This window comes from Miscanthus floridulus, chromosome 7 (genome assembly GCF_019320115.1).
Source record: "Miscanthus floridulus cultivar M001 chromosome 7, ASM1932011v1, whole genome shotgun sequence".
NCBI classification, from domain to species: Eukaryota; Viridiplantae; Streptophyta; class Magnoliopsida; order Poales; family Poaceae; genus Miscanthus; species Miscanthus floridulus.
In genome coordinates, this window is record NC_089586.1 from 118,867,379 (window position 1) to 118,924,729 (window position 57,351).

The following is a 57,351-nucleotide window of genomic DNA, read 5'->3' on the forward strand; positions in this document are numbered from 1 at the left end:
CGTCCGAGACAATAACCACCGAGACAACCGTGACAATCACCGCGATAACCACAGTCGCAGGGCTAATCTAGATGGCAACCGAGATCGCCGCGATGGCAATAACGATCTCCGCCATTACCTCGGAGGACGTGATCTGCGCGCTCGCATCAACCAGAGAGCCAACGATCGTGCATCCCACGAAAGCTATCGCCGTATGGAATATGACACTGCCCATGGCCCGCCGGGTTTGAAGCAGTTTACTCCACACCTTCGCCAAGTCATATGGCCCAAGAACTTCAAGCTTGAGAAACTTTAGAAGTATGACGGCAAGGAGAACCCTGAATTATGGGTCATGCTCTACGAAACTACGTGCAGATCAGCCATGGCTGACGAGCACGTCATGTCTAACTACTTTCTAGTCACTGTTGGCCATGCAGGTCACCAATGGCTGGTCAGCTTGCCGGTGAACTACTTTGATTCTTGGCAAGAGCTCAAGCAAGCCTTCATCGACAACTTCATTGCTACTTACGAGCAACCCGGCAACAAATATGATCTGCAACGAATTCGAGATCGAAAAGATGAGCCACTATGTGAGTACGTCCGGCGTTTCTTTGAGATGCGCATCAAGGTCCCATCAATCTTCGACAACGAGGCAATCGAGGCTTTCATCACTGGCCTTCGCTTCCACGACGCCCTAAGGGACAAGCTCCTGCACAAGAGGCCTGAATCGGTCACAGCGCTCCTGGCCACCGCTAAGAAATATGCGGACACCGATGACGCTAAAAAGATAATTATCAAAGAAGCAGCAAGGGTTCCACGCTCCGACCACCCCCCACACCGCGACGACTACTGCAGCAACCATGGTCGAAACGACAATTTTGACCGCCGCAACCAGCGCAACGACTCCCGCAACCACCGTGACCAACGTAATCAGCGGTGTAACCGCCGTGACAATTACAGGGGCAAGCGTGCTCGGGAAGACAGCGGCGAGGTCAATACTGTTAAAAAAGGTGGCAGACGTCGTAACTACGAAGATGACTACGCCAAAGCATTGAAAGGGCCCTGCCAGCTCCATCCCAAGTCAAACCATACTATGGAGAATTACCGCGTTCTCAAGTCTATCTACACACGTCAACAGGCTCCGAATACATCCAACAAGCCTAACGACGCAGGGGAACAGCGCAACGAGGACAATGACGATGAAGACGTAGATCCTCGTCACAAGTACGTCAAGCCAACCGATCACGTGCACACAATCATCAGAGGCAAAGTGTCCATTGAGACCAAACAAGAATGCAAGCTGCTCGCCCGCGCTTGCTTGAACGTAGCCAACACCGATAACCTCCTCACCGATCCGCGGCTTCCTCCATGGTCTCACTGCGAGATCTCCTTCAGCAGAAAGGACCAATGAGCCGCAATACCTGAGCTAGGACATTTTCCCCTGGTCCTCGATCCTTGCATCAACAAGGTTTAGTTCAATAGAGTGCTGATCGATGACGGTAGCTCCATCGATATACTATTCAAGAACAGTATGCCCACCCTAAAGATAACCTAGGCGGATCTTAAGCCGTATGAGGCACAGTTCTAGGGTGTTCTCCCTGGACAGAGCTCTACACCTCTCGGGTAGATCACGCTACCTGTGCAATTTGGGACCCCGGACCACTTCCGCACCGACTACGTCAACTTCGTGGTCGCTGACTTCGACGGCACCTACCATGCTATTCTTGGTCGATCGTCACTCACCAAGTTCATGGCCATACCTCATTACATGTATCTGGTGCTTAAGATGCCTACCGAGAAAGGAGTTCTAACCCTCAGGGGCAACGTATACGCAGCTTATACTTGTGAGGACAACAGCTTCAAAATAGAAGAGGCTCACGACCTCTCTATTCGCATGGCCGAGACCATGCTCGACGCCAAGAAGACCTCGGCCGACCAGCTGGAGATCCCAGAGCTCGAGGCTCCACGCAAGAACATCAAGTCCAAGGAGCACAAGGTGATCCAGCTGGTCGACGGCGATCCCAACAAAATGGCCCTTATTGGGGCCAACCTAGATCCCAAATAGGAAGACGCGCTTGTCAGGTTCTTGAGGAGCAACGTGGATGTGTTCGCATGGAAACCTGCTGACATGCTCGGTGTACCTCGGAACTTGATTGAGCACTCCTTGAATGTCAACGGCAAGGCCAAACCTATCAAGCAGAAGCTACGATGGTTCGCTCACGACAAAAAGGAGGCGATTAGGGTAGAAGTTACATGGCTTTTGGCAGCCGGATTTATCAAAGAAGTGTATCATCCGGAGTGGTTAGCCAACCCGGTTCTTGTATGCAAAAAGAATAATGAATAGAGAATGTGCGTTGATTACACTAATCTCAACAAACACTGCCCTAAGGACCCCTTCGGTTTACCTCGCATAGATGAGGTCGTAGATTCAACCGCCAGTTGCGAGCTGCTTTCCTTTCTCGATTGCTACTCTGGTTATCACCAGATCGCTCTCAAAAAGGATGACCAGATCAAGACATCTTTTATTACGCCTTTCGGCGCCTACTGCTACACGACCATGTCGTTCGGGCTCAAGAACACCGGGGCTACCTACCAACGCGCTATACAGGCCTGCCTCAAAGAAGAGATAAAAGATGACCTCGTTGAGGCTTATGTTGATGACATAGTTGTCAAAACCAAGGAAGCACATACCCTTGTTGACAACCTGGAATGCACCTTTGCAGCCCTTAACACATTCCAGTGGAAATTAAACCCAAAGAAGTACATCTTCGGTGTTCCTTCTAGCATACTACTTGGCAACATCGTCAGTCACGACGGCATATGCCCTAACCCGGAGAAAGTCAAAGCTATCTTGGACATGAAGCCGCCCAAAAAGGTGAAGGATGTTCAGAAGCTTACCGAATGCATGGCTGCCCTCAGCCGTTTTATATCAAGATTAGGCAAAAAAGGATTACCGTTCTTTAAACTGCTCAAAGCATCCAAAAAGTTTGAGTGGTCGGAGGAAGTAGACGCTACCTTCACACAGCTGAAACAATACCTTACATCACCTCTGGTCCTCACTGCTCCCAGAGAAGACGAAACACTCCTGCTTTACATTGCGGCTACTAATCGAGTGGTCTCCACGGCCATGGTGGTCGAGCGCGATGAGCCCGGCCACGTCTACAAGGTACAACGACCAATCTATTTCATCAGTGAGGTGCTCAATGAATCCAAGACCAGGTATCCACAAATCCAGAAATTGATCTACACCATACTGATAACATCCCCAAAGTTGAAACATTACTTCGACGGATATCGTGTGGTGGTCATGACCGAGTACCCTCTACAAGACATCATTAGCAACAAGGATGCGAACGGGCACATCATCAAGTGGGCAATGGAGCTATGTCCTTTTTCCTTAGAATTCGCAAGCCGTACTACAATCAAGTCTCAAGCGCTCGTCGATTTCATCATCGAGTGGACAGACTTAAGCACGCCTACTTCTCAGGGGCCCGACGAGTATTGGAAGATGTACTTTGATGGTTCTCTCAACATTGACGGCGTAGGGGCAGGAGTCCTTTTCGTGTCACCATCCAAGAAGCAGCTCCGGTACGTCCTTAGGATTTATTTCCCAGCATCTAATAATGCCACCGAATACGAAGCATGCCTACATGGTTTGTGCATTGCGGTTGAGCTCGGTGTTAAATGTCTCTATGTCTATGGAGACTCGGCTCTGGTCATCAACCAACTTAACAAGGACTGGGACACAAACAGTGAAAGGATGGATGCATACTGCAAATCGATCAGAAAACTGGAAGGTAGGTTCTATGGCATCGAGTATACACATGTGGTTCGGGACAAAAATCAAGCAGCGGATGCGCTGTCAAAGTTAGGATCATCCCGAGCTAAAGTCCCACATGGCATATTCGTCCAAGACCTGCTCACGCCTTCGATCGAAGAGGAAGATTCCACGGTCGACAAGCCTCTAGACAAGCAATTGGTGGCTACGGTTCCGGCATCGAGCACCACCGAGCCACCTCCGACCACTCATGAGCCTGATTGGAGAATACCTTTCATCAAGTACCTAACAGATGGCAGCGGTTATACTGATCGAATAGAAAATGAGCGCCTGATGCATCACAGTAAGTAGTATCTGCTTATCGATGGAAAGCTATGGTGCAAGAACGCAAAGGAGGAAATCTTGATGAAGTGTATAACCCAGGAAGATGGTGAGCATCTCCTGGATCAAATCCACTCTGGCTCCTGTGGCAACCATGCGGCCTTGAGAATGCTAGTCAGCAAGGCTTTCCGAGCAGGGTTCTATTGGCCGTCAGCGGTAGCCGATGCAGAGAAGCTAGTCCGCCACTATGAGAGTTGTCAGTTCTTCGCCAAGCGAATCCATGTACCAGCACATGAGATCTAGACAATACCAGCCTCTTGGCCCTTCGCATGCTGGGGACTAGATATGATCGGGCCCTTCAAACCGGCTCCTAGGAAATTCACATGTGTCTTTGTGTTGATCGATAAATTTTCTAAGTGGATAGAATATATGCCTCTGGTATAGGCATCCTTAGAAAAGGCTGTTACGTTCCTCGACTAGGTCATCCACCGTTTTAGTATACCCAACAGTATCATTACTGATCTGGGTACTCAGTTCACCGGGAATGCTTTTTGGGACTTCTACGATGATAGGAGCATAGTAGTAAAATACGTCTTGGTGGCGCACCCCAGAGCTAATGGACAGGTCGAGCGGGCAAACAGCATGATTTTGGACACATTGAAGAAGAGGATGTATAGAGAAAGCAACAAAGCTCTCGGAAGATGGCTCAAAGAGTTACCAGCCGTGGTCTGGGGCCTCAGAACTCAGCCCAGTCGTAACACCGGTGTCTCCCCATACTTTATGGTTTACGGCGCTGAGGCAGTCCTCCCCGCAGATATAGCTTTCAGATCAGCACGGGTCGAGAACTTCGATGAAGGCAGGGTCAACGAAGTGCGGGAGCTAGAAGTGAATAGTACAGAAGAGAAGCGGCTCGATTCTTATGTACATACAGCCAAATACCTTGTTGTCTTGCGCAGGTAGGTACTACAACAAGAACGTTAAAGAGCGGTTCTTCATGGTCGGGGACCTGGTCCTGAAGTGGAGGACGAATCAGGCTGGTGTCCATAAACTCGCAACTCCATGGGAAGGGCCCTTCATGATCAAGGAGGTCACACGACCAATGTCTTACAGGTTAGCTCACCTGGACGGTACGGACGTACCTAATTCATGGCATATCGACAAGCTTAGGTGTTTCTATGCTTAACTACTAAGATATGTACTCCTCTTGTACTTTCGATTTCATTCAATAAAGCTATTATGATTTCTCCGACCACTCTAATGTGTCACTTCAAATTTTATGGTTATTTTAACTTAGCCACTCAAAGCCGACCACCATTCCTTCTAGGGTTTTCGGAGTAGGCCCTGTCTCCGGTTCCTCCCAACACGTGCATGAGATTCGCTCTCTACGCTACGGGTGATCGGCAGATCCCCCCTAGTTTGACTTGTCTGCGTCTACATGTGCATAGGTAACGCACCTCACACTCCGACCACATGGCAAATTCGGGTCGTACAAACCTTTCAGGATAACATATCGAGTAAAATGGTACAACTAAATAGAACGTTTACATGTTCTCACTTAGTTACACCAACATGAGTTTCAAGCTTAAATACGTTTTATACAAAACAAACTAGCTTATGATGATATACAGTTACGTTATTACAAGCTTGCCTAAAGAGGCCCAAGTTTACAATAACACAACTATGTCCTTCTTCCACAGCTCTAGCCTATTCTATTGGCTGGTCAGGGCACGCGACACCCGCTGCTCGCTACTCCCGACATCCTGCTCAAGTCTTAGGGACTCTTGTAGTGGTCGAGCTAAAGAGGATGGCCCCGCCGATGCCTGGCTAGTCAAGACCGTAGCTTTCACTGGTTGGCTTGCAATTGATGGCCTTTCTAGCTAACTTGTTGATGGCGTACCCTATATAGGTGCTACCCCACCTCCACATAGGTTAATATCACCAATTATCTTTGAAGACAGGTCCAGCTGGGTCATCCGAAGCTCCTCGGCCGTGTCTGGATCTACCTCCTTCGGGTACCCAGCCTCCAGGCGCTTGAGATCGATCAGGGGGTAGTGGGCACGCACCATGCTTAGCACATGTGCACCTATGTACTCACCCGCCTCCTTCACGAACTCTTGGAACCATCCCCATGCCTTTCGGCATCTCTCGACCAGTCCGAGCTGCAGCGTCCTTGGCACTTCTTCTGTAAGCGTTGGGTCGATAAGGTCGAGGACGGGCAAAATGCTAGTTGCCACCTCCTAGCACCGGTTCTTCCATGTGTCCTGATCTTCGGTGATCTCTAGGCATCGCGCCTTCCAGCCATCACGATCTTTCATCACGGCTTCCAGATGCTTCTTGGCATTGACTTTTAAAACTGCAACACGCACAAGACATTAAAATGTTACACCACGACAGGATAAGGCGGGCAACAGAGTGAGCAAGGTGGTCTGGAACACTTACTTTTCAGTTCCTCCTTCATCTTGATTGTGCGGTCCTGGAGTTGCGATTGGTCGTGCGCTAGTTTCTTATTGTCTTCCTTTAGGCGACCACACTCTACGGCCACACGGCTATTCTCCTCTTGGAGACGGACTACTTCAGCTTCTAAGCCTACACTACAGCCGTTACTACCAACTATGCAACAACACGTGTCATGCACTTGTTGTGATAAAATGACAACTTACTTGTTTTTTCCTGCTCTTTGTTATTGAGCTGGATGACCAGGTTCTGGTTCTGTGCCTCTTGCTCCGTCCTCTCCTAGTTAGCGGCTTCAAGTTGGTGGCGCAAGCGTTCCACCTCGGCCACCAGTTCTCTATTGTTTGTTGTGATTCCCTCGATCTAGTCAAAGCACTTTTTCTGGTACCTTGCGGTCTTCATCAAGTCCTACATGCAAAAAAGCTAAGTCAGACAATTTGACTGGATAGCAGGATCAAGTAGTCAAGCCAAACATAGCTAGACTTCCATCACCAGACGTTTTGCTGCTTGTTCAACTTTTATGGTCTCTTCGACCTCTGGGATTTCCTCATGCATAACCCACTGGTCGTTCCACCAGCGCGACACATATACATGTTGTCACTTGTCCTGGGGACGGCCCATGACCTCTTCTACTTCGTCCTCTTCAGCCTCTTGTTCAGGTAGCAGCGCTTGTTTGGAGTTTGTAGTCTCTGCGACCACCATGGCTTTCCCACGAGCCGTAGCATCGGCAAGCGTGCTCTATGCCACCTCCGACTGCTGCTCCTCGGCTTGGTCTGATCCCCTTGGTGCCGAAGTATCCCCCTCAGTAGGGTTAATGCTTGGAGCACTTGTACTTGGCTTGACTCTCTTCTCGACCAGCTGCTCAGGGACTGTCGTCTGGCCGCTCATCTGCTAAGGCTCCGATGGATTTTCTTCTATAGGTTCCTCCATAGCCGGCTACTGGGCAATTCTCTCCACCATTACTGGTGAAGCCATGCCGCACCTGGCTAGCTGATTGGGATTTTCGATAGATGCCGACCTAACATATCAGAGATAAGTTCAAAAGATAACAGTATCCAATACAAATTGTAAGCTTACATCAAGGTTACAAATACTTATAGCTTGGAAGCACAGAATGACATGGCGAAGGAGTGTCTCTTCGTCCATGCTTGCTCCATGTGCTCAGCGGGTGCCACCGGGTCTCTTTCCACGACTAGTACCGGCGCCGAGGCTTGGTGCTTGACCCGTTTATCGCTTGTCCTCTGCGTTGCAGTGGTCGGTGATGCGATCCCCGCTGGCACGGAGGAGCCACCCAGCTCTGTCGACTCCAGTTGTCTCCTCCTCTTTCGAGGGACGAGTCGAAAGATGTCTGCATCCTCTGTTTCATCATCTGATAGTGGGAAGATGGCTTGATGATGTTTGCTGGCCGCCGGCTGCTTGCCAGCAGCCCTGGCAGTTGCCTCCTCCCTAACCCCGATTATGGCCCAGTCGACGTCTTTGGCCCTGGCACTGGTCTGGGCGGTTGGGCTGGCAACTTGCGGCCAATCCACACCAGCGGGTAGAGACACGAACATTGCTGCCCTATCACGACCATTACTCTGGGAAACATAAAGGCGACAACACAGTTAATTTTTGTTACAACATAACTCTACAGGTACAAGGTAGCATAATTTACCTTTGGGGGAGGTCGGGCCAGCTTGAAGGCGTGCTCGATGTAACTCAATCTGACATAATTTGGATCGGCTAAGTTGAATAGCTCTCTAATCCTGGCTTTGATTTTGATCTTGTCAAGCGCCTCTTTCCTAGTCCTCGTTGGGTCTGTGCTACCCTGGTACTCATAGCTAGGATGTACCCTCCTCTAGCAGGGCTGGATCCTTCAGCTGATAAAGTTCCCAACCATGCTTGGACCATCCAGTTTCTCCCACGGGATCATCCCAAGAAGTTCTGCGATCTGTTCCAAGTGCTCAGGCTTCTCCGACCAGCTGTTCTTCTTCTCCGGAATGAACCCCACATCACACAATGTGATTGTGTTTGGCTCTTCACAGATGTAGAACCACTTCTTGTACCAGTCATCCAGTGATGTGTTCCAAGGGCAGTGTAAGTACTGGGCCTTCATTCTGTCACGCAGATTGAGGTATACGCCTCCGGCTATCTTCGAGCCACCGCTTCCTTTCTTTCACAGACAGAACAGATGGCAAAAGAGGTCGAAATGGGGCTGGAAGCCACCATATGCTTCACAAAGATGGATGAAGGTGGTGACAAGAAGAATCGAGTTGGGATGTAGATTGCAAATCCCAATCTCGTAATACAAACAGAGCCCCTGAAGGAAAGGGTGCACTAGAACCCCAAAACCCCACTTCAAGAAATCCCTGAAAACCACAATCTCACCTGGTTGTGGATCGGGGTAGCTTTCTCCTTCCGGCGTGCGCCATCCCGCGAGTGCCTTGTTGTGGAGCACTCCCATGGTGACGAGGTCTTCGATGGTCTGCTCATTGCTCCTTGACTTCCACCACTCCTTCGCCATGACTCCGGCTTTCTTTTGGGCGTCTCTCTTCGCCATTAAACCATCCTTGCTAAAGGGGTGGATACGGTGGAGGGGTGATTGGTGATGATTTCAGAGGTATATGGTTTGGCAAGAGGAAGAAGAAGGCTACGACGGCGAATGGTAATGAGGATCGGTAAAAAGTAACTTACCAGATCTATATTATAAATAACCGAGAGTTCCACCGTTTCATCTGCCCGAGATTCTTGGGAGACGTGTGCACACGCCGCAGACGATTGTTTTCACAACCTCAAGATCTACACCAATAAATGAGCCCCTTCGTTACCAGTGTACGTGCCTCTTCATTGCTAGTGTGAGAGGGCCCACACTGACGCACCTCCTTATAGGTGCCAAGCGACTATTTGCTAGAAAGGGCAAGAAGACAGTATGACGTGCTATACCCATATGCTTTTTTGACTAAACGTGTCTGATTGGACTTGACAAAATAAGAAGATAAATAAATACACCAAATAATAGTACAAGCGGTGTTCATTTCTTCGCTGCATGTCTTGTGCTCAAGGATGGTCGAGACCATTGCCGTGCTCGAGGACTGCTCCGACCACTACCATGCTCAGGGACTGCTTTGACCATTACCGTGCTCAGGGACTGCCCAGACCACTGCCGTGCTCGGGGACTGCTCCGACCACTACAATGCTCAGGGACTGCTCCGACCATTACCGTTCTCAGGGACTGCCTAGACCACTATCGTGCTCGGGGACAACTCCGACCACTACCGTGCTCGAAGACTGCTCCGACCACTACCGTGCTCGGGGACTGCTCCGACCACTACCGTGCTCGGGGACTGTCCCAACCACTACCCGGAGACCGCTCTCCTCGGCTACATGTGATTTGTACTCACATGCAGTTGAGAGACCTTTATTTTGACCTTGCTACAAGGCTCATACTTCGCCTTCTAGCAAGCCCGGGGACTACATCGGTACGATGCACCTGTCGGTGCATCTCGTATCGCCTGTACGACGATTGGATTCTTAACTCCAGTGGAAATTCTTTTTAGACCCTGGCACCACGTGCCTGCGTCACCTACTACTAGACTTGGGGACTAAGTGGGCACACTTCACCTTGTGGCGAATGTATTTATTTAATCGACCCCTATACTTTGACTGATTGTAAGGATTACTATCGTGCTCGGGAACAGTTCCGACCACTGCTCGAAGATCGTTCTCCTCGGCTACATGTGATTTGTACTCACATACAATTGAGAGACCTTTATTTTGACCTTGCTACAAGGCTCATACTTCACCTTCCAGCAAGCCCGGGGACTACATCGGTACGATGCACCTGCCGGTGCATCTTGTATCGCCTGTACGACGATTGGGTTCTTAACTTAACTAGGAATTCTTTTTAGACCCTGGCACCACGTGCCTACGTCACCTACTACCAGGCTCGGGGACTAAGTGGGCACACTTCACCTTACGGTGAATGTGTTTGTTTTTTGACCCTATGACTCTGATGATCAAGGACGCTACGCTTCAAGACGCACTTACATTTCTTTGTAAAAATACAAGTAGGCACACTTCACAGGACAGAAATCTTTTTCTTTTTTCTTAAGAGCACCATACATTCTTCGGACAACCTACTTCTCTAGCGACAACGGTGGTCAGAGATGTCAAGAACTCAAGCCTCGCTATTTGGAGAAGGTTAAAATGGCGTGTTGCAGCATAATACATGGTGCTCGGGGACTAGCTGTGGGGGTATTAACCCCTATACCCTTATGGCTAAGCTTGGGCCGGCCCAAATCAGTGGGTCCAGTCCACCAAAAGACGACGCGCGGCCTAGCCAACCTGTTTAGAGTCCCGCGCAAGGAGTCAAGTCAGATTTGGCGATCAAGCAAGATCCTAGTCGGTTAGAATAGGAATCCTTATCCGGCCATCTATGGCAATTGTAACTGGCTAGGATTAGTTTCCAGATCTGTAACCCTGCCCCTGGACTATATAAGGCGGGCAGGGGACCCCTCTAAAAGACATCTCTCATTGACATATAGCAGTACAATCAGACGCAGGATGCAGGTATTACGCCTTCTTGGTGGCTGAACATAGATAAAACCTCGTGTCTATCTTGTGTCACCGTCTTGTTTGTGGCTTGCGCATCTGTCTGCCGACAATCTACTACCTTGGGCATACCCCTAGGTAGACTGCCGACCATATTTCGTCGACAACATCCTAGAGCTAGCCTTTCAGTCTCATGAAGGTGTTGGTACTAAGGATTTCTACCTAAGTCAGACTCTCGGTCATGGTAGGCGCCTTTGACGTGTACAATCTATTCCAATATGAAGTTGCAAAGGTCGCCGACGAGCTCTAAGAGTTGGTCATCTTTGTATGGGTTTCTTTTGATTTCTTTCTCTTCTCTCCACTACAAAAGAACAAGTTTCGGTTGAGTATTTCATACCATGTACGAAGTTTTTATACTACGGGTGAAGAGGTTTAAACTTACCCTTAAGAGGCATCTCCTATAGGCACCGGTGTTGCCCATTATAGAACATATATAGTATCCACAATGTACACTCCCAGGCTTCTACTTAGGGCACTGTGTGTTTTGCATATGAAAATGTTAAGTAATGCTTTTGACAGCCATTTAACGGAGTGCTGAAAAAGTAAGTTACACTTACCGCACATAGTGTTTTTATAGCCAGTTTTTTCTTCCTTGCTGGATCATGCCTTCCGTGATGATTAGTGACATAGAACCTAAATGCCCTGTTCGAATTATTTTAGCAAATATAACTTGTTAGTATCCAAAAGTGAATGTTACAAGTATGTATACAAACATATAAGCTAATGAGGATTGTCGATATGTATACGTCTTGAGAATCGATATAAAGTCTTTGTATGTCACCGTGTCCCTATCTAATGAATTAAAGACCCATGCCATGCTCTTCCCGACATCGACGGCTATACAAATCCAGTGGTTGCTGCATGGATTTAATCATAGAACTAGATAAGCTCTTTTGCATCGAATAAAATATATCGAACAAAGCTTTAAGTATAGAGTTGAACTTACTCAAAGTTGTATGGTAGCCATATAGTTGAGTGTTGTTAGAGATTTTTGAAAGCCAGGGTAATGTATGCCGCAACCTTAAGGGACTCTTCCCTTAGTTTCACCGTATGGATGCGCTCTTTCTCCCGAAGAGTCTTTGCAGCAGCTAACTCTTTGGCATCCAGTGTCCACCGTTTAGGGTAATTAAAATTTGTTTGGACTATAGCTTGAGGGTCTACATACCCGGCTTTCACACTTGGCATTTGTTTGACAATGTGCACTTGCATTCTACAAATCACGGTATGGGTTAGTTATAACAAAATTCAAAGATTACATTCATATCATATCGGGAGGACAAGGACTTACAGGCACAACGTACGAATTAGATTCATCTCCATTTCTCCCAGGTGAAAGCATGTTTGAAAGCATTGAAGTCAAAGACAATTTTCTCGACTACGCTTCCAAATGTGCCGGTGGGGAAACATGCTTGTATGAGATCTATGCTCGTTGGGAGAACATGCAAGTACTAATCATGGAACCTTCTCATTCCAAGTGGTAGGTGTTGGATGTCCCGGTTTGGTAGGAAGGGCTTACCTCTTTCATATGTTTTCGGGCAATCCTTTGATCATTCGATGGCATCAACATTTGGATACTGCTTTACAATTTGGTGGAGTTTGCTAGTGACGGCCTCCTCATAACCCCATGATGGGACTTTTTAACTGGTTCTCAGGCTTAAACTGGTCATGGGAAAACTACTTGGACACCGACGAGACGTCTTTGATCAGAACATAAACTGGCCTTGTGGTGATTGGATGCTTCTTTTGAAGTTCCCATTTAGGCACGTCCTCATCTTCTTGTGCATCACCTTCAGGAGGCACTCATTGTTCATGTATCAGCTATGCTTGTTGAGAAGACTGTGGTATCTCATGACGCACTTGCTCGGTACAAGCTAGAGAAGGTTGTGGCATCTCATCAGACACATGCTCGCTAGGAGGCGGGGAAGAATGTGGCATCTCGGGAATGTGGGGGTCACGAGATGATGAAAATATCTCCCCAACCTCAACAACTCGCTCCAAATTTGGGAGAGGGGGAGGCGGCGAAGAAGCAGTCAATATAATGTCCCGTTTGTGCCAGAGGATAAACTGCCCCATAATGTCTCTGAGTAACACTAGTCCCTCGGGAGTTGCGTAGTCTATCCTCCACTGCATGAACTCAGGCTTCACTGTATGCACCTCGACCCTAGTGTAGTCTGGCGGTATCTTATTATTGTGGTGTAAGCCACTAGGAGGATGTGCCACACCCGTTGCCACCTCCATCACAGTGTTCTGCCGGCCGCTGAGAAACACCAAGGTGCAACTAGTTGGTTCCCGTATGCGATCGATGGGAGTTGTGGCTGTAGGGAAACCTTTGCTGCTAGGAACTTTCGAAGGGCTACCAACTAATGCCAGTTCTCCCAGCGGCGTCACTAATATCCATGGCTCCGTAGACAGTCCTTGCTCCTCCAGCGCCTTCGCAACTAGAGCCTTCATTTGGAGCTCAAGACTAGTCTCCCAGTCTCTGCCATGTTTCTTGTACATGTGCCTATCCTCTTTGAATCATTACTTCCAGGTCGTCCTTTTTCCTATCCCCCTAGTGCGGCCTGTGTGCTCCTTGTTTCCCAAGCCAAGGCTAAGCTCGTCTCTCTCTCTGGAAGGATTGAATGAGCCCTTTTCCTTGTCTTCAGCATATTTCAGTATCCTTGATACTACCTCTTGGATCTCTGGCTTATCTAAAGGTATAGCTTATACATGAAGTAATCTAAACTTCTGAAAATTGATAGCATCATGCCATGACCTTTTGCTTTAACATATAAGATACTGAATTAGTGAATCAACAGATAGTGCCACTGGTGGATAAATCACCTAACACAATACAAACTACTAGTTCTACTTGCTTGGTTTTAATCACTATGTCTATGTGGTCTAGTCCTAGCACAGAGCTCATTATGAATATTTGCAACCAATAACTATGATTCGGCTTAAACAGCAAAACTTGCCTGGTTTTAATAAATAGACTTATTTTAGATTTAGACCACTAGGGGAATGGAGAAGGGGTTGGGAGTACCTGTAGAAGACCTAATAGAGAGAGACGCCAGTGGCTGTTCATGGGTCGGTGAGTTCGGTGGTCGAGGTCGGAGAGGGAGCGCCGGTGGTGGGGACACCAGCTAGAGCATGCGTCTGAGCTAGTGGAGCTCAAACCCTAGCCCTCACTAAACTCATCGTGGAGATGGGGCGCGCGGTGTCGTGGCGGCCCAGGGATGTCGAGCTGTGGGCCGGGGGCGGAGAGGGGGCGCCAACGTCGGGAGAGGTCTGGGAGGTGGTGAAGATGCAGCGCGGAGAGGGAGGCGACGGTGTCGAGGATGTCAAGCTGTGGCCCAAGGGTGCGGAGAGGGAGCGCTAGCGTAGGGAGAGGTCCGAGAGGTGGCAGGAGGCGGTGCGGAGAGGGAGGCGGCGGCGTCGGAGATGTCAAGCCGGGGGTGCGGAGAGGCAGCCGGACGACGTCTGGAGGAAGAAGAGAGCGTCCAACAATTTGTCACCCGAGCGCCCCAGCTTATATACCAATGGCGATTTGTAGGGGCGGTTCCTAATCCAGCCGCCCCTACAAATGCATTTGTAGGGGCGGTTCCTGATCCAGACGCCCCTACAAAAGCATTTGTAGGGGCGGTTTCTGATCCAACCACCCCTACAAATAATTTTTATTTTTTTAAATTATTAATTATGTATTATAAAAACAATTTTGTATATGCAATTGTGACCAAAATAAAAGTAATATAAAAACAATTGTGTATATGCATAAATATAATATTTTGTATTATTCTATATATGAAGAAATATATATATAAACAATTGTAGTCAAAACAATATAGAAAACAAAAAAACAAAAATTTAAAATTGAAATTTTAAAACTTTGACTACAATTTTATAACATTAAATGAAATAAAATGAAAATGTTGTAAACATAAAAAGTTGTATGAAAATTTGAAGTGCTCAAACTCTATCAAATGAAAAGAATGACCAAATCAATACACTAACTTGATAGGGCAAGATTTTAGAAAAATTTAGAAAAAAAATCATCACATTTGGAGTTAGTATGAGGGAGAAAGACTAGTTACAATTTTTACCCAGAGATTAAAAAGTAAAAGCACAACTATTTATAATGATCAATGATGAACAAGTGTGATTTCTCTTTTAATGTGTGGCAGAAACTTGTAACTAGTTTTTCTCCCTCATACTAACTCCAAATGTGATGTTTTTTTTCTAAAATTTTCTAAAATCATGCTCTATCATTTTAGTCTAGTCATCTATCTTTGTCACTAATTTTGGATAATTCAAATTTTAAATTTTAGAAAATGACAGCTTCAAACCTGATTTTTAAACACTAAATGATTTCAGCTGTAAAGGTGATGAATATAAAAGTTGTATAACTCGTCAAGATCTTCTACTTTTATTTTGGTCATTTCTTCATTTCATAAAGTGTTAAGTGATTTCATAAAGTTTTATTTGTAATAGAGTGGATGTTCAAATAGAGTCATCTAGATATTGCAAAGGATAGTCTCACACACATGCATAAATGTAGTCTCACACACATACAAAAATATATAGTCTTACACACGTATATAAATATATAGTCTCACATGCATCCATAAATGAAGTCTTACAAACACACACTTACATAAAACACTCCACGTTCAACAACTAGCTAGCCCGCTGTAACGACTTTCCCCTTGACACATTTTCGTTCCCATGGCAATATATCTTTGGGGAGGTTCTTTTTCACAACACTGATCTTCTTAGGAAAGTCTGTGAATAGTGACATATCATCGTAATTATTGTAAGCTTCAACATCGTCCACGCTATCAACTCCAATAATGTGTTGTTTCCCGGAGGCAACCACGTGCTTTGTCTTCTTCTTTGGGGGGAGGTTACTTTGTGGGTCAGACATATAGAAAACTTGTGCGACACATAAAGCGAGCACCCAAGGGTCATCTTGGTAGCCTAGATTCTTAAGGTCCAGGACTCTTAATTCGATCTTGTTCAGTTGGTGTTATTTGATCCAGCAGCATCGAAACAGGGCCACCGTTATATCCCTTCCATAATCAAGTTCCCATATCTCTTCAATGATGCCAAAGTATTGGATTTTTCACCCCAATCCATCGAGAGCCTCTATTCAAACGCCGTTATTTTGGTTTACATATTTACTATCCTTTACATGGGTATAGTACGTATACCCATTGATATCATAAGCATTCCAAGATGTCACATGTCTCGATGGCCCCTCTGCTAACCTACTGATGGTAATAGAGTCTATGGTTTCTCCAGCCGGTATGTTTTGGTCCTTCAACCATGTAGTTAGTCATTGCTTATGTTGTTTCAAGACCCAATCATTCAAATGGCTATTTCTCTCTGCCATAATAATAGCTAAGTGTTCATCAATATACGGTTGCATCAGTTGTATACTCTACAAGACACTGTAATGTGTCCGACTCACCTCTTTGTAATCATGGTCGATGAACACTTTTCTACCATTGGTGCCTTTTCCAGCCAACCTACCCTTGTGACGAGAATTGGGTTTACCAATCCCTTTCTGTACTTTTAGGTACTCTTGACATCACTCGATGACTTCTTCAGTACTGTAACCCTCTATCATGGAGCCCTCTAGGTATGCTCGATTATGCACGTATCGACTTAGAACCGATATGAACCGCTCGTAGGACCACATTTCATGCAAGTAGCAAGGGCCCAGCGCCTGTATCTGATGCACCATGCGAATCATGAGATGTGGCATTATATCAAAAAAGCAGGAGGTAAACACATCTCTAGTTGATTTTGTGTCTCCACCATAAATTCATGTAGGTCACTCAGCTCTTGCTTGTCAATCATCTTCTGTGAGATCTTTGAAAAGAAGTAGCACATGCGGGTGATGGTCATTTTTAAGAACTCTAGCTTTATAACCCTGATTGCAATAGGTAGAAACACTGTCAGTATCACATGACAATCGTGAGCCTTGCAGTGTGTTATTGATAAGTCCTTCATCAACACTAGCTTCTTCACATTTGCTAAAAACCCAATCGGAACTTTGATCCTCCTCAGAAAAGTGCATATAGCTCTCTTCTCGTCTAGTGTTAGGTTGAAGCACGCCACGGGTAGAGTGTATTTTCCATTAGCCTCAAGTACTGGGTGAAGCTGTGGCATCACGTTTGGCTGCACCATGTCTTTCTGTGCTTTTAGACCATCCTTTGACTTGCCTGTGTCCATCAAGGTAGCAATGAGACTCTCAAAGACATTCTTCTACACGTGCATAGCATCAATGGCATGGGGGACCTCCAAGTCTGGCCAATAAGGTAGATACTGAAAGAAGATCGATTGTTTCTTGAAAGGTACTCCTTCGATAGGAGATGTGCTTCTATCTTTGTTCGTCCCATCCGGATTCTTCTTTCCATAGACGATACGTATGTTTTTCACCATTCCGTACACGTGTTCTCCGTTATGACGTCTCTCCGGAGGGGGTTCAATCTCTGGGGCATTGTCATAAAATCTAAAAAATAATTTATTGCGGTACTTGTGACTTATCTTTAAGAAGCGTTGGTTTCTTAGGTAAACTATCTTCTTGGATACATCCAGGTACACCCATACCATCCAAGCAAACCAAGCATCCCGTCTTTCCTTTGATCTGTCTAGACAAAGCAAACAGCGTAGGGTAATCATTGGTAGTAACAAATATTATTGCTCTGCATATGAAGTCTTCCTTTCGGAACGCATCGTACATCTGCTCCCCATGCCTCCATAGCCTCTCCATTTCTTGCATCAAAGGCTCGAGAACACGTCTATATCAATGCCTGGTTGTTTAGGGCCAGAAATAAGAACAGTGAGGAGAAGGTACTTTCTCGTCTAACACAACCATGTTGGGATATTGTACATGGATAAGATCACTGGCCATGTGCTGTGGTCGCTCATCCTCTCATTGAAGGGATTCCTTCCATCGGTGCTCAAGCCAAACCGTACATTCCTTAGGTCATTGCTGAATTCTTTGTGCTTCTCATCAAATCTTTACCATTGACTACAATCAGCCGGGTGTGCAATCTTATCATCATCCACCTTGCACTCATCATCCCACCATGTCATGAGTGCGGCTTCTTTAGGGTTTAGAAAGCTACGTCTCAAGCGGTCGGTCACTGGCAGGTACCACATTACCAAGGCAAGAATTCTTCTCTGCTTTGCATCGTTGTCTAATGGAGTGTTCTTTAGGGGCTGAGATTCTTGTACCACCTTTTTTTACCCTTCTTATTCCTCTTTTTCCCCGTGGAGGCTTTGTCCCCACCGTAAAGGTCATTGTTCTTGTATCGGCTGGCCCCACACCGAGGACATTTATCCAGTGACTTGAACGTTTCGCCATGAAAAAGTATACAGTGGTTGGGGCATGCATGGATTTTTTCAACCCCCATTGTCAATGGACTTATGACCTTCTTCGCTTGGTATGTGTTGGCGGGAACTAAGTTTGGTTGTGGCAGCACCCATGATAGGAGATGCAATAGATCATTGAAACTACATTCTGACCAGCCATACTTAGCCTTCAGGATGAGCAGCTCAAGCACAAAACGTATCAATGTCCAATGTGTTGGACAACCCTTTTCAACACCATACACAGTCTCCTTCGATGCTTTTGTCACCCTTTCCAAATTTTCTAGACCTTTCGGGCTATTTAGTAAAATCTTTGGTCCAAGGGCTCGAATCATGTCCTCCAAATCATCTTCATCCCCGACACGTGCTCCACCATCATTATTGGCACCACCTTCGTCGTTACCATCCCAACCACCAGCATCACCACCTTGTTCATTGCCAAACTCGAAATCCATTCGTGCATCAAGCTCTGCTGAATATTGGGACAGAGATTCTATGGTTTCATCGTCGTATTCCTCCTCATCCTCGTCGTTAATAATAACCGTTTCACCATGATGAATCCACACTGTGTAGTCCTCTATAAATCCTCGCATAATCAAATGTGATCTGATGATAGTCACATCTATCCATGCCATACGGTTCTTGCAATCTTTACAGGGACAAATAATTGTATCCTTATTCTCTTTCAATGTCGTTGCATGCTTCTTTGCGGCTTCAATAAATTTATCCACATCTTTACGGAAACCCACCTTAAACCCTAACGAACCATACATTCAAGAGTTCCTGTACTTCATCTTTTACAACAACAACAAAATAAACATTAAAGGACTACTTATTCAGATATATATAAAAATAAATTAAATTAATAATTACTTGAGAATAATTGTATACACTTCAGATATATATGAATATAAATCTAATATAATTACATGAAGCATACAAACACACCATGGTAGAGAAAAATTAATTAATGGCTCATTTATCCATAAATAATTAAAATACATATTTATTGATTACAATAAACAATTTCAAAGACAACAATTAGCAACAATTATACTTTACCCAATATCTTTCATACAAACCGTAATCCAATTTCATCAAACATAAGTTTATAAAAACGAAATTAATAAAAAAAACCAAACCCTAGATCTAGATCCACATGCACATGAAACATCCATAAAACTAATTAATTGTTCACTAAAATCAAGAAATATGGATCAAATAAGGGTATGATCTTGTTCCTCTCCCTAATTTACTCTAGGACATTTAAATCTTGAGTCTAATTTGCTTCATAAGTAGCTCAAGCACCATAGAAGAGAAAAAAAATAAAACTCTAATTACTCACTAACCAACCATTAAAACTTCAAAAAAGTGTGGAATAACATTTTTTTTACCTTCTACAACTTCTCCACCAAAGGATTTGAGACCAAAACCTCCCTCTCTTAGTAGAGCCATTTTTGGGAGGTGCCCAAGGCCTCCCCACCTTTCTTTCACGGGTTGAAGTGAGTGACCCGAGGAGAAAGAAGGTGATGCAGCTGTTTTATATGTAGGTCATTTGTAGGGGCGGCTGGTGATTGAGCCGCCCCTACAAATCAGAGCTATATATACGGAGGCATTTGTAGGGGCGGCTGAATCACCAGCCGCCCCTACAAATAGCAACTCCAGGGGCGGCTGGTGATTGAGCCGCCCCTACAAATCAGACCTCATTGGTAGGGGCGGCTCGTAACACCAGACGCCCCTGCTGTTCTATTTGTAAGAACGACTAGTATCTGAGCATTGAGCACGCCACTGTAGGGACGGCTACATCACCGGCCGCCTCTAAAAAAATTCAAACCATGGCTAAAAATCATTTTTTACGTGGGTCGTACGCACGTCGCGCACTTAACAAAAGCGGCATGATTACCCCGCCCCCCTTTGCCGAGTTTGGAACACGATGATTAGCAGCAAAAGCAAAAGACGAGAGAGTGCATGGTTTGTGCCGCCCTGGCGCGAACGCGCGATCCATCCATCCATCTCGATCGACCAGGCAGCGAGCTAGTAGTAGCTGGAGGGAGATTCATGCATGCACGTTGCACGGCCGAGGAGGATGCCTCTTCTTCCCCTGCCATATCTGGATTCAATTTGCCTTGCTGCCGTCGTTGTTCATCACCACCATGCCGCCCGGGTGGGTCTCAGCCGACCGGCATATATACAAATCTAGCTACATGCGCTACGTCACTCTCGGTCACGTCCATCGAGATCACGCATACTATACAAATCCACGTCGAGCGAGATGGTAGGTGGAGACGTCGCGGTCGACCGTACCCAACCGGGGACGTAGCTAGACTGCAGGTTTTGGGATTATTGGGATGGCGGCCACGGCCCGCCAAGGCCAACAACGACAGGACGGGGCTGGCTGGGCGCGAGGCATTTGAGGCCATCGGCAGATTTGACGAACAGTTCCCGGACGGGAGGACCAACCAGACCGCGCTGCCGTGCTCGTCCTCGCGAAACCTCGATCTCCTCCCGCCCGCGCACAAGCCACTCCGGCAGGCACGCATGCGCTCATCATTCCGTCTGCTGTGCTACCTCCCCACCTGGGGATTGGGGTCTCGCCTCGCCCGGCCCCGGCGGCCCCCGTCCGCGTCCGGCCCGCGGGAGCGCCTCGGGGTTCGTCCGATCCGCCGCGCCTGTCTGCTTTGTAATCGTACGTGCCCCGCGAGAGAACGAACGAGGTTGTTGCTGTTGCTGTTGGGCCGAGGCGCCCGCCCGTGCGGAACCCGGCTTTTGCGCGAAAGCTCTGGCGAGTCGTTTACCGCGGCCCGCCGGGAGCGGGTCGGGGGCCGGGGGCGCCGGTCGCTGTCGCTCCATCGATCCTGCGAATCCGCTTCTGATCGGTAGCGTTGGGTTGGGTGTGCAAACCCTCTCCCGGCCGGTGCTACAGAGCTTTTTACCTGTATAGCTTTAGAAAATATATCTCTTTCTTGCGTGGCTCTTTTTTATTTGAACACTTGGATAGCCTCAAAACGAAATTCCCTTCCTTCTATGGTCTTCCGTCCGTTTTTATTATTTAATGGTGTTAAGTCAAGGATAAAATGACCATTTTACCCCTGGCAAAAAAAATGCATAGTTTTGTATTGGAGTAATATTACGTAAATAAGTTCACACATAACTGATTATGCATGTGTCTTATTGTACTGTTATGTACTGTTATGTGTGAACTTATTTGCGTACTTAAAATACAAAACTCTTTATTTTATTTTTTCGCTAGGGGTAAAATGGTCATTTTACCCTTGACTTAATACCGTCAAGTGGCAAAAACGGACGGAAGGCCATAGAAGGAAGGAAATTTCGTTTCGAGGCCATACAAGTAAAGGAAATTTAGTTTTGAGGCCATACAAGTAATTTCAAATATAAAAAGGCCATATAAGAAAGAGCTATTTTTTTCTAGGAAAACTCCTTTACTATATGATGAGTCAAGTAGTCAACGTGTTGGATCAGCAGATCGTGTACTTTACTATATGACTTTATTGTTTTCTCGACTCTGCTGTTCGAGAAAAAATTCTCCTTCTGTGATGATATACATCGTGGAGGTCAATCCCAAGAGAATAGAGATTGAGTTTTCTTTATACGACTTTATTTATATGTTTGGGGTTGCATTGAAGAGATTAGGCTTTTGCTGCCCACAAAATTGTGTAAATTAGCTGCTTTTGAGCTTTGTTGCATTGGTGATCCTTGTGAGATTCGTCTCGGAAGGATCTTGTTGATCTTTAAAAGCCTAGGCTTACTAAGATGTGTGTTGTAAAAGCTCTTTTTCCTCTTAATGAAAATCGTGCTTAAATATGGTCACGAAAAGAAACAAAAACAAAATTCTATATTCATACAGTACGTGGCACTGAAGTTGCTCAATATATATACTAGAAGATAATATGCGTGTTGTTGAGGGGATTTCAAAGAATTTGGACTGAAATTAAGTGGAGATGACGTGGATAACGTGCATTATTAAGAGATTGAAAGTTAGTGGTACGAAATGACTATTAGTGAAAGGTGATGTTGATATAGTTAATAATGGGAGATGATGTGGATGTCTTGCATATTGAAATAGAATTTGTCGTAGAAAATTAAATTTCCAAGAGATATATAGATCCTTTAACCGCCTTATGCTCGGACCACCCAAAGCCTGCATATTATTTTATGACTGTAAACATTTTTCTAATGATCTCAAATCGTTTAGATATGGATTCCTATTTTTCCTCCACACAAGGTGTTTCGATGACATCTGACGCATTATCATTGTGTAGCGGCAGGGATAATTTTTATTCATCACTTTATCTAAAAAAAATATTTTACTCATCAAATCATCTAAAGAAAGTTGTTTCGATCAGGATGAATGATGGAATTTTTTTAAATTTTAACACTTTTTTATAACTAATTTTAAATCTAACACTGTAAGTTTTTTTTTTAAAAAACTAACACTTTTGGTCGCGCCTATTGCCCTGGCGCAGCTAAATGCCTGTACCGCGTCATGCATTGTAGCGCGGCAGAGGTCTGACGTGGCAACGACCGGTTTCGGTGACCGTTGACGTGGCAGCTCTTGACGCGCCACCGACCTTGGCACGGCAGTGCCGCGTCCTGATCCGTAGCGCGGCAGAGCCGAATAAATACCGCGCCCAGTCCCGCCTGCCCGAGCAGCAAGCCCGCCTGGCCGTCGCGCCCGCCGCCCAACCGGCAGTACCTGAACGGTTTAATCCGAACGCGTCGCGCCAATAGTGGGAGTTATTCTAAGTATTGCTTAACGTAAAATCAATAGTAGAGTAGATTTGTTTCTGTTTTTTATTGAATTTTTTTACGGTCGAAAGATAAGCCAATGATTTATTTTCCGTCTTTCATAATACGATTAACCACAAATTTAACTAATCGATTATGAAAAATTGCCACCGACGTCGAGATATGCCAGGACTGCCGGTTCCCGAACTAGTTGGTACTTAATCTCGTCGGCAGTGCTGCCGCGACGCAAAGAAACGAATATGAAACAGATAAATGAAGTCCGTGCGCAAGTTGATAAGCTGCCACATAACATTTTTATCGTTTTGACATAAGTTTGACATAACATAACCAAATAACCCCGCAAGTTTCGGACGCCGATATTCGTTTGACCTAACAAACTAAGACCCAGGAGTTTAAGGCTCCCTCGGACGCCTCTGTCTCTTCAGATTTGTTGATAACATATTGGGAGTGTAGCCAACGTCGGTATGGTCGCGTCGACGGTGCGTATAGCTCGTACCCTGCAAGTATATGATACGCACGATTACTTATAATTCTTTATGATCGTTAGTTCATGGAACCTACGTATTTAAATAAACTATCTTTGATAGTACCTATGAGGCTCCTTGGATACCAAGCGGGGCACCACCTAACTGAGACATGTCGATCTCATGCTGCGGCCAATCATCCCACTGGTCGTGCTGTCTGCGGAAGCCCGGGGGGTCGTCGTCATCGTCGTCGTCATCGTCCTCTGTTGCAGGGTCCTTTTCCAGTGCTATGATGTAGTGGTGTACGCACCGTGGAAGTGACATCTGTCATCTGCTGAGAAGAGCCGGCTGGTGTCCTCAAATAGGCTGAAGACGTTGCACCCGACCGCGCCGGGAGTGGCGGTTCCTCATAAGGAGTGTCCATGCAGCTCAGCTTCTGAGCTAGCTTCCTGCAGCTCTTCTTCACCTTCTACATAAATAGACGTTAAAATTAGTGTATTACCCAAACATATATACACTAAAGATACATTTTCGAAAAGGACAAGTTTATGTTACCTCCACAAAAGCCGTGAGAACGCCTAGCCCCTGACCTTTAGACTCGTGAAGCCGGAACGCTGCTTCGTTGGACAACCTTGACAATTGTGTCGCCTGAGTACAGAAATATGGTTGGACAATTTTAGTACACATACTTAATACCAAAAGGATAACAAATTATACCATTCAAGTATATTACCACGTATCTTTGAAGCGAGGCTCTCTCCAGCTGTGTGCCCTCCCTAGCGGTAACGTCGTACACATCTTTGATGACATCTTCCTCCGAGTCCTCGTCAATCGCCACGTTAGTGTACAGGGGCTTGATATGTGTCCTCGTAGACCTATGAAGCCACCATATGTACTCGTCGAAGGTGTGCTGGTCGTGTGAAGGACCCGCATGGATCGGATGTCATACCCTGTTCTGCCACAAATGGATGCGCGAGCTGTGTGTCACGCGCCAATCATTGGTCTTGTACCTCTTTCTGTGGTCATACCTGCAATAAAACGATGTTAGTTGTACCACACACCTCTGGATTATAGCAGTGTTCGCCTACACGGTCATGTAGACCGATTACTCGACGTGTAATCGCTAGTCGGTAGCCTAACGTGCAGTTTAGGCCATAAACGGTAGGTTACACGGGATCGCCGTGTAAACGGTAAAAAATGGCCGTGTAATCGATCTACACGGCCGTGTAGGCGAACACTGATTATTTTCAAAATATTACCAATGTTTATGATGTGTAATAAGTACCATTAGATTAGTTGTGGAATATAATTTCATAATAAAATTATTTGAATATACAAATATTAATATTATTTTCTACATACTTAGTTAAACTTAAAAGAGTTTGACTCCTCGATAAGCGAGATGTGTACTTATTTTGGGATGTAGGGAGTATTTTATTAGGCACTTAGGCTATTAGGTCTAGCACTTAGGTTCTTAATTCTATATTATTGGACTAACCGTTGTTGTGTAATTCTATATTATCTATGTTATAGGAATATATACATAGGTTATTATAGTTATTTTTACAAATAAAGTAAAAACGAGTAATCCGTGTAAAACCGTGTACACACCGTGTACACGGTCTAAACGCTACACGAGACCTCGCCAACTGTCTACCGTTTACCGTTTAGGAAAACATTGGATTATAGCATTGTTATTAATCGATAACGCACCCGTGCAATTTTTGGTTGGTGGAGTAAAGCAGTGGTGGACAGCCTGTCATTCTCCCAAACTGTCTACAGACCCTAATGGGTAAGTGAATCTCGACCACATGGAAGAAAATAAGAGAGACATCGCAGCGATACTCATCTATCTCGTCCCTAGTGACAGGACTGAGATAGTATTGGAGCTCCGAAGCATACCAAGGACACCAATGCACCTGAATTTTGTAATTGAGTTAGGTTGTGATATAGTGTACATCGAACAAGACACAGGTATAGTAGTAAAGAGAGTGTAACCTGGTGCTATGTCAGGACGTTGAGACCGTCCGTGTACTCCCTGTACTTGCACCTCGTATTCCCTCTAACTAACTCTGCTTCCGTCCAGATATACATAGCTGTAGAGAGTGTATCCAGTCCGTTCCATCGCTGCATTGAACACGATAATGAATTAGCCATTAATAATGAATTCATATGTAACTGTCTCCAAGAATATAATGAACCAAAGTACTTACCGGTAAACCATTATTAAGGGGCCTCCCAACAGGCCATCGTTTCCAACACCACACCTAGAGTAGGTACGAGCAACCCCCAAGGTTCGCATATCCTAAGATGCGACGGCAGGCAACGCATAGTTGTCGATACGTCTATGTTAGAACTGCGCTGCCCTAGCTGTACGCCGCTATGTTCTCGCACGGCTATCGTAGTATGTCAAGGAACATTCAACTGATCGTGTTGCCCGAGGCGTCTAGGAAGAGGAAAGCACCAAGAAAGTGCCAGAGCCACACACGAGCGAACCTGTCGATCAGAGCCTCCTCAGCCTATGGGTCCAAGTAATCAAAGCACTCCGTGATCCAGGACGACGAAACCCCAAAACTTTTTCTGAAATTGACCAAAGAAAATGAGACCCCATGGCTACAGGAAAGCAATGCAAGTATTAAATAGGCTTGAATTACTTAATTATTTTTCTTAGAAGCATCGTCGTTCGGTGGAAGAAAGCCAGTAAACTGAGCCACCAGCTCCCTCTAGTGATCGTTGTCAACGATCCCTATCACTGGAAGTCCCCCCAACCGAAGGCATAAAATAGCCTTCACGTCCTACAACGTCAAGGTCATCTCGCCACAAGGTAGGTAGAATGTGTGGGTCTCAGGCCTCTACCTGTTATAAGAATAGAACGACTATTAGTTGTCTCAAATTTGTTAGAAGAAAGTTTACGTACAAAGAATGCACTCGCACCTGTCTACAGCCGCAGTAAGTAGTGTTGGGTCAAGGGGTGAAAGACCGTTGTTGACAACACGGACAAGCTCGAGGAAGCCAGCACGCCGTATGTACGGCGCATAACGCTTGTCCCACTGGTGCACTTTGGTGTGCGTGCGGGACCTCAAAGAAGGCAACGACACCTCTACGTCATTGTCACTTAAGATGTGTGCTTGGTGCTGGTCGTCGTACTCCACCTTAAGAATAAGATACAACGGGTGCTGCGTGGGAGGAGCCATCCTGTTACGAATTGATAAACAAAACGTTAGAGTATTTAAATTAACAAAATTTAAATTAAAATTAGTAAGTTCACAAACAAATCACTAACCTAACTATCCTAAATCCCTAAACCCAAAATTCTAACTATACTAAATAATAAATACATAATCAATCCCTAAAATACCTAAACCCTTTTGGGTTTAGAGTAAACTAGTATCTATACCCAAAATCCTTAACTAAATAACTAACTATAAACTAAATAATAAATACATAAATAATCCCTAAACCCAAAATTCTAACTATACTAGAACACACAACCTCAAACCTACGTAAATCATAAACAAATTTACTAACCTAACTATCCTAAATCACTAACTATCATAAATCACTACCAATCATAAAACCCTAACCATCCTAAATTACTCACTATCATAAATCACTAATTATCCTAAATCAATAATAATAAAAAAATGAAATCAACCCTAACTATCCTAAATTACTAACTATCCTAGATCACTAATTATCCTAAATCAATAATAATAATAAAAATATGAAATCAACCCTAACTATCCTAAATTACTAACTATCCTAAATCACTAATTATCCTAAATCAATAATAAGCAAAAAAAATATGAAATCGAGAGGAGGTACCTTAGGAGCGGGAGTGGCCGGGCGCGGCGTGGTCGGGCGGGCGAGGGCGGCAGGCGGGCGGGGTGCGTGCGGGCGGGCGGCCGGCCACGCGGTATTTATTCAGCTCTGCCGCGCCATGGATCAGGGCGCGGCACTGCCGCGCCAAGATCGGTGGCGCGACAAGAGCTGCCACGTCAACGGTCACCGAAACCGGTCGTCGCCACGTCAGACCTCTGCCGCGCCACCATGCATGGCGTGGCACAGGCATTTGGCCGCGCCAGGGCAATAGGCGCGGCTAAAAGTGTTAGTTTAAAAAAACTTACAGTGTTAGATTTAAAATTAGTTATTAAAAAAGTGTTAAAATTAAAAAAAAATGGTGACTTGTTGTGGCTCGTGTATCCTACAGGCCCATTGGATCCGGCCCAATCCGGTATACTTCATGGGCCTCTGCTATCACGTAACACGACCTTGGTCCACGCGTCGTAATCACGTCAGGTCGACGACGAAGACACGGAAAGGCTGGTGAAGGAGCGAAGAAAACGAAAGGCGGCCTCTCACTCGCAGTCGCAGGTTCTAGACCACCAAACCCAGCGGCTCCGCTCATCTCAGGTCGGCTCTCGCATTCCTCCACAGATTTCGCAGTTTTGCTCTGCGGACTGCGGAATGGGGGGCGGATCCGGATCTTTCCTCAAGGTCCTGGTCAACAACATGGATGTTGTCGCGGGGTACGCATTCCTGATCTGAATCCCCCTTCAGATGCTTAGCTCTTGAGCTGCTCGTCTCTGCGTTTCTCGTACGATTCGTGAGCGGTGCTGCTATTTCACTCGAGATGCAGCGTTATCCTGTTCTGTCAAGTCACATAGACGGAGCGTGCTCGAATCATTGCGTGATTTGTGGACAGCGGTGCTGGGAATTTGTGGTTGCGGTGCGTATATTATGGCTGGGTTCAGGGTTTTTTTCGTTCAGCAGAGGTTGTTCGTACCAGTAGTATCAGCAAACAAAGGGCGAGTGATTGCGAAACTACCCAAAAACCTGATGTGGAGCTGAACATGATTAATGAAATCGTGAAATGCCATGTAACCTTCCAGATTAGGCTTCGGCATTTTGGTCCTGGAAGGAGCGTGTTAAATTTGCATAAAGGAACGAAGAAGGAACAGAATGATTATGTCCATCCACGACCAAGATTATGTGAAAAAATCGGTTAGCAAATAAGATTTGACCAAATGATGGACCCTATGATGCTGACATTCTGTTGGTGATGCTGATGTTCCTTCGTTTTAGATTAGTGGATCTTTGCTGATGGTTTAGCTACCCTTTTAAACATAAGGATGGAATTTTAAGCTATTAGCTCCTTATGATTTTACAACTTCTGCAGAATTACTAGCATCTTCGATCGCAAATCAGTATCATAATCAGGATAGCTTCTCCTTATACAACATGGTAATACATAAGCACGTGATATCCAGAGAATATGCCAAACTGCCTAACTGGTGGTTGCTAAATGTCATAGCTTTTACCTGTGTGTTAGCTTTCTGTCAGTCAAGTAAAAATTAGGTGCAGTTATGGTTTTTGAAAATCACTGGATGTTCAGCTGCAATTTGAAGAATTTTTAATCCTCTATTTGTTTGTCTTTGCAGGCCTGTAGTTTCACTTGCATATCCTCTGTAAGTTAATCCATTAACCTTTTAGATAAACATATAGACGCTAACTGTCTTCCATTTGATGGTTATTGTTTCTCTCTTACCTCGTTGGACGTTTTCCACAGGTATGCCTCTGTTAGAGCAATTGAAACAAAATCTGCTGTGGATGATCAGCAATGGCTCACGTACTAGGTGCTGTACTCATTTATCATTCTATTCGAGCTCACCTTTGCTCCAGTACTCGAATGGTAAAAAACAAACTTTCTGCACAAGTGCACATTTCATCCTAGCTTTAGTTTGGTGTGCATCTTGGAACTTACCATGATGGTCATATGTGGAATATTTTTTTGGGCTATAAACAACCTTGATTTCTTTGCTATTGACCTTCTCTGGTTTAGTACTGCACTTCATGATTCTCCGCTATCTCATGATTTGGTTGATAAGATTCTTGGATTTGGATACATCATGAGATGAATGGAAATGATCATCATAGGCATAACTTTGCACTTTGCAGGCTCCCTTTCTGGTCTTATGCAAAACTGTTTTTCAATTGCTGGTTAGTATTGCCACAGTTCAATGGAGCTGCACATGTATATGAGCATTTTGTGAGGCCAATGATTGTAAATCAGCAAGTTGTAAACATCTGGTATATTCCAAAGAAGGATGAATCAAGTAGGCCTGATGATGTAATTTCAGCTGCACAGAGATACATTGAGCAAAATGGATCAAAAGCGTTTGAGAATCTTGTTAACAAGGTATTATCTATTTCCTGTTAAATTTTACCATTCTCATTTGTGAAAGTGATTCTACAAGTCTACAGTGATGATTATGCCCTAATGATTATTGATATTGCAGTGTGGTTTTTGTTATGCATACTACAGAATTTCAGTTTAACAACTGTCGTTGTCTTCTATCTAAAATTGTTTTAGTGATTTCCTACATTCTAAAAAAACTCGACAGCTGGGGAAACACTGCCTCCATGGTTTTGCACATTTTCCACATTCTTAGGTCTTTATACCTTATTACTGAAAGGCTTATTACCAGAATGAGCTTTAAGTCGGGATGAAATAGCTGGGCTTTATCTTGCAGAAATTGTGTAAGGACTCTGGATCAAAGCTGAGGGCAAATGAGGGTGACCTAGAGTTTGACAACTTGTGGTGCTCTTATGAGCTAGGTTCACTCTTGCAGCTTTTAGGCATTATTCATTAAGTTTGCTTGTTGAGCTTAACACAAAACTGAACAAAAGTTGGATTGTTGAGCTTAACGCAAAACTGAATTAAGTTTTTTTTTAGATGAAGGAAGTCTAAACTTCCATCCTCGCCATCAAAACTGAATAAGTTAGTTTATGAAAATCAAAGGGACTCAATCCCTTAGCAGTTAGCAGGTGCTCTTTTATCTCGTTGCCCAAAAGGTGGAAACATCATTTTACTGTTTATAGAATCACAAGGCTTTCGGCACATCCCAGTGACCTAGTCCAATTTTTATTGCAAGAAACTGTATGGCACACGGCGCATTACCTTAAATTATTTTCTACTTTGTAGCTAACATTTATCTTTGGTTTTGTTCCTCAAATATTTTCTTTAAACCAAGGGATCTTAGGGACCTTCATCTAAAAAAAGGGATCTTAGAGTTCATCTGAAAAAAAGGATCTTAGGAACATAAATATTCCCGTTTCACATGTTCAGTTTAAGAGTTCAAACCCAAGGCGTTCAATTCTGGAGGAGGTTGAAGTTGAAAGGAGAGCCAGGATTCAACGAGAATCTGAAGCAAGGGAAGTGAATCCTTTCTTCAATCCAGAATATCAATACTAGGCAACCCTTTTTCTTTCACTCGCCAGGTGAGCGTAGCTGCATGATTTTTGTCCGACCCCATTGATGTTTCTAAGTCTTATATGTTCCATTTTCTTATAAAAAAATGTGTTCGTTCTGACCTTTGCAAGGTAACTCTTCTAAGTATTTGTGCTTTGATAATTTATATCAATGCAGGAATATGCTAGGATCAGTTTGGAGGAAGATGTCTGGATATTATGACTGCATTTTGCACCTACTGAATCGATAATATTGTGTAGCTGGACAACCATAATTGGTGTAAATATGTTGTAGCGATGGAACTCCAGTATTTGTGACACTGGACTATAGTTTTGTGCCAAACTGGTTTCATGAAGGTAGTTGTTGATCTAGGTATTTCTTCGTCTCTTATCTGATATAGGTGTAAACCATGTGGACAGTGGACTGCCATGCCATGGGAGGTTGACTATCAGAATGTTATGTTTTTATTAAAGCTGCCAGGAGCACTCATGTGGATGAAGCTGTCCGAGCAGTCTGCTTACCGAGCCTCACGCTCAGTAGTCGCTCCCCTTGGTGCGACATCCAAGTGCCCCCATGGCCACTGCCAGAGCTACCGCCGAGCTACGAGCTGTTCACTATCCGAATTGTTCGAGAGGTCACAAATGAGAGCATTGCAGCGACGACCATCTGAGTTCTGAGACAAGGCTCTCAATAGATTGGGAGTAGGGAGAGCGTATCCTGTACTCCCTGCAGGTTTGGTACACCTGTGCATATTTTGGTTGTGATTTTGAGTGTGATTCTTGATGTTTTTTTTTTGTGGTGGTGTGTGGGAGCACGGGAGCACCTGAACTTTTCTCTGGGAGTAGGTTGCAGAAATTCCTCAAGTCGTAAAGAGATTCACTGGGTAGCTGGAGAGATCAACCAATGCAGGCTTTGGTTCAATCGATATGTGTGAAATCGCAAGTTCAGTAGTTCTGGTTGGAAGCGGTGGTGAATTGATGATGGAAATGGAATCATGGAAAATCTCGGTCTGTTCCGACGTCGTGGCCAGCATCCGTTTTACCCAACCAATCACTCATGAAATTCAGCTCGAGGTCACGGGCGTCGTTGCACTCCATATTGTGGGCCCGCGCCCAGCACCACAAGCGCTCCTGGGCCCTGGCTCCTCACGCGGACCGCGCTCCTCCAGATCCCATCCTGCCGGATGTGAATTTTTTTTTTTAATTTTAACACTTTTTTTATCTAATTCTAAATCTAACACTGTTTGTTTTTTATTTTCAGATCTAACACTTTTGGCCGCGCCTATTGTAATGGCGCGGCGAAATGCCCGTGCCGCGCCATGCATGGTGGCGCGGCGAGAAGGCTGACGTGGCGACGACCAGGACGCTGACCGGTGACATGGCAGGCTCTGCCACGCCACCGATCTTGGCACGGCGCCGCCGCACCATCCATCACGGCGCGACAGAGAAGAACAGAGAGCCGCCGCTGGGATCAATGAGACATGATGGGCTAGCACATCGCCTACTCGTCGACATGATTTTGCTTTGGGAAATGATCTTTTTTTTGCAGCGGAGGACATGAGCCAGATGGCCGTGGCAGATCAGATGACGCCGCTTTCCTTGATGGCTTTCATTACTGTTGTTACATTTAGGAGCCCACGGCATACACAGACAGTAGACCTACATCATGGCCGCTTAGGATATCCGATGCAACAGTGGATGCACCACTCGCCCCCTCGGGACTGCGGACTGCGGCGTGCGGCTGCTGCATGCGCCCCCTCGGGACGCGTGGCTGGATTTGCGGGATAAGCAGCCCGCAGGAACACGAGCATAGGACGCGTTGAGTCACACTCACACGTCGGCGAGGGAGGCGGACGCGGACGCATCTCGGCTCCTCCGCCTGCCCCACGCTGCGGCCTACACCGTTCACATCTCCCTCCACCTCCAGACGCAATCACGCAACCACTAGTCCACAGCCGCCACAGGCCACATACCACAATACGGAGTACTAGTATACTCCATTTCGATTTCTATTCCATTTTTATATTTTCTAGTAATAATAGTACAGAGATAGTCATATACTACTAGTACTACAAGTACTTGTATAGGCCTGCCTACCGATGTTACAAGTAGAGTACTAGTTGACTTTTTAAGAAGAAGAAAATGACCCTTTTGGTGGGAGGGACGGCGGTACTCCGTGAGAGCGGTCAGCAAACTGACTGTAGTGAGATCGCGTACTTGTATTATAGCCATCAAATGATTCAAGTGTAGAAGGTACAATGGTATTATACATATTGCGAACTATATAGGAAATCTTAAGCCATGTGAACCTATTCAACACGTCTTTTTTTACGATTAGTTCGGTTATTTTTTAACGCACGTCTTTTGGAAAAAAAAAATCATATGCAACCTATTCAACACAAATTTTTAACATGATCTGTTCCAAATTAACAAACTTCGCCCTAAAAATGTGTTCAAAGTATATATTTAATTAAATTTAGAAAACTTTGACTTGATAGGTGTTTTTAGAGCGAATGCAGTACTTCAAGGTAAACAGGGCAAAAACGCAGTAGCGCTAAGGCTAGGCATGTGAATTTTAATGATCTTTTTTTATACTCCATCTGAATTCCGTAGCAGTATCAGTACAGGAGTATACTAGGCATTTGAATTTCGAGAAAAATCTACAAAATCTCATTCGGCGATTGGGACGGACGGCGCCGGCCTCGTGGCCGACATGAATGCAGGTCTACTGTTGCAGTCCGCAGTCCGCAGTCCGAGGGGGGCGAGTAGTGCATCCACTGTTGCGTCAGGTATCCCAAAGCGAAATCATTTCCGTAGGCGATGTGCTAGCCCATCACGTCACATTGATCCCAGCCGCTCTCTGTTCTTCTCCGCCACGCCGTGATCGATGACGCGGTAGAGGCACAGGTATTTCGTCACGCTATGGCAATAGGCGTGGCCAAAAGTGTTAGATTTGGAAATAAAAAACAAACAGCGCTAGATTTAGAATTAGTTTAAAAAAAGTGTTAAAATTAAAAAATTATCCCCGGATGTTCGCTTTGGCTCATTGGCTGTTTTCGGAAAAGGGTAATGTTAGCGCACGGACGTCCGATGGGATGAATTCCATATGTTTGCCCGCACGCCTGACACACCCGCTCTGAGACCTGACCTGTCCCCCATCCACTCACCTCGTCCCCATCCTCATCCATTCGCCCTGCCCCCTAGGCGCACCCCTGTCCCGTCGTGCCCCCGACCACCGGCCCCTGGCTCGCCACGCGCCACGCAGTGGCGGAGCTAAGATTTTTGAGTAGGATATGCCGAACGAAAATTTATATATGCAAACCTGTAAAATCCATTTAGCAATTCGGTACAGTATCATAAAAATTGCCTCACAATTCGGTACACAACTACTAAATAGCATAATAAGTCTTAAATGAAGATAGAAATAGTTCAAATAGCACACTGATAGTTTAGAATATGCATGACAGAAACTTGACCAATTAAGATTACAACACTACTTTTTGGGCCTACGCTTTCTAATGGACATGAAAGTCTTGATTACATCTACTTCATCTATTTCATCCAAAATGTCTCTCTCGATGAACCTGACAAGGCAATCATCCAAGAGATTATCGGTCATCTTATTTCTCCTCTTGGTTTTAACAAAATCCATTCCAGAAAATGCCCTCTCAACACTTGCCGTCGCCACCGGTAGAAGCAATACCAATTTGATAAGCAAATAAACCAAATCATAAACTTTGTGCCTATTTGTTTCCACTAGCTTAACTGAGAGGTCAACAAGGTTTTCTAGACCACTAAATCTATCATCTTGTCTCATGACATCAATATAGGTATCAAGTTGCAATTCAAGCTTTAGCAATTCAGAGCCAAATATATCCTTAGGATAGAATTCAGCAAGTCGGCGTACCTTCTGTGCATCAAATGATGCAAATGAATTGGAAGGGTTGAGGGCAGACATACAATAAAGTAACTTCAAATTAACCTCATCAAACCGATTATCAAGCTCTTGACTGAATTTATCAATAACCCCAATGTATACCTCTCTTCTAAAGTGATGATCACTTGTTTGATCTAGGACAAACCTTCTTGATCTTCTATAAGGCACATAATTAGCCTCCATATCAGGAACTCTGACACCATGTTTATTGTAAAACAAGGTTGGAATGGCCCTCTAAGAATGTATGCTCTCCTAACTGCATCTTGATCATTAGCATGATAACTTGCAATGGGCAACCTTTCACCTGGATCATGTGGAAGGCGATCAACATCATAGCCTGAAGGTGGCTGTGGGGGTGTTGGTGGCAACACATCAGTGATAGCAGGAGCAGGAGTTGGTTCTTCAGCAGTAGTCACATCTTCAGTTGGTTCTATAGAAGGATCAACAATTGCTTCAATTATTGTATCTTCCTCTTCCACTTTATTTTGCTATTCCACAACAGGAGTTGAAGAAGCACGTTTCTTTGCAGCATGTTTCTAAAACATAGAAGCAAGGTCTCCATTTCTCTTCATAGTTCACAAATCCTACGAAGGACATACAGCTACATCAATTGAACTAATCTGAGGAGAAATTGAACAACAACCAACGGTTAGGGTTAGAGATTTGGGGGAAAATTGGTTCAGTGGCGTACCTTTGCTTCAACAGACAGCAGGGAGAGGGAGGGGACACTGGTCGTCGGACGCCAGGATATGCGACGCAGGGACAGGGAGGGGACAGCCGGCGCCGGACAGGGCACCACCGCACCAGGCGCCTCCGGCCAAGCGCAGGCGCAGGGTGCCACGCATCTACGGTAGCCAGCCACGGCGGGCGCTAGCGGCTGGCGGCCAGGGAGGCAGGCCAGCGGCGACGGGGGTTGCGCCTGCTCGGCCTGCGCAGCTGCGCTCGGTCGCTCCTCTCCCGATTGGCGGTCGCGACGAGCGAACTCGTGGCGGCGGGCCCCTGATGTTAGTCCCCTTCCCCCCAAATACGGATGCCTTGGCCTAGCGACGGCCTCCTGGCTCGCGCGAGTGCGGCGCAAGAGCGGCGGCAGCGCGAGACTGTGCTGGTGAAAGAGCAGCGGGCGTGCGAGCCTGTGCCGCGGCGACGGCGGTGAGGCGCGGGCAACAAAGGGTCGGGGAAGGACGGGGCGCTCACCTAGATTCATGAGCGGCGGCGACAAGAGGCCGGCAGAGATGCCGCCGGCCACAACTGCTCCGGCTCCGCCGCCAGGCCTTCCGCCGGCTCCAGCGGCGGCACCAGTCCGGACGCGGCTCCTCTCCTCCGCCGCGTAGGTAGCGCTCACGGCCGCGCTCGTCTGCGGCGTTGGTGGCCCCGCCGCCGTCGTCGTTTCGGACGCCGCTCATGACGTCCCATTCGTCTGTCCTCCGCTGCAGGGAAAGCCCTTCGCCTCATCCACTCCTTACGCACAGTCTCTCAGAAGGTGCAGCTTGGCCTTGACAAGCTCGGGTTAGTTTATTGCCTGATGCATGGCTTGTGCATGTTCGATTGCTGTATAAGGGTCTGTTTGGTTCGTCTAGTAGCTACTAAATTTAGTAGCTTTTAGTCACTTTAGTAACTTTTTAACCAAACACTATGACTAAAAGCTACTAAAAGGGCTTTAGTCCTCAGCCCTCTCTAGTAACTCTAGAGTTACTAAAAGTGACTAAACCATTTAGTAGCTACTAAAGTTTAGTAGCTCGAAACAAACACCCCCTAACATATGTGCTACCTTAGGTACTGCTCGCTTATCGAGAAATTACTTTGACTAAATATATATTAAAAAATATTGATATTTATAATACATAATTATTATCACTGGATATATATTTGAATCTTGTTTTTAAATAAATTTATTGGAAGATAGAAATATTGTACGTATTTTTTATAAATCGAGTTAAAGTTATTGGCATGCAAATCACAACGACAAACATATAGGGACATAGAGTACATTTGTTTGACGTACAGCATCCTATAAGCTATCTTATCTAGGTTTTGGCTCTTCTTTTTTTCTTTTCTCAAACACTCAGGAGACCATCTCCTCTGGCTCTGGCTATGGGCTGATGGTAATTTACAACCAATTACAAACACTGAGAAACAGAGAAAAAAGCAATGAACAGCTACCTGCACAGGCCAACACAACTGTCTGATCAACAAGAGAAGAAAAGAAAGACTGAAAACTGAAAAGGCAAAAAGCCTAACACGCAAACTATGCCAACGGGAAACACTGAGAAACAGAAAAAACAACAACGAACAGCTACCTGCACAGGCCGCCGTGAACGCAGCGCTGATGGCGTACACCTTCCACCCGGCGATGGCCATGACGAAGACGAGGAACGCGGAGGGGACGAGGCAGAGCACGACGGCGGCCGACAGGCGGGCCGGGACGCGGTACGGGCGTGTCAGGCCGGGCTGCTTGACGCAGAGCCAGACGAAGGCGGCGAACTTGAGGAGCATGCCCAGGCTGTAGAGGAAGTTGGCGGCGGCCACGATGATGTCGAAGCTGAAGAAGGACATGCCCAGCGTGATGGACCATGGAGTATAATACGGATACTGTTTCCCACTGCAATTGGAGATGTTCTGCTACCTATCGTAATTCATGTATGTATGAGATTGGAGAGCAGCACGAGGACTCAGCAGCTTGCACTGGACCCCGTGCTCGCCTGTGACGCGGTAGCGGCACTGGAGGTTGTCGCGGCCGCGCCCGGCGTCGCGTGCCTTGCAGAGGCAGGTGTCCCCACTCCGGCAGGCGCCACAGCCGGCGGTGACGGCAGATAGGGACGACGGCAGAAGGAGGCCTCGAGGAAGTGGAGCTCCGTGTCGCGCCTCCCTCGCCGCTGGCGGCGGCGGCAGCGCAGAACACACAGGGGCATGGGGAGCCGGGCGCCCGCGACGCGACATCGCTGCAGCGCCACCCGAGGTGGTCGCAGCGGACGCCATGATGCCCTGTGCTTGCCCACGGGCGGCCAGGTCCGCGCGGCGGCCTGCGGCTTTGGAGCGAGGGAAGAGGAGGAGGAGGAGGGGGCGGGTCGCGGCAGGAGAAGGCGGAGAGACTAGCGTAGCAGGTAGCCGTGCCGAAGGAAGGATCCTCCCGAACCATCCCATCGATGACGGCGCAGGGTCATCGAGGACCGAGAGGGTGAAGACGACGGCGTCCTCTCCGGCCGTCGCGAACACCACGCGCTCCGATCCGTAGAGGCGTCTCTCCTGTGCTGGGGGAGCCAAGGGACTGACATCAGGGCCCACCACCACCATGTCCTGTCTTCCCACGTTGGAGTGCCACTTAGGTAAACCGGCTGTCAAAACCACTCTAAGGGGTTAATTAAACAGTTTGGAAAACTTTAAGGTGCTCGTTAGACGGTTTCGAAGTTCAGAGGATGAAGCAGCCGCAACGCCAAAGGTGAGCGGGTTATGTAGACTTTTTTCATTTTTTTTTACAGAGGGGTAGGTTCATTGTTGGGCTAGGCTTAGGGTATGCCTTGCCATACCCGGACAACCCATTGGATCCGCCCGTGACGCCACGTTCGCCGGCCACCGGCTCGCCACGCCTCCTGACTTCCCTAACAGCATGAAACACGTGCAATATGAAACACTTGAATGCAACATATGTGTGAAACAGATGAAACATCTAGAACATACACTTGCAACATATGTGTGTGAACATATGCAACATCCAGATAAAATACTAACAACTTGCAATATGAAAACACTTGCTGCAATAGAAAACTGAAACTGATGAAATATTTTGCAACATATTGTTGCAACATATGTGTGAAAACATATGCAACATCTAAATCAAAACGCTTGCAACATAACACAAATGAAATATTTTGAACAAATACTTGCAACATGCCTCTGAAACACTTGCAACATATGCAATATCCATATTAAACAATTGCAACATACCTCTAAACCTCTGAAACAATTGTGTCGGGTTCGTAAACCCGGGGTCCCCAATGGACCCGCTTTCCTACAAAACTCGGCCCAGCAGACGGCGCAGTGACAGCACGTGCCTGGGCCGGCCTAGATACACAATGACAGGCCGAGACCACGATCCGGTCCCCGACCGGCACCTCCGGCCAGGAGATCTGGTCGGAACCCCGACCGAAAGGCCTGGCCGTGGTGGGACCGCAGTCGGACTCCGAGCCCCTTTCTCCGACCGAGGATACGCTGGACCTCTGCCGCTGCTCTTTCCTGACCGACACGGTCGGGCCCGACTGGGAACGATCGACCGGGGACGCCCGCTCGGTGTGGGCTCGGGGAGCAGGCGGAGCAGATAAGGTAAGGCGCTCAAGTCAACTACAATACCGAGGACCGTACCCTGCCATGCCCTGCGCATATGGATGAAAACGGTACAGATATTTATTCGACCGTCCGTTCGACCGAACAAATATGAACACTTATCTGGATAGTTACTCGGATATCCGTATTTTTTTCGGATACGGATAATAAAACGGATATCTTAGGCGGATATCAAATACGGATGTAATATCATCGATATCCGGTGGATATCGGATAATCCGATTAAGTATCGGATATATCCAGATATTCCAAACGGATATTATCCGGATATTATTCAAACGACCTTGGATGGAGAAATGATCTAAAATTTAAACCATCCAAATTTTCTCAAATGGAAAGTTGACAAAAACAACAATTGTAGATCTTGATGAGTTGAACAAACTTGGTATTCAAAACTTTTCAATTTGAAGCCATTTAGAGTTCATAATACTAGAGTCAAAGTGTTGTTTTTTCATTTGACCAAATTTGACTTGGTCAAACTTGCTCAAATGAGACACTAAATGACCTCAGATGAAAAAACTCTGAATACCAAGTTTGATCATCTTAGCAAGATCTACAATTGTTACATAGCTCATTTTCCCATTTGAGAAAGTTTTATCAAACACTAGTCACAAATTCTTGAATCTCATATAGACTTTCTAAAACTATGTCACACACTTATGAAATTTGAACTATATTTCATTCAAACTTTCTCAAATGAAAAAATGACTTATATAAGGATTGTAGATCTTGATGATCTGAACAAACTTGGTATTCAAAACCTTTCAATTTGAGACAATCTAGGGTTCCGAAAACTAGTTTGTAGGCGTTGAAATTTAAAAATCACAAATTTGAACTATCCAAACTTTCTCAAATGAAAAGTTGACCAAAACAACAATTGTAGATCTTGATGAGTTGAACAAACTTGGTATTCAAAACTTTCTAATTTGAAGTCATTTAGAGTTCATAATACTAGAGTCAAAGTGTTATTTTTTCATTTGACCAAATTTGACTTGGTCAAACTTGCTCAAATGAGACACTAAATGACCTCAGATGAAAAACTCTGAATACCAAGTTTGATCATCTTAACAAGATCTACAATTGTTACATAGCTCATTTTCCCATTTGAGAAAGTTTTATCAAACACTAGTCACAAATTCTTGAATCTCATATAGACTTTCTAAAACTATGTCACACACTTGTGAAATTTGAACTACATTTCATTCAAATTTTCTCAAATGAAAAAATGGCCTATATAAGTATTGTAGATCTTGATGATCTGAACAAACTTGGTATTCAAAACTTTTCAATTTGAGACAATCTAGGGTTCCGAAAACTAGTTTGTAGGCGTCGAAATTTAAAAATCACAAATTTGAACCATCCAAACTTTCTCAAATGGAAAGTTGACCAAAACAACAATTGTAGAGCTTGATGAGTTGAACAAACTTGGTATTCAAAACTTTTCAATTTGAAGTCATTTAGAGTTCATAATATTAAAGTCAAAGTGTTGTTTTTTCATTTGACCAAATTTGACTTGGTCAAACTTGCTCAAATGAGACACTAAATGACCTCAGATGAAAAAAACTCTGAATACCAAGTTTGATCATCTCAGCAAGATCTACAATTGTTACATAGCTCATTTTCCCATTTGAGAAAGTTTTATCAAACACTAGTCACAAATTCTTGAATCTCATATAGACTTTCTAAAACTATGTCACACACTTGTGAAATTTGAACTACATTTCATTCAAACTTTTTCAAATGAAAAAATGGCCTATATAAGGATTGTAGATCTTGATGAGCTGAACAAATTTAGTACTCAAAACTTTTCAATTTGAGACAATCTAGGGTTCCGAAAACTAGTTTGTAGGCATCAAAATTTAAAAATCACAAATTTGAACCATCCAAACTATCTCAAATGGAAAGTTGACCGAAACAATAATTGTAGATCTTGATGGGTTGAACAAACTTGGTATTCAAAACTTTTTAATTTGAAGTCATTTAGAGTTCATAATACTAGAGTCAAAGTGTTGTTTTTTCATTTGACCAAATTTGACTTGGTCAAACTTGCTCAAATGAGACACTAAATGACCTCAGATGAAAAAACTCTGAATACCAAGTTTGATCATCTCAGCAAGATCTACAATTATTACATAGCTCATTTTCCCATTTATGAAAGTTTTATCAAACACTAGTCACAAATTCTTGAATCTCATATAGACTTTTCTAAAACTATGTCACACACTTATGAAATTTGAACTACATTTTGTTCAAACTTTCTTAAATAAAAAAATGTCCTATATAAGGATTGTATATCTTGATGATCTGAACAAACTTGGTATTCAAAACTTTTCAATTTGAGATAATCTAGGGTTCCAAAAACTAGTTTGTAGGCGTCGAAATTTAAAAATCACAAATTTGAACCGTCCAAACTATCTCAAATGGAAAGTTGACCAAAACAACAATTGTATATCTTGATGAGTTGAACAAACTTGGTATTCAAAACTTTTCAATTTGAAGTCATTTAGAGTTCATAATACTAGAGTCAAAGTGTTGTTTTTTTATTTGACCAAATTTAACTTGGTCAAACTTGCTCAAATGAGACACTAAATGACCTTAGATGAAAAAACTCTGAATACCAAGTTTGATCATCTCAGCAAGATCTACAATTGTTACATAGCTCATTTTCCCATTTGAGAAAGTTTTATCAAACACTAGTCACAAATTCTTGAATCTCATATAGACTTTCTAAAACTATATCACACACTTATGAAATTTGAACTACATTTTGTTCAAACTTTCTCAAATGAAAAAATGGCCTATATAAGGATTGTAGATCTTGAATCCATGACCATGACTCCATGAGACCCATGAAGCCATGAACTTGGCTATTTCTACTCATGCCGTGAAGATTGGTGCTTGTATGATGTTTGATGTATGATGTATCTATATCTTTATCTTATTTGTTGTTTTACTCTTTAGTCTTTTGGCTTAATCTAGATGGATTATGGACTCATAGAGTGGTGTAATGGTTTGCGCACGTATGATATATATATATATATGCTGCTTTTACTCAATATCCGAATAGATATTTGTATCCGACCTTCTCCGAATCTGATTCATACCGTATTCGATACTCATTATTCGTATCCGTAACCGAGTCAATCCGTATTCGTATATGTATCCGAACGCTATCCGTGTCCAAATCCAAATCCGAACAGAAATATGAAAACAAATATAATAAGAGTGATATCCGTTCGTATCCGATCCGTTTTCATCCCTACCTGCGCACCTGCAGGACGGTGCCGTCGGGCCATGTCAGACGGACACTGTACATCCTACCAGACATGTCAGAGCATAAACAGTATTGTGTGCGTCGTCGTTTGCCGTACCAGGCGAACACTGGATAGTCTGCCACACACGTCAGAGCATGAAAAGTATTGTGGGCGCCGACGTTTGCCGTACCAGGCGAACACTGTGCAACCTACCAGATATAACAGAGCATGAACAGTAGGTGTGGACGATGGCGACGTAAACAGTATGGTGGGCGACGGCGGCCATCCCGTACCCGATGGCGTGGGCAACAAGACTAGACAGTGCCTGTATACACTCTCTCTCTCTCTCTCTCTGACTTATAAGGACATCCCCTTCAACTATAAAAGGGGATGCGCTCTCTCCTAAGACACGACGCCTCAACAGCTCTAGAACTCGACAGCTACACAGTCTACTCGCTCTCAACAGCTGATAAGCTCGGACACACAGAGCATACGCTCTAATACTTAGCGCACGTTTGAGCATCTGTCACTCTCTTCCACTCGGTTCCGAGTCCGATCGGGCCTCTAACACCCCCCATTCTCATTCCTTACTCGTTTGTAACCCCACAATAAACTTCGAGCACCTGGGCTCAGGAATAAAGTCACCGACCGACTGAAACTGGATGTAGGGCACGTTGCCCGAACCAGTATAAATCATGTGTCATTGCATGCTAGGCCACATCCGATCACAGCGCACGACAAAACTATAAATATTTACTTGTCGGTCACATTTCGCACCGACAAATTGGAACATACATTTGCAACATAGGGGGAGAAAGAGGCTTGGACTGGTCAATTTCGACCGACAGGGTGGGAGCCGGCGGCGAGTGGCTGCATGCGAGCACCACCGCCACCAGTACCGGGCTTGGCTCCACAGCGACAGTGGGGGGTGGGGCGAGGAGCACCATGGCCACCGGGGTAAGGGGAGCTCGATCTCTGGGGTGAGAGAGGGTGCCGTCGGGGGGGGGGGGGGGGGGGGGGGGGGGGGGGGGGGGGGGGGGGGGGGGGGGGCGCCGGTGTGGGGAAGAGCCGCCCACTTCCGTGCAACACCGCCGCGCCACCTCCATGGCATGGCTGGAGGTGACATTTGTGCGGTACATCGGACGCTCCATTCACAAAAACGATCACGTTCCGCCCCAACCAACCCCGTGCCAGCAAAATACGACAAGCGGCCGCTAGACGCCAAGTAGTTTTTTTTTACGAATTACATGAGTGCAGACGCTTAACACGCATGCAAACTCACCCTATAAACAAAACAAGTACGCAAACCCTATGAGCACCTTGCAAACAACGGCAAGTAAAAGTAAAAAGTACGAATACAAGAGGAACGTAAATGCGGCTTGCGGGGCATTTATTGTGAGGAAAGTGCAAGCAGAAGGCATGTATACCAAAGGTTAAAAAAAAGGTGGCAATAGCCTAGGTAAAACGCATTCTCTCAAGATAATACACAAGGACGTTCTTCAGAAAGATTTGAGGAACATTCAATCTGATAACACGAAGCTATCAAACAGTAAACATCGACTTGCTAACATTTGCAGACAGATCTATCCTACAAAACCTTATGATACACAAGCTCAAAATCTTCCTGGAACAATTTTTGCTAGTGGGTCGATTTAACTGTAATCTTAAGCCTTGTAAAGCAGGAATATTGACAAACTGCAACCAGTTCTTCTATCTGTATGTACCAACTAAGCTCCATATATGTCTGGCCAAATCTGCCCGATCAACACTCACTGCATTGAACTTGAAGTCATTCTTCTGGCTTGGATGCGAGCAACCTCAAGCCTTCTCCTTCTATACAGTGCATACCCTTGTCGACATAGTTGCTTCTGTCAAAATTTGTCACAGCATTTTTGCCACGTATCTCAATGGCAGCAATATCATAAGCCTCTGCGGCTTCTTCCTCAGTTTCTGAAACAAAATTAAAATCATCAGTAAACTCAAATCAGTTACTTTACAAAAGCATGTGTAAACCACAGTTCATGCGCTGCATACTGAATGTTCCCAGGTAAATGTCTCTAGTTCCAGCAACCAGTCCTATGCGTGCTTGCCATCTCCCATCTTTCTGCCTTCTGGCATTGGACAAGATTTTAGTTTAGTTTCAGTATAACATACAGAACAAAAAGGTAATGCTTTGAAGTCTCAGCAAGCTCAACAAAACAAATAAAAGACAGGTAACCTTGTCACTCCTCTGTAAATAGAAGCTCCTCTTGAAAAGCAGCTGCTCCTCCTGCAGGATGAGACAAATTACTGTGGTAGCCGTTTCTCTACAGTGATATAAATGGGGAAGATTGATAACATACCTTCTCAAATATGTCACACATTCCTCTCGAGACAAATCCCTTATGTCCTCCAATTCCTTTCCATATTTTTCAATCTGGAATAAATGTCATGTATAAGACCATGTAACTGAAAAATATCACTGAAGCCAAAGGAAAAGAACTTGCCGGAAAGTTTAGTCTGGTATTTTGGCCCCAGTATTTAATAGCAGCAACATCATAAGCCCTGGCAGCTTTTTCCTCGGTATCATAACTTCCTGCAAGGTACAGAATTTAGGGGGAAATAATCGAACCTTAAACACAAGAACCAAGACAAAGATAAATGAATTAACAATAGTTACCTAGATAAACTGAAGCACCGCCACATCAGAACATTGCAAGAAACCGTTAATACTAAGTCACAGATAACTAAATACACATCATACAGAAAGAAATAAGATAATAAATTGTCATAGAAACAGCATCGAAAAAAAAATTGTCATAGAAACAGTATCATCTTTGATGGTGGTACTTAACCTTCAGTGATGGAAAAGGTCTTTCGGGGAAGTACTAGCTTTACTAGTTCATAGGGCTATTTCATGGAAGAGTGCGCTCCTAGAACAGGGCTGAGTAATTTCTCAATACTTTATTTTCTCATGATAAAACGTACAATGAATGGATGGAAACAAATTAGAATATGTATCTTATCGGTTTAGATGTGGATTGCTCCGTTTAATTTCACATAGGATTTGGATTTGTCAATTTTCGAGCTATTTTTTTTTAAATCTAAGGCTTTACTTGTTTATGTTTATTTCACAGTTATTGATAAATTGCTCCATTATATGGTTTTTTCCACTGTTACTGAATCGATATACAGCACGTGCATGGTAGCCACTATATAGGAAAAAAAACAGTAGGGAACGTCACTGATGTTTCTTAAGATATATATACAATCCAGAAAACCAGAAACAGAAACAGTTGATATGACATACTAGGTTAAAACAGCTTAAATAACTAACAACAAAATGATTCTGATCATTGGCAAAACAATTATTTAGTACGTGTCACAGGCCGATATAGCCATGATGGGCTACGGAAGTATGGGGCCCAAGTCGGGCCAATAGGGTCTAGGAGCTAGGTTTGCTTGTAGGTCGAGTCGAGTCCTCCCTATATATATAAAGGGAGATGTATCCTTTCAATCTTAAGCAAGAACAGTTCGGGGTAAAACCCCTCTCCCTCTCTTCTCCTGCCGCCACCCCTCTCCTCTCCCTGCGCCTCCCTACCCTAGCAGCCGCTGCTGTTCCCCACCGCGCCCATGCAGACCGCAGCATCGCCTCCAGCCATCACCGCAGCAGCCAAGCCGCTCACCGCTCGCGTGGACGGCAGCAGCCGCTCACAGCTGCCTCTCCCCTTCCTTACCTAGGCGCGGCCAGCCCTAGGGCTGCCACTCCTTCCTTCTAATCCTCCCTCAACTCCCCCGATCCTCCCTCTAATCAAGGGGAAGTCACGCCCCCCAACAGGCATCTGACAGTACGTGTTTGAAAACTCCCCTCCTATGATCTATAAGAGGTCATGATACAAAATTATATGTTAAGCGAAAAGCACTCTCACAAGACAGTGCATAATGGTTTTCCCTCATCCGATATGAACATAGGAACTTACTTTAGGATGCGACTATTTATGTAGGCTTGCAGCTATACTTGGCTGCTTCCACTACAGGACAATGTCTATTAAGAGTACAAATTAATTAATGTTTACAGGAATTTAATAAAGAATGCAACCATTTTTGTAGCTATACTTGGCTGCTTCCACTACAAGACAATGTCTATTAAGAGTACAAGGTAATTGATGTTTAGAAGGTGACAAATGTGAGAATAATGAGGCACGTCACATACTTTTCGCACATTGCATCTAAATGTAAGCTGACCTACTTTTGCAGGAGCTTGCTAATCCAATAATCGCAGCTCAAGTGTGCAGTGCCAGAAATAGTAAGTGAACCAACCAATATAGGGCACATAAATATCTTAACACGCATGTGTGGAACTAGGACAGATGATAAAGTTATATAAATGCAAAAAAAATTCAATACTGACTGACAACAAAAGAAACATGACACCGACTGAAGAATGATATGGCATACATAATTATATACAATTTTTAGTATTGGTTCAGAAAGGCATAGTTTGTACTAAATGATAGGTGGCCTGGACAAAGCTATCAAATTTGTAGCTCTTCTATAATTGGACAAGAATCTAGTTCTGTTCTCTCACTGCTACAGAAAGTATTGCCCAAGATTCTCACTCAATGGTAGATAAATGAGAAGAGGACAGAGAAATAAATGCACAATATTAGCTCCCATGGAAACCTATTTTCTTTACATGGCCATATTTCTATATCTGGTAATGCCATGTAATCAATATTTACTAACAAAATGGTAATGGTTCGGTATATAAACAGTAAATCTCCTTTAGATTAAAGGTCTCATACTGCTGGTTAGATGGTTAAAAATAAATGGATACCTTGTTTCCCTTTCCTTCTACGTCCCTCTACTCTGCAAGAACTGTCCCATAAATGAGCTTCATATTTCCCACTCCATCTATGCCTGCACAAATTGATGATACTTTGGCAAATTGTCCCAGTATGCTAAGCAGACAAGGCGTATTTAATTAAGATAAGATACCAAAGTGATAAATCAAGTGCATTGTTTGTCTCCCCTTAGCAACTATTACAAATTACAAGGACACACACCACACTCACCTGGTCACACCATGGAAACTTGATGATCGGGAGCCAGCAGATCGCACCGCAGAAGTGGCGGCAGAAGCACCTACACCACCCTTCACTTCACTGTACCCTGCAACTGTCCCAGGATTAAAACAGTCGCCAATGTCATCTGCAGGCTCATCCTTCTTGACAATGGTGAGCACTTGAACTCTCTCATCATCGTCATCATCACCACAATATTCATTTCCAACCAAAGTAACTAGAGCAGCCTTCTTGACAGGGTTCTCATCATCTGCACAGCCTTCAATTTCACTTTCATAGTCGACTTGCTCACACTTGGGTAACTTCTCCTGACCATCACCACTGGATTGCTCTGCCTTTCCGGTGCCTGCATCCTTGGTTCCTGACACCGCTGCACCGTGCGTCTCACCATTCCCCTGGGTGCTCCTCGCCTCCACAGCAACTGCTGGCACCCTATTCAGATTGATAGAGTGGCTCCTCTCAATCTTACCCTCGTCTCCCGATTCTCCCGCAGCCTTATCCTCTTCCATTTGCTTCCCAGGATTAACTCCTACGTCCGATTCCTCCATCTGACAGGGGAGACAAAAAATAATAATTCCCAGAACCCTAACTATCTCTTCGCAAACTATCCACAAACTCTGCAAGAAAGGGGATGGAAAACATTATTACAATAAAAAAACCACATAGTTAGATCCATCCGAAGAAGGAACAACAAACCACAAAGTCGCCTATAACCCATCCAGAATCGGAGAAACCAAGGAAGCAGTGGAAAACCAGTACCTCGAACCGCCGCCAGCCCGCAGTGATTGAGAGGTAAAGCCTCCTGACGACGATTGAACCCTAGCAGCGTGGGTATTTAACACCCCGAGAGGCAACGAAACAGGAAATTTCACGAGGCAATCGGCCAGCGACTACCGAGGCAGGGAATTAATAGGGGGCTGCGCGAATGGCGCCGAATTGGGCAGGAAGCGACGAGCACCAGCGGGGAGGCGGCGGCTTAGTGGAGAGTGATGAGGGAAACAACGAAAATTTTCTCGAGCAAAACGAAAAAATCACAGGGTAATTTTCCCCTCTTGCTCCGCCGGATTTATCTAATCGCCGCAGCAGAGCACAATCTGGGATAGCTGAGCGCAACTGCAGCACTGGGGCTACTGGTGAGGACGTAAGGCAATAGGTAATTAAGGGTGTTTATAATTTGTTTCCTGGCGTTAACCGGGTGATTAAGCGTGAGCTAATTGAGGGGGGCCGTTTGCTTCGTGCACGACGCCCCTCGTGATGCGTGCCAGCCTGTGGGGGAGGGACGAGCGGCAGGCGGCCCGTGCCATGGGGCTGCCCCGGAGGCCCCACACGACGGAGTGTCATGACGGGCCTGACGGCGGACGGACTGGAACGTTCTGCAGGGGCGAAACCGCGGGAGGAACGGAAGCTTATCTCGAGGCGTGTCGTGTGTCGAGGCCCTCGCGGCCGCGTGGGAACGTTTAACCTTTAACGGCTCAGAGCGGCGGACGCTTCTAGGGGTCGTGCGTGGCTCGTGATCCTTCGGCTGCCACCGCTTGCCAACGCCGCCAGCAGCCGTTTTGTTTTGGCGAACTCCTCATTAATTAACATTGGCAAACCCAAGCGTATAATTAAAAGATTAATAATAGGTCAGCTATAATTAAAAGAAATAACATTTCAAATATATTTTTTCTTTTCCTTCATCTCTCCCAACATTTCTTTTCTTCGCCTGTGCGTGCGTGACAACATGAGTGGACTGCTAGCTGCTAGCTGCTGGTTGTAGACTGGTTGCTTGGCCTCTTTGGGAACTAATCAGCCTGTTCGTTTCGTCGTAAACGATCGTGAATTATTTACTGCTGGCTGGTTTGGTATAAGAGAAAAATACTATTTTAGCGTATAATCCACGATCGTATACGATCAGCCGAACAGGCTGAATAACTCTAGGCTAGAGCTCGGTAGTCATTGGGCCTTGAAAGTAACTATCGGGGCAAGGGGTGCGGGCCCAATTTCGTCTCTACTCGACTTTGCTCCTGATTGTGTTGTTATCTGCAAGGAGTTGTTAGCGAAGTTTCTTTGGAGTAACAAATTCTCTAGCTCGCTTCATGCCTTCATCTCGCCAGTAGGGTGGTCCACTCGGCACTAGTGTGTGATTTGTGGTTGTCTCAACGGATGGCGGCACATGAGCAGATCAAGTTTGGACATGTAGCGCGGTTATATGGTTACGATGCCGAGAGCGATTGCGAACTCCAAAAACCAGCGGAGTTTGTTTAGATCTTACTTGGCTAATTGTTTGTACTCATTTGTACCGACTACACGATGGAGGAAAACATAGTATTGCCATTACGAAACGCGACAGCGACATGGTCGACGCTGATGAAGGAAAACATAGTGTTGCCATGGTTATGATAAACACGACAAAGGTAAAGCCTTCGTCAAATTTGATTGTAACTTTCTTGCTTGTTTGAATAAACTTTCATGTACTGGTCTTGTTTTCATTAGTATAACTTATGGGTAAGACGCTGTATAGTCCATATTCTCTGAACTAGTCGTTTACACGTCGTTTAAACGCTACATAGTAGTACATTTTTTCATATAATCATCCATTTTATCCCATTTAAATGGTCATTTTTACTCGTTTAAATGGTCATTTTGCATGAATAATGGCTAAACGACAAATGACCGATTGCTTACCGTTTAACGTTTAAAATACTGAATTGATATACGTCAGGCGGTTCATTTAGCCCCCTACGACATGCGATTTTGTGGCCGCCAGATCAGGAATCGCACGGTCGCGGTGCTCCGTCAGTTGGTTGCCCGATACGGGCTGTCGGTCCCCACCACGTGCTCGTGCTCCAGCATTCCAGGTCCCGGTCGTCCAGAATACACGCACGTCCGTGGTTGGTCCGTGTACGCCCGTGTCTACGCCTGAGTACAGCTCCAGCGAAATACACATAGTATGTACCGTGTACACCCAACCCACATGTATATTTGTATTTTTTCTGAAATTAGTGAATAATTTGTGAACAATTTGATAATATTTGTGAACAATTTGATATATATTTCTCTGATATCTGGAATCCATAGAAATATTTTGTAAATTTTTCTGAAAATTTTGGCATATATTTGTGTTATCCTCAAATTACACCACTATGTCCAATAAATTACACTGAACAAGTCATTGTACATATAGTAATAAGCTAGTGTAAATATAGGTAGAAGACAGTGTAAGTATATGGGAAAAATTTAGTTGATAGCAGGGGCCAAAACAACTGAATGTCAGGTAGACAGATCCTTAAAATAACACTGTGTGTAGTGTTTTTTGGGAAAAAAAAATAATGTTTTTAAAAGCAGCATTAGTAAATTATTAAATGCATGTAATTGCTATAAAACGTAAAACTGAGAATGATTTAGATAGAAATCCTTGCATAGTTGTATTCGTCATTCTCTTAAGTTCTTTTTTCAACCGAATAGATATCATATATGGAAGTATATCAGTTTGCCTAATGACAAGATTAGTTATGAGGGTAATGATATATACGCCAATATCTAAGACTTATATCAGACTAAGACCCTATTTGGATCTCATAGTCAGGAGTTTAGTTGGCTACTAAACTTTTCTACTTTTGCACACTTGTGTAGTCTAATAATGAACTAATGGTTTTTTTGAGATTGACCAAACACCTTGGACTATCTATTTGGAGCCTCAAGAGCTAAAGTAGTAAAGTTCAATGGTTAAACTTTAGACCATGATATCCAAACAGGACCTAATTTCTAGTGGCATACCTAAGGTTAGTAGCAATGTTTAAGTAGGAGTTTTGATGATTTTGTAAAGATAAAATGCACTCACATAGGCTAACTCGATGAAGGCAAAACCAATGACTTCATATCACCCATAATAGTCATATTTGAAATTTACTTTTCTCCTACTAATAAAGTACTTGAGCAATTCTCCTATCTCTTTCATCTGTCGCTCAGACTCGAATTCCTCCGTCGCACTAGCAAAAGGACTCATCCTTCGCATAACCAAGCCCCTCGCTGACTCTTTCTCTCTCTTGTTTTGTTTGGTGATTCCTCTCGCTTTCTCCATGCCCCCTCTATCCCTCTCATTCCTCTCCATCAGGCATGCCACTAGGGCTAGTGCCCCTCCATTCCTCCTCCTCGCTCCTCTCTCTCTCTCTCTCTCTCCGAACCAGGGTCGTCCCTATCCCTTCCCTTCCTCTCCCTATCCCTAGGCCCCGACCTAAGCGGCAATGATGGTCAGCTCCCGAGGCTTGGGTACGAGCTTTGGGTGATCACTCAGGCCTGGGTGTGGGTGTAAGATTTGGGCTCAATGCAGGCTGGCATGTCAAAAGCGGACGATCGCTAGTTCGGCTGGTCAGGTTTGGACTGATTTTAGATGATTCAATAGTATTCTATGTGAGAGAATAAGCTGAAACAAACTGAAACAAGCTGGAACAAGTTGTAACCTGACCAGCCGAACACCCCCTGTTATACATTTCTGTTATCGTATTCTATCATCGTAAATGGTTATGAGACAAACAGGTCTATGAAAATAGGCGGCTCCCACAAAAGTTTTTCCTGTTTTTGGCTTGCGGAGGAAGCGCAGGGCAGAGGATGAGAGGATGCAGCTGTGAGTTTTGCAACTGAAACCCAAGTGGTTGCTGTCGTGTTTTTAATCATTTTTTTTAAATTTCTGTGCTTTTGAAAACCCACTCTCGCTCTCTTTTTTTCGCTGCTCTCGGTATAATTTCGTTTGGTGCCCTGGTGGTCACTCCCTCTGTTCCGGTCGGCCAACAAACAAACACGCAGAGAAGCTGCAGGGCAGTTTGGTTCGTCCAGGCCACACATATCCCTGCTGCGTGCGTTTACGACGCTACCGATCGAAACGGGCGAGGAAACCGGAAAAGGGATCATGCGGAAGCACCGCAGCAGCCCGCCGGCCATGACCGGCTGCTCGCCCCCTCGCCGCGCTGCACGGAAGCGGCCCAGAGCGAGGCACAGAAAAGGGGGGCAGCGACCGAATTTTTTACATCTAGCATTTTTTTTTAAGTTTCTCATAAATAGATATCTGAAAGAAAAATTTTAGAATATGGATCTTTAGCTTGATGTTGTTGATGCTGGCGTCGAGTTAACATGTCTCAGCGTCAGCGTCCCTGACGCCGAGCTCCTGGGCTCGACGCGAATGTGGAAGGTGACATGGCAGGGAGCTCGGCGCCAGTGCGGACCAAGCTTCGTGCCCGAGCGTTCTTCCTCTTCTTTCTCCGCTCTCTCGGGTTTTTCTCTCTCTCCACTTTACCCTACCTCACGAATCGGCATATTGGACCTTGGAAACTTTGATTTGATCCGTAGATCTTCGAGAGCAAGGTATCCTCGCTCCTCTCCTAGTTTTTTTCGCATCGATTTGGTATATATTAATCGGATTTTTAAACGTAATAATCGTCATCACTTAGGGTTTCATTATATCCCTCAATATATGTATTATACAAATGTAGGATTATGCTAAGGCGTTGAAAAGCTAGCAAATCTAGGCGCATGTAGTTATGTTATGGGTTCATTGTTGTGCATCAAATGAGAAACCCTGGGTTTAGGGTTTAATGTTAAATGCTTTCGGTTCTTAGGAAAAAAATGGTTGTATCGTAGTTATAGTTCTCATTGACATTTATTTGTGATGTTTTGATTTATGTTTGTTAAATTACATCCGTTTTGTTAGATGCAAGAAATGTTTTGGGAGGAGTTTTGGTGAAAACGGTGTCGTCCTCGAGAATTATACCCCGACGCGTCTAGCAAAGATGCCCCGTCCATCCTGACCTCTCTGTTCCTAACTGTGGCTGTGGTTTCCCGGCCCATATTTTTCAATCGAAACATCCGGACACAGCGGCGCGTTGCTTCTACACATGCAGTCGTTTTAATGTAAGAAATTATTTCCACTATCATTTTTCTTTATTTGTGTAAGTATAATACTAATATTTTGTTGGAATCTCGTTGTGTATAACTATGAGGTGTTTTTTCTTTCAATGGATCGACGGTGCAAACAAGTTTGATCCTAGGTACCTCCTTTTCGACGATTGGTTTAGAGGGAGACATCCACGTGAGCACTTCAAGCGGTGGGTTCCACCCTGCCAACCCTCCGTCAATGACGGCTAAGGAGAAGCACCTAGCCGCAGTTAGACGACTAGAGGAACCTCCTCTTTGCGATTATGGAGATCGAGCTGTGATAAACCCTAAGAATACATTGGAGTTTGTGTGTCTAAACAAGCATGAAGTATGTGCAAAGTGTATGTGTTGAAATGCTGAGCTATATGTGTTCATGTACTAATGTCTATTTATTTAGATGTTTTCAATGGCGAAGTGTCGTTTCAAGAAGTGGTTGTATGATCATAAGAACCAATGGCCGAAAGAACCGCGAAAGGTTAAGGAAAAGAAGAAAGAAGTGGTAATTTACGAAGCACCTCCTGTCATGTGCGAATGTGGTGTTAAATCTAACTATGGCCTAGTCCCTTCAGAGCTTAGAATATGCCATTATTACGGCTATATGGTTGAGTATGATGAGGTTGGTTATTTTGTGTTAAACATGAAATCGTATTTTGTTTCTTTTGCTAAGACAGATATGATATATTTTTTCGTTTGAACAGAGCACTAGAAAATACAGGTGAAAATGTTACGATGGTCAAGCTAAGTTCTTGGATGAACTGAAGAAGAGACAAGTAATTGCACGGAAGAGGGGATATGGACCTGAGTACGTCAACCTATTCGTTAAACATCACAGAGAAAATATGCGTGAGTCTGCTAGACAACACGGTATTTATAACCCGATCGATGTTGGGCTTAACAAATGGGGATTGGAGAGACGGATGACGTTAGAGGAACGCTCGGGCTTAATAAACGCGGAAGACGGGATATGAACTGAAGAACGCTCGGTCACGAAACTTGGGCCGGGTTAAATGGCATGGAGCTCGACACTAGTCACTCTGGCGCCGAGCTCGACGCCAAGATCTACGGCGCCGAGCTCGGTGCCAGAGTGACTGGCGCCGAGCTCCCTGTCATTTCACCTTTCACGTTCGCGTCGAGCCTAGAGCTCGGACGTGTTAGCTCGATGCCAGCATCAATGACGCCGAGTTAAAGATCTATAATCTGAAATCGTTTCTTTAGAATCTATCTGTGAGAAACTTAAAAAAAAAAAAGCTAAAATATAAAAAATTCGGGGGCAGCGACCAGAGAACCTGTGGCGCCTGTTCGCTTCCAGAACGAGTCCTCTTCCTCTGTCTATTGTGTGTTTTCCGATCGGCGGGCACGGTCAAAGATCTCCTCAGGCCTATCCCCTGGTGCCGGACCTGACACCCAGATCTCCCGAGAAGCGGTCACGTTCAGGTTGTGGCTGGGCGGGCAGCAGGGCATGGAACTTCCAGGCCGTTGCCGTTGCAGGGCATGGGTTAAGGAAAAGCTTGCTGGGCTGCGGCTGCAGTGGTGCTGTGACAATTGACAAGCCACAAGAGAACGTGACACCTAGTACGCGTCAGTGTACTGGTGTCGACGACCAGCACGACTAGCGCTAGCGCTTGACTGCTCGACGGCCGTAGCCTATCGGAGAAGACATCGGAGACTGCAGGCGCAGGAAGGAAGGTGCGCTTGCTACTTGATCGGGCTTAAAATCCCGATGCTTTCTTGCTATACATACTCCCTCCCATAGTCCCATCACAAAACCTTGCTATTACAAAATAAATATTCCTAATAAAATCTCTATGTTAATTATCACAAGATGTATTAGGAAAACGAGAGTCACAGAAACTAACAAAATCAGAAGCACCAGGTTGTCTACCATTATAATAAAACTATCCTGTTTTCTAAAAAACTACCTACCTGTGCTAATAAAAAATACTATGAAGTTATACCCTAAATCTTGATCTAAAGCACGCACCAATGCTGTTATATAATATAACCTAAAGTGAACCTCTAATCTTCATCTAAATTGTCCACGTATACTATTATGAAACCTAATATAAAGTAGCAAGTACATTTCTATGTAAATTACTTGTATATACTATTAATTAAAAATAACCTAAAGTAATAATCTCTAAAATGGCCTACATATGTCGTATAAAAAATTAAAATATTTTCATATTATCCTATGCTATTTACTTCTATCATTGTCAACATAGAAAAAAAAACTAACTCAAGATACATATGCATAATGTGTGTCACTATACAAACCATGTACGCGCATATGCATGAAGCATTAAGCATGTCAATTTCCTAGACAAATACACCGTTAGATTTTGTGATGATTTAACGACTTAGATTAACCAAAAGTCCATGCCTAATTCAACTAATATAAAGTAAAACTATACCACATGAACGTCTATGAGAGTTATTAGGAGCATGCACAACAGCTGTCCAACATAGTGTTGGGTGAAGATAACCTCGATCCAAGCACCAAAATGAATAGAATCACTTGAATTGAGTATTCATTTTGTGATCGTACTTAGCTCATGTTGTACCATCCATAACCAATAGTTGAGGGGCTATTGTTGTGGGAGCCCATGACGTATATGTGCCACATCTCCCCCTAGAAGAGGTTGTCATGTGAAATCCAACTTCCACCAAGAGGCCACTTGTAAGTAGCCATTGCCTATATAAATGCGCAAGTACATGAGGGCAAGGGACCTCATATCCCACTCATTTTCACTTGTTCAAAACCCTAGAGCATCCCTTTCCACCTTTGAGCTCTCTCCTCTCTCTCTCCTGTTCGGAACCATCAGTTGCAACACATCATTTAACATTTATCATATCGATCAACGTACTATTATGATCAACACTCAATAATGAATTGTTCAATAATTATTTAATGGTTTGTTACATCATTTATTAAGTAAAGAACCTAAAGCAAAAGACAGGTTATAGTTCTATAAACTAAAAAATAAATATCAACCTCGGTCAGGATTAGAATGCTAAAAATATATCGTGGTTAAACTAAATAGCAATGTTCAGTGGAGTTAAAATGTCTTAGCGGCAATAGTGGAATAATTATCAATAGCGTATCAGTAGACCCTCAGTAAAGCTATAGTGAAACTATAGCGTAGCTATAGCAGGCTATTTAAAACTATGCATGTGGAGCAGAGCTGTCTGATGAATCATGGAAGAGTCCTTTCTTATCAGATGCCCTTACAATTTGTTTTCCCCGGAAGCCCTTGAGCACCAAGCCAGATCAGAAGATGATTGGGAATTTGGTGCCAAGAATTTGGCCAAGAGTTTCCATAAGCTTGTCCTGGTGATAGCCGTGGCTTTCTCCAAAATATGAGGCACTTCAGCACAAAGACAGATCCAGACGATAGATAGGATCTTGGTACCAATAATTTAGACAGTGAGCTTGACTATACCAAGAATTTCCATAACCTTGGACCTGATGACAGCAGTGGCTTTATTTAGCATGTGGATATTGCCGGCTCAGTATGGAGCTTGACATTGGGTTACTCAGAGCTAAGTTTGAAAGAGAGATCCGTCCCTTGCTTACTTTTCATTGCTTGATCCTTCCCTCTACTGTGGATCATGATATGACAACCTTCTTTCATGGGGTGGTTTATGGAATAAGGTTAATGTACTGTACTTAAGCTCCCTGGATGATTTGTTTAAAAAAAACTCCCTGTATGTTATACTGAGAATGAAAGGTTCGAAGAAATCAGAGAGGGAGCCCCTTATTGATCATATCATCCATGGACGAGTGCTTGTTGCAGATGATTGGTTGAACACTTATGGCAACATCGAGCTATTGAAATATGATTTTCGTGAAAGCAACACAAGCTTTGTTCCAGAAGAATGTGACGCGTCA

At 44.7% G+C, this 57,351-nt stretch overlaps 2 protein-coding genes and 1 pseudogene across 2 annotated transcripts; 1 reads left to right on the forward strand and 2 right to left on the reverse strand.

Moving 5' to 3' along the window:
* The first annotated feature begins 28,052 nt into the window (after window positions 1-28,052).
* LOC136464451 (HVA22-like protein a) lies at window positions 28,053-32,574 on the forward strand (annotated as a pseudogene).
* A 4,378-nt stretch (window positions 32,575-36,952) lies between these two features.
* On the reverse strand, window positions 36,953-37,546 carry LOC136464452 (probable polyamine transporter At3g13620). Its single transcript, XM_066463402.1, has 2 exons — window positions 37,195-37,546; window positions 36,953-37,057 (listed from the first exon to the last, which is right to left on the reverse strand). The coding sequence occupies exons 1-2, from the start codon at window positions 37,448-37,450 to the stop codon at window positions 37,005-37,007; spliced, it is 309 nt and encodes a 102-aa protein (XP_066319499.1). The 5' UTR covers window positions 37,451-37,546; the 3' UTR covers window positions 36,953-37,004.
* A 6,483-nt stretch (window positions 37,547-44,029) lies between these two features.
* On the reverse strand, window positions 44,030-48,710 carry LOC136467728 (AP2-like ethylene-responsive transcription factor AIL1). The gene is made up of 8 exons (XM_066466498.1): window positions 48,312-48,710; window positions 47,544-48,169; window positions 47,306-47,388; window positions 44,976-45,064; window positions 44,832-44,905; window positions 44,708-44,758; window positions 44,524-44,600; window positions 44,030-44,439 (listed from the first exon to the last, which is right to left on the reverse strand). Exons 2-8 carry the CDS (start codon window positions 48,098-48,100, stop codon window positions 44,279-44,281), a joined length of 1,092 nt encoding a protein of 363 aa, XP_066322595.1. The 5' UTR covers window positions 48,101-48,169; window positions 48,312-48,710; the 3' UTR covers window positions 44,030-44,278.
* Between the last annotated feature and the right edge of the window lie 8,641 nt (window positions 48,711-57,351).

Coding starts and splice junctions, on each gene's coding strand:
- LOC136464452 (XM_066463402.1), bottom strand. CDS start 37,450: ATGTCCTTCTTCAGCTTCGACATCATCGTGGCCGCCGCCAACTTCCTC. Junction 37,058..37,194: donor GTTCACGGCGGCCTGTGCAG/GTAGCTGTTCGT, acceptor TGGCCTGTGCAG/GTAGCTGTTCATTGCTTTTT.
- LOC136467728 (XM_066466498.1), bottom strand. CDS start 48,100: ATGGAGGAATCGGACGTAGGAGTTAATCCTGGGAAGCAAATGGAAGAG. Junction 47,389..47,543: donor AGTTTCCATGGTGTGACCAG/GTGAGTGTGGTG, acceptor CAATTTGTGCAG/GCATAGATGGAGTGGGAAAT. Junction 44,601..44,707: donor ATTTACAGAGGAGTGACAAG/GTTACCTGTCTT, acceptor GTCCAATGCCAG/AAGGCAGAAAGATGGGAGAT.